At 49.4% G+C, this 63990-nt stretch overlaps 2 protein-coding genes and 1 long non-coding RNA gene across 3 annotated transcripts; 1 reads left to right on the forward strand and 2 right to left on the reverse strand.

The window, feature by feature from the left end:
• The first annotated feature begins 3567 nt into the window (after window positions 1-3567).
• On the forward strand, window positions 3568-7400 carry LOC132085754 (uncharacterized). Its single transcript, XM_059491191.1, has 2 exons — window positions 3568-6376; window positions 6794-7400. Exon 1 carries the CDS (start codon window positions 3568-3570, stop codon window positions 5095-5097), a length of 1530 nt encoding a protein of 509 aa, XP_059347174.1. The 3' UTR covers window positions 5098-6376; window positions 6794-7400.
• An 11374-nt stretch (window positions 7401-18774) lies between these two features.
• LOC132085759 (sterile alpha motif domain-containing protein 1-like) lies at window positions 18775-22244 on the reverse strand. Its single transcript, XM_059491197.1, has 2 exons — window positions 19799-22244; window positions 18775-19381 (listed from the first exon to the last, which is right to left on the reverse strand). Exon 1 carries the CDS (start codon window positions 22242-22244, stop codon window positions 21078-21080), a length of 1167 nt encoding a protein of 388 aa, XP_059347180.1. The 3' UTR covers window positions 18775-19381; window positions 19799-21077.
• A 28862-nt stretch (window positions 22245-51106) lies between these two features.
• LOC132085773 (uncharacterized) lies at window positions 51107-54079 on the reverse strand. Its single transcript, XR_009420272.1, has 3 exons — window positions 53952-54079; window positions 52310-52426; window positions 51107-51226 (listed from the first exon to the last, which is right to left on the reverse strand). It is a non-coding gene; the product is annotated as an uncharacterized LOC132085773 (long non-coding RNA).
• Window positions 54080-63990: the final 9911 nt, after the last annotated feature.

A 63990-nucleotide genomic window follows, 5' to 3' on the forward strand; every position in this document is an offset into this window, starting at 1 on the left:
CCTCTTGTTTAAAAACGATCATCCCTGCCCCATCGAAAATCATTCTGCACGTCTGCTTAATATCAAAGGGTAGCATGTCATCCCCCCCAAAAACGCCTTCAATGAGTGTGGAAACCATGGCAGAATTAATTCCCTTCTCTGCAATCGCTTTAATAATTGCCTGTACGTCTTTCGGATTTACTGGGGAATAGGTTCTTTGATTTCCGCCTGCCCCCCCCACACGGACCGGGAACACCAGAGTGGCAGACGGAGCCCACTCCACGCACACTATTTTTATTTTCTGCCAGTCTCTAAGCGGGGTTCGGTCTTTCTCTGATAACCCCTTCACCCACGCGGGAACGCTGTGACTAGTGACCTTATATGCTGCTGCTCTCTTTCTGTTAAAACTAGAATCCAAGTCGGAATCCTCCGATTCCCTCTCGAGCCTAGAGCTCGAGTCAGAGTCCAAGCCGGATGTGGACTGGCCGGACATTTCTGGGCTGCTCTGCCTTTTTCTCAGGCTCTGACCCCACCCCTTCCTGCGGGGGTCGGGCCGTTCCCTCTCCCTGGGGTTCCCCCGCCTCCTGTTGGGGGAGGTCCTTGCCCTATAAGGACCTAATTTAAATTGAGCGCTCTGATTGGTCATACGCTCCTCCGTGGGGGCCGTCCCTTCTCCCCGCTCACCCGTGCATGCGTTGTTAAGCAGGCTGACTGCATTTCCGCCCTCTGCGTCTTCCTTTCCACCCTGAACCCGCGGTTCGGTGCCATTTTCAAATGCATAGGGTGGGGGGGACGTTTTTATCGATCCCTATGGGGCCCAACAATCAGGCCGCGTTCCGCGCGTCCTCCGTGAGCCCCTGCCAAAATGCCTGCATGTGTTCCCCCCCTCCGATGGTAAGTCCGCTCACTGAGGGGGTTCCGGCATTTACGCCTCCGCGTGCTCTCCCGGGTCAAGACCCTTCGCGGTTTGCGTCGCCGTGCCCACTCCCAGCTGCGGCGTGGCTAATAAACAAGGTCGCCCGGCTTTCCAGGTATCTTGCTCTTGTCAAGCTTTTTGCAGAGCCTGGATAACTCTGCCCCACGATTTTAGGGCTTTCCTTGAGCCTGAGGACATAGCTTCCTCGGCCAGAGCTTTTGTACAATTATCCCACACCCCCGAATGAAAGATATCCACAGGGCTTTCTATAGCCCCAAGCTTAATCATTCTCGGCAATGCAAGACTTAAATCTTCAAGCTTACACTCAATACCCCATTGCAGATGCATCTGAGTTACGGTCTTTGCTATTGCCTCCACGGTCCACGCTGGTCCCTGGGGCGTCCCCCCTGCTGCAGACGGTCCTGCCGCTGCAGCCGCCATCCTCTGTCCAGGCGAATTCCCGTTACCCGAGCTTCTTCCCGGGTGTCGGCACCAGTTGTTGTCTTCTGATACAAGGCAAGGCGACCTGGTTTTGAGGAACAGCACGGCGACCCAAACTCTTCAGGGTTGCTCGGGCCAAAGAGTACGCAGACACCAATGTGGTGGACGGTCAAAGGCCTTTATTATCTCTTCTCATGGGGTTTTATAGTGTAAGAGGTCTCTCTACGTCAGAGGGGGTCTGCAGTACCATCTATGGTTAGTAAGAAGTGGAAAGTTACCAGGAGTGGAAAGTTTCTAGCATTACTATTGTTAGGGGGGCTACATTCCTAGTTACCCTCCTAGGGTGATCTCTTATCTTAATAGATTAGGGGAAAAGGAGTCCTGCCTCTTTCTGTCACATCGCATGATCTTCCGATTGCCTATCCCTATCTACCACACCGGTCCCCTCGCAGGAGTCCAGAACCGCGGTGCTTGGAGGGCCACAGATGCTTTGGGGCTCTGCGCTGTCGGGCCCCGTTGCACACACACTTCTTTTGCTTGCCTCCTACTCCTGCCTCTGGCTTTACTGACTGATGCTCCTCCACACTGTTTGGTCCTAGGCTGCTGCCGACTGCTCCAGATAGGGCCAGATATCCCGGAGGCCCTCAGTTGTCTTTGGGTGTGGCCTGTCCTGGACCAGTCCCCAAGACTGGTATGAATGGCACGTGATCAGCTCTTTAGTGATTTCAGCTTTACTGGAAACAATCTAGGTAGGGGACCCATGGGGTGTGCGCACACCACCGCTCCTCCCGAGACGGCGAGGAGGAGGAAGAGGAGGAGGTCAGCTCCATCAGCCAGCAGAGCTGGATCTTCTTTCCTCACAAGAGTCTCTGAGTAGGTGCCTCTTGGCATCAGGTTCATAGTCTTTATACTGCTCTTGGCCCGCTCTGGTTAGGCTGACGAAGGTGAAAAGTTTTGACAAGGGTCTTTGATACTGTCTTATGTTCTCTCTGTTTAGAGGTGTTATTGCGATTCTTTATTTGCATGGTTGGTCATTGTTTTAGGGATTTTTGTTATGTAATCCTTTTCTGCTAAGTCCTATGGGAGTTTCATATTTGCTTATTAGGTGACATAATCATCTTCTTTATGGTCTCGGATCCTTCACCATTTTAGATAAGAGTGGGAGCAGCGGGGGTAATACCCAACCGTAAGGAGATTTATATAATTATAAAACCTTTAACAAGCAATTAAAAGTAACATTGGAACTTTACATAACTATAAAACATTAAACAAACAATCCAGAACTGTCATTGGAACTTTATATTAACTCCTTGAACAATGTATTCTCTACAACATTGTGGGAAGTTGTGGAACCAAGGGGATCATTGTGGCACTGTTGGGGCCCATGGAACCAAGGAGCCAGTGTGGAAACCAGAGTCCGCTGTGAGCCTGTGGGGTGTAACAACCCAGAACACTGAAATGCTGGAGGCAACCAAAGGCTCCTTTACTCGTGTTTGGTGCACTGGTGAAACACCAGCCAGATATGCACAAGAGGTCAAAATGACACAAAATTTTACTGGCAAAGTACTAAAAATCAAGAAAATTTGGAAGAGGTTTCAATGCAACATCCAATTACACAGAAAACATTTATCATAGCAGTAACTTCATTAATTTAGCTCATTTCACCTAGAAACCTTTAAACACGTAAGCTGTTGAGGTACCTGTGGTAGTCAGGGAGAGGCGCTGTGGAAGATGTCGCGATGTCACGGAAAGCCAGGACCCTCTGTTCCCCATAGATAAGACCCTCAGTTATTCATAGATAAGAAATTAACATAGGAATGTGGCCCCACTAACAGTAGGAATGTTGCCCCACTGAAACCAGTAACTTTCCACTCCTTACCCAGTACTTTTCCATTCCCTACTAACTATAGATAAGAAAGACAAACCCCTTTTTGACGTAGAGACCCCCAAGACTATAAGACCCCAGAAGAAGAAGTAATAAACGCCTTTTGACCGTCCACCACATTGGTGTCTGCGTGTGTCATTGGCCCGAACGGCCCTGGAGAGTGGGCTGTTGAGCTGTACCTCAGAACCAGGTCGCCTGCCTTGGAATAGAAGGCAACATTCTGGTGCCGGAACCCGGGACAGCGGCTTGCGCCCGGCGAACGGGGACACTCCTGGAACGAGGACGGCGGCTGCGGCAGCAGGTCTGACCGCAGCGGGGGGGGACGCCCCCCGGACCAGCTTGGACCATGGAATCCACAGCGAAGGTCGTAAGTCAGGCTCATGAGCGATGGGGAATTAAAGGTGAGCTCAGGAATTCTAATCTTGCTATTGCAAGGCTCCTAGAGCTGGGGACGATCAAATGTCCGGTAAATATATTATACTCGGAAGCGCGGGAGAAGTGCACTGCCGCCTCAGCAGAGGACTCTAAGTCCGCAGGCAGTGGTAAAAACCTCAAAGCGTGGGGGAAAGTAGAAGAGGCCCTACGCAAGACGTTAGAAGAACAGGAGACGCGGGAAGCCGCGCGTATACGTTTATTAGCTACACCAAAGCCGGCTGTGGGGGCCGCGACGCAGACCGCCTCTGAGAGCGATCGGATTGAAGGCGGGAATATGCGGGGGCTGGGCGCGTTCCACCCCTTCCCGAGCCCGAGCCCAGACCCCCCAGAGCCCCCAGGAGACCCCCCGGAACCCCCAGGGGACCCCCCGACCTTCCCGCGGAGCCCGCCAGGTCCTAGCCCCCCCGCGGAACCGTCCGAAAAAGCCGCGGTTTCTCTATCCGTCTCTTCCCCGCCGGCCGCCGGTCCGGCGCAAGAAGCAGAGCAGCGCGCGCGATGCTTCTGGCAGGGACTCGTGGAGAAGGCGCGGAACGAGGCCGGATTGTCGGACCCCGCCGGGATCGGTAAAAACTCGCCCCCGCCATGTGCGTTTAAAAATGGCGCCGAACCACATGGCGAGGGCGGAAGGGAGGAGGCGGGGGACGGAAACGCAGTCAGCCCGCTTAACAACGCATGCGCGGGCAAGCGGGGAGACGGGGCGGCCACCGCGGTAGAGTGCAAAACCAATCAGAGCGCTCTATTCAAATTAGGTCCTTATAGGGCAAGGACCTCCCCCGGCAGGAGGCGGGGGGACCACAGGGGGAGGGAGCGACACCACCCCCAAAGGGAGGAGCGAGGTCGAAGCCGCACAAAACGGCACGGAGCGCCGGAAGTGTACCGGCAGTCAGCTTCCGGCTCAGAGTCAAGTAACAGCTGCTCAGACAGCTCGGAAGAGCCGACCAAGCCCGGCTGGGACTCGGAAACCGAGAGAGCAGAATTGGTGCGGTTTCGAGCGAAACCGAATAAAGCTTTAAACAATATCGGGAGGCAATCGCGACACAAACTCACCGATTGGGGAAAAATAAAAGCAGCCTGTGGGGACCGGGCACCGGCAGCCTCCATGCACGCTTTCCCGGGGGGGGTTGCCAGAGCGTGGGGGAGCCAACAAAGGGCATATACCCCAGTTAACCCAAAAGAAGCCAAAGCGATTTCAGAAATAGGGATCAACTCAGCTGTAGTACCCACTCTCGAGGACAACCTTTCTAGCAATAACGATCTGCTCACTTTTGATATTACGCAAATAAACTGCATGCATTTTCATGGGGCGGGGCGGATTGTATTTAAGCAGGAATGGCAGGACGACCGCGTTAGCCCAGGCTTCCGGGGAAGGGCAGCAACTCAGCGAGCTGTCCCCAGCCGGCACAGCTTTCCCAGGCAGCACCCCAGAGACCCGCGCGGGTGAGACCCAAGCACCAAGGGTGTTTCTGTGTGATTTTGCTGTTGGGGCTCGTCGCCAGAGGGCAAGCCAGCCCAGACCACTACCCCCATCGGCCGTTCAGGTGGGTCATGCAACACCTTAGTAGTGGCAAAGCACTCAGAGAAATCACCACTCCAAACAACCCATCCTTCGTGCTCCGCATCACCGACCAGTTTCTGGGACAGCCAAGGGTAAACCCCTATTCCCCACACGTCAGACACTCGTACCTATCCTACTGGTGCCCAGCTTCAAACCCTGGGAAAAGCTACTGCAATTACCCAGGGTGGGGATATTGTGGGCACTGGGGCTGCGAAACCATAGTTACAGATGCCAGACTGTCGGGGCCTGGGTGGGATCCACAAGAGCCAGACAAATTCTTACAGTTCACCTGGGCACCCATCGGCTGCAAAATACCCTTCTTCTTTTTGCGAAAAGCCCCATCGAAACCAACATAAAATCCCTAACTTTCGGGCGTGCACAGATTACAACATGACGGTCTTGCAGCCAGATCACGCTAGCTGGGCCACAGGCAGAACGTGGACAGTGGTCCTTCAAGGGTCAAAAGAGAGGGTGAACGTGCAAATTATCAGGCTCCAACCGTCAGCACCCCGAGCAGTCGGACCCAACAAAGTGATTAAAAGTGTGCCGAAAGGGAGAAACATAACCTACCCCAAAACCTTACCCACAGGGGTCAGCAAAGTCCCGACCGGTCAAGCAGAAACCTTTCAGATGAGCCGCTTAACCGAGTCAGACGCAGACCCAATCCTTCGTATGTTAGAAGCTACCTTTGTATCCCTGAACGAATCCAACCCTAACCTAACCAAATCCTGCTGGCTTTGTTACGATGTCAAACCCCCCTTTTACGAAGGAGTCACTTTAAACACTCCCTTCAGTTATTCCTCAGCCGACGCCCCTCACCAGTGCAGATGGGAAACCCCTCGCAAAGGAATCACCCTGAGTCAAGTCACAGGCCGAGGCAGATGCTTTGGCAATGCAACCCTAGCTAAGCGGAAAGGCAACGTCTGCACCAAAATTGTCAAGCCTAACAGGAAAAACAATAAGTGGGCAGTCCCATCCACATCGGGGATGTGGGTTTGCCAGCGATCCGGAGTGAGCCCCTGTGTGTTTCTTCCCAAATTCAATGACTCTAACGACTTCTGTGTCCAGGTTCTGATTGTTCCTAGGGTCCTGTACCACTCAGACGAAGAGATGTACCATCTTCTTGAGGGACCCAGCCGGATCCACAAAAGAGAAATAATAACAGGTATAACTATCGCAATGCTGCTCGGTCTGGGAGCAGCAGGAACGGCCACAGGTGTCTCAGCCCTAGCGACACAGCACCAAGGACTGTCCCAGCTGCAGGCAACAATTGATGAGGACCTGCAGAGGATCGAGAAATCCATCTCCTTTCTAGAGAAGTCGGTCTCCTCACTCTCGGAAAAGGTCTTGCAGAACAGGCGAGGCCTGGACCTCCTGTTCATGCAGCAAGGGGGCCTGTGTGCCGCCTTGAAAGAGGAATGTAGTTTCTATGCAGACCACACGGGAGTCGTGAGAGACTCCATGACAGAACTCCGGAACAGACTGGCTCAGAGGCAGAGAGACAGGGAAGCCCAACAGAGCTGGTACGAGTCTTGGTTCAATCAATCACCTTGGCTAACCACTCTGATTTCTGCCTTGATAGGTCCATTGGCAATGCTGTTTCTAACAGTCACCTTCGGACCATGCCTGCTGAACAAACTGGTCTCATTCGTTCAGAGCCGACTGGAACGGACCAGCATCCAGTTCATAGGGCGACGACAATTGCTGTGAATTCGACCAGGGAATTCACCCAAGGAACACTGCCAGTCACAAGATTTTCCAAACTTGTCTGGCAAAAGAAACTCAGGTTTCCCAAAATCCCTTTCCCTTGTCAAGCTACAACCTTATACCTCATTTCAGTACCCACGTACATGACTACCTCATTCATTTGTGAAAAGGGGAGGGGAGATGTGGTAGTCAGGGAGAGGCGCTGTGGAAGATGTCACGATGTCACGGAAAGCCAAGACCCTCTGTTCCCCATAGATAAGACCCTCAGTTACTCATAGATAAGAAATTAACATAGGAATGTGGCCCCACTAACAGTAGGAATGTTGCCCCACTGAAACCAGTAACTTTCCACTCCTTACCCAGTACTTTTCCATTCCCTACTAACTATAGATAAGAAAGACAAACCCCTTTTTGACGTAGAGACCCCCAAGACTATAAGACCCCAGAAGAAGAAGTAATAAACGCCTTTTGACCGTCCACCACATTGGTGTCTGCGTGTGTCATTGGCCCGAACGGCCCTGGAGAGTGGGCTGTTGAGCTGTACCTCAGAACCAGGTCGCCTGCCTTGGAATAGAAGGCAACAGGTACCCAAAAATGTTATATATAAAGAGCATTAGAAGGAGAAAAGAGAGAGACAGAAAGACAGAAGCTCTATAGAAAGACACACATATGACTATCAGTTCCTAGGGTTCCAGTGTGGGTGAGACACAAACCCCAGGAGAAGGCAGAGTCCATACCAGGGGCTGACCTTTTGCTTGGTGTTTTTAAGCCCCCAGGCCTTTGTGAACCTCCCCCCAGGTGGGATTTCTGATTGCTCGGGCAATCAGGGCTGGGTTAGCACTGTCCCCACTGTGTGACTGATTCACAGCTCATCCCACAGTGTCTCAGGACATTGATCTCATCCAGCCTCTGACCCAGTGACCATGGTGACACCGGGAAACCTCATGCAACCATGGGTCAGTTGTGACCAGGTGGGTCCAAGGACACAATGGTGACACTGGGGAACCTCATGGAACCATGGGTCAGTTGTGACAATGTGGGTCTGTTCAAGATTGCAATGCAAGACGTTTTCTATTACCATCTGTATGGCAGATTATCTTTTGTCAAGTGGGCAGTTTGCCTTATCTCTCTCTTTGAGTGACCACAATCACTCCTCCCTTGGGAGGGGACATCTGCTGATAACAGGCTATTGAATGTCTCTGCATGACTGATAAGAACTATAACATCCCATTGAGAGATGTGAGCCCAGAGGGAGGAGCCAAGCATTGCTACCCAGATATAATCCAGAGGTTTTTGAGACACCAGCACGGCTTTCTCCATGGGATTCCCCAGAAAAACAGCAGCTGTGTCTTCTCCCATTGGGTCTTCGGAGGAAGAATACATCCTTCTCTACAGATCCCCCTTGCTCCAACAGAACCACACCTGACACTTCAGGAGGTCTGCAGGCACATTTCCAATTGGACTGCCACCAACACCCTGACCCACAGGGTGTCAGGTTGGGTTCTGACTCTGTCAGTGTTGTTCTAGTGTACTGTACTGTTTATTTTATCATTTTATTTTTTTCCTTTCCCTATTAAAGAACTGTTATTTCCTGTTCCTATATTTTTGCCTGAGAGCCCCTTAATTTAAAATTTATAGCAATTGAGAGGGATGGGGAGGATTTACATTCTCCATTTCAGGGGTGGCTCCTGCCTTCCTTAGCAGACTCCTGTTTTTGCAAACCAAGACAGTATTGATGACACTGACAGGGTCAATGCTGTGGGTGTTGATCACACTGACAGGGTTCTGCTGTGGGTATTGATCACACTGGCAAGGTCAATGCTGTGGGTATTGATCACACTGACAGGGTCCTGATGTGGGTATTGATCACATTGAAAGGGTCAATGCTATGTGTATTGCTCACCATGAGATGCTCAATGCTGTGGGTATTGATCACACTGACAGGGTCAATGCTGTTTCTGCTGTAGGGGACACACTCTTGGGGTGGGCACTGGTCCCACTGTGAATAAATGTTGGGCAGGATGAAAGTTTTACAAGGAACTCTCACAGATATGTATGCATGGCAGAATGATTTTTAAATGTAGAATCTGATGAAGGAATAGAAATGAAAGCAAGTTTTGATATAGAAGAAAAGAATTACCAAGCCAGTCTTACTGGATAACCAAGAAGGCAAAGAGCGTATTTGTTAGAAGGGGTTTTTATGACTTAGAGCAAAGGATAAACCCACCTCAAACAAGAAGATGTTTTTACCAAGCAGGAAGATAGCACAGGCAAACAAGGCAGCAAAGCTGCAAGTAGAAAAAAGGTCTCAGAATTTTCCACTGCAAGAAAACTGAAAAACAACTTCTAGTCTAAAATGTGATGTACTAACTTTTAGTGATTGGAGAACAGTAACATGAATATGGTAATTGTAGTGGTTATAACAGGCTATAGATAACATTTAAGGTGTAGATTGGGTCTACTGTGTTAGGATGCTCATCATAGAAGAGTATATAATATAATAAAAGTAAACAAATATAATAAATAGATAAGAAAATATATCATAGAACTCTTTTTGGAAATATATAACTAAAAATATAAAATATAAATATATTAAAATATTAGCAAGAAATTAAAGTAATGAATACATTAAAAATAAAAAATAAAATAAAAGTATATTATTAAATAAAATAATTATTTAAAAATATAATAAAGGTATATAATATATGCAAAACCAAAGGGTCTCCAGGTCTGCCTGCAGCTGGAGCTGACTGCTGTGGGCACAGCTCAGTCACCCACGGCCCTGGACTGCTGTGACACCTTGGATGGAATAAACTGCATTTTGTGTACAATAAACTGCATTTTGTACACAATAAACTGCATTTCGGGTACGATAAACTACATTTTGTGTACAACAAACTGCATTTTGGATATAATAAACTGCATTTTGTATACAATAAACTGCATTTTGTGTACACTAAACTGCATTTTGGAGAGCAGCCTGGAGTCCCACATCCCTCATTCAGCTCTCACAGGTGTGGGTGATGAAGATGAAGCTGATGATGATGATGATGGTGTGAGCAGTGTCATGGTGATGCTGTCAGTGGTGTTGGATGAGGAAGATGTTGGTGATGGATGTCACCATAGTGTGGGTGCTGGGATATGTGGTGATGATGATGATGATGATGATGATGATGATGATGATGATGATGATGATGATGAAGAAGATGCTGTGAGCAGTGTCCCAGCCTGCCCTGCTCAGGAAGGCAGAGGGAGCCCTGGGAGCCCCAGAGTGGCTCCGCTCATGGTGGGAAAGAAACCAGAGACCCCCAGGGCTGTGTGAGGGGGGACAGACACAGGGACAGTTAGACAGACAGGGGACAGACACAGGGACAGACATGGGGACAGACAGACAGACAGACATATGGACGGGGAAGAGACACAGGGACAGACACAGGGACAGACAGAAGGACAGACAGAGGGACAGGGGCATGAGCACACACCCATCCATATGAGAAAAGCACCCATGAACACACAGAGTTGCTTTGCTGAAGGGTTTTTTGATTATTGATAATTGAATACTGATTATCAATCATTGATTATCAATTATCGATTATCAATTGTTCCAGGGCCATTCCCAGGCTCCCAGGGCACCTCTCCAGGGATGATCAAATCCTGATGGCCTGACAGGGACAGGAGCTGAGTGTGACCCCAGGGTGACGCCAGGGTGACCCCAGTGTGTCTCCAGAGCCCCCCAGAGACATCCAAACCCCCCCAGAGTCCCCCAGGACCATCCCAAACTGGGGCAGGCTGGGGGGATACTGGGGGCTCTGGGATGTCCTCAGTGCCATCCCCAGCACAGAGGACGCTCTGAGCCCAGGACTGGTCTATACTGGGATGCACTGGTCTATACTGGGATGCACTGGGGTGCAGTGGCATGCACACTGGTCTATACTGGTCCATACTGGGATGCCCCCAGTGCCATCCCCAGCACAGCTCCGGGTACCCACTTCAGCCCTCTGCACTCTGAAGCCTTTGGGTTTCTGCAGAGAGGGGGCAGAGGGCACTGGGGTCACCACGGGGTCACCGGGGTCACTGAGGGGTCACCAGCCCAGCCGGGCGGGGGGCCCAGCTAACCCCCTGTATCCCCCAGTTCCCCCCAGTTCCCCTCATTCCATCCCGGTCCATCCCAGTTCCCCCCAACTCCCCCCAGTCCATCCAAGTTCCTCCCCCAGTTACCCCAGTTCCCCCCAGTCCATCCCAGTCCATCCCAGTATCTCCCAGTTTCCCCCAGTTCTTCTCAGTTCGTCCCAGTATTCCCCAGTTCCCCTAGTATCCCCCAGTTCATCCCAGTATCTCCCAGTCCATCCCAGTTCCTCCCAAGCCCATCTCAGTATCCCCAGCCTATCCCAGTCCATCCCAGTCCATTCCATTTCCCCCAGTCCATCCCAGTTCCCCCAGTCTCACCTTGATGCAGCCTCCAATGCCTCCCACGATCCCGGACTGCGGGGGAAGATCAAAGGGGATTTGGGATTAGGATTTGGGGGTTTGGGGATTTGGGATTTAAAGGTTTGGGGATTTGGGGATTTGGGGATTTAGGGATTTGGGATTTTGGGATTGGGGGCTTTTGGGGATTGGGAGATTGGGGTTTGGGGGATTGGGGATTTCGATTTGGGATTGGGGGGGTTGGGTATTTGGGAGATTTGGGGTTTGGGGGATTTTGGGATTAGGGATTTGGGGATTTGGGATTTGGGAATTTAGGAGTTTGGGGATTTGGAGATTTGGGGGATTGGTGATTTGGAGATTTGGGGGGTTTGGGGATTTGCGGCTGTACTGGGATGTCCTGGGCTATAATGGTACCCACGTGGCCATAACCGATGCCACCAATTTGCTGTGGGGAGAGCAGGAGATGTCCCCAACGTCACTGGGGTGTCCCCATTACCACCCAGTGCCCCCCAGTGCCCCCCAGTGTCCCCCCAGTCCATCCCAGTATCTCCCAGTCCATCTCAGTCCATTCCAGTGCTCCCAGTGCCCCCAGTCTCACACCAGCACAGATCACTCCGCTGCCCGCCATCTTGGCCTGGGCAGGGACAGCAAAGGTTGGTCAGGGATGGGATGGGATGGGATGGGATGGGATGGGATGAGGAGCCCCAAAAGGATGAGATGGGATGGGATCCATGGAATGGATGGGATTTTTGGGGAGCCCCAACAAAATGGAATGGGATCAATGGGATCAATGAGCAGGGATGGAATGGGATCAATGGGATCAATAGAATGGGATGGGTGGGATTAAGGATGGGATCGGGAATCCCAAAGGAATGGGATGGGATCCATGGGATGGGATCCATGGGATGGATGGGATGGGATGGGATTTCTGGGGAGACCCCAGCCCTGAGCCCAGCCCAGGGCCCTGCAGCCTCACCTGGCTCTGAGCTGGCAGGCACAGCAGGATGGAGAAGAGCAGGGCCACGCTGAGAACAGCCACCTTCATCTTCCTCTGGCTCTGGGCAGCGGTGCCTGAGGCTGCAGCAGGTGAGGAGCACCTTTATCCCTGCCGGGACTCCTCCCTGCACCCTCCCTGCCAGCCCCCAGGCCAAAGCCCGGCTTGGCACAGCCCCCAGCCCTGGCCACAAGCCCAGCCCTGGCACAGAGCCCATCCCACCCCACCTGTGGCACGGATCCAGCCCCCTCGCCCGGCATCCCTCCAGCTTCCTGCACGGGGCAGCTGCCCCTGGAAGGGCCCAGGCACCTGGGGGGCCAAGGGGGGCAGGCAGGGAGCCAAAGGCACCTGGGGACCCTGTGGGGACAAACCCCAGTCCAACGCAATCCATCCTCCAACAGCTCCCCAGTCTCGGGGTTTTGTTGCTCAGGGTGACCCCAGATGTGGCACAAAGTCTCTTTTCCCATCCTGGCAGTCAGAGGAGTCAGACCTCTTCATTTCTCGTTCCCAAGGTTGTTTATTGTTTTTTATCTATAAAATTCTTTCTCTGCCTGCCCAGGTCCACTCAGCAAGACAGTCCAGGCACTCTACCTCCTTTGGGGTGATGTTATATTTTTATATATATACTTTATATACTATATATACTTTATATATTTATATGTTTTATAGATATTTATATATTACTATTTACACATATTTTATATGTTACAATTTTTACATATTTTTACATATTTATATATATCTTATATTTGTATTTTATTATTATATATTTATTTATATTTATAGATATAATGTTTTTATCTATTTATGTATTCTATTTTGTATATATTTATACATATTTTTATATATTTATATTTTATTTATATATTTATTTAGAATTATATAATATTTATTTATCTATTTGTTTATTTATGTATTTTAGATTTCTATTTTTTTGAAAACTACGTGTAAAATATTTACAATTCCTTCCCAATGCCCATCACCTACATTAGACAGTGAGCTTCTACCCTAAACTAACCCAAAAAGTGCCGCCATCACCCAGACAATGGAGGCCAAGAAGAAGAAGAAGGACAAAGGCTGGACACACCCAGATCCCCCCATCTTGCCCCCTGAACCCCCACTCTAAAAACCCCAAAATTCTCCATTTTCACCCTGTGACAAATTCACTCGCATTCCACTCAAACTCTCTTGCCTTGTAATTCTTCCCATCAAGGTGGGGATTTGCTCCAAGGGTCACAATCCCAGTCCCAGCTGTCCTGGGCTCTGAGCCCCCCTGGAGCCATCCAAGACAGACAGATAGACATGCTGGGGCCTGACGGCCCAGGGGAGATCCCCTGCCTGCCCCACTGTCCGACCCAGCCCAACTGGATCCTGCTGGATCCCCCAATCCAATCCTGCTCCTGTGCGCCATGGAGAGAGATTTGGGGATCAGAATCTAATTTTATTGTGGGATACAATAAATACATAATAATATATTGGGGACATATCATTATATATTTTTAAATTGTCAATATTATTAATATTAAAGTATTATTATTTATTAAAATTTTAAATAATATAATAATTATTATATGTATATTAAATTATATAGTATACATATTTTAATAATATAAAATTATATACTACTAAATTATATAATTATAAATGATATCTCTTATTAAATTATTATAATAGTTTAGCTATTATTAATATAATATATAATTAAATTATCAATATTATTACTATTAAAATGTACTATAATATAAATAATAAATATATAATAATATCTCATTTCAGGGACACCAGCAATGTGTGCTGCAATGATTGGGTAACAATCACACACACAAATTTATGCAAATAAATAATAGATGTGCTAAATAAATAGATAAATAAATAAAGTATAATTAATAGATGCAAATAAATATTAAATATGCAAATAAATACATTTGGCAGAGTTTAATGAGATTTTCTTTTTCTGCTGAACCTGTCTCATTTAATCTCCTTGCAATCCAGGTCTAATTTTCACAGCTCCCTTTGCTTTTGCCATCCTGGTATCAAATCTCTGCTGTTCCCCAGGCCCAGAGTCCATCCCCTGCCTGGTGTCCCCCAACATCCCAACAGCTCCCAGAGCCCCAGGGCTGGCCCTGAGCAGGGCTCCCCTTCCTGCCCGCGGCTCCAGCCCAGCCCTGAGCCCTGGCAGGGGGGAAAATGGGATTTAATCATTGGCTTTGGGCAAATATTCACATGGAAATTGTATGTGCTGTGTCAGAAAGTTGTGCTGGGTTAACTTTTTAGTAGTTTGGTAAATCTAATTTTAGGGTAAAACATAATGTTAAAATAGAAACTCTGCTATGTGAGATACTTTTTTTTAAAGAAAGGACTTGCACTGAGATAGCAGCTACAGGACACTTAATCTTTCAGAGAATTTATTGGTTTCTTATCATAAAAAATGAACTTTTTCCCACCTTGAATGTGCTGTTAAAATTCAGAGGAAGAAGCTGACACTGACCAGAATCGTGTGTTTGAATGGAATTTATGCATCATGTATGAGGGGTATGAACATGCAGCAGGTTATTGCTTTTAAGGGTTAATCCTCTGTTGATGTGGGTCCTTCCTTGTGCTAATTTTGCCCAGAAAAAGGTACCCCGACTGTCCAGAACTCTTTGTTTTTATTTTCTCATATTGTCCTAATCCAAATTATCCAGATTATTACTACTCTAACTGCATTGCTATTTTTATAACCGTTTTATTACCATTAAACTTTTACAATTTCCAACTCAAGTTCTTTGCAGGGCTTTTCCCCAGGTGGCCCCGAGGGCTCAGAGCAAGGAGAGTCCCTGGCAAAATGCAGTTTATTGTACCCAAAATGCAGTTTATTGTACTCAAAATGCAGTTTATTGTATCCCGCCCTCTGGCAGGGCTCCCAGAGCTGCCAGAGCCTCCATTGCCCACGGACACCCAGGGACGTTTCCAGGAGATGTTCTCTCCTCGGGACACTGCCCACACTGCAGGGACCTGGGGTGGGACAGGGGGGAAACCCTGCAGGGCCTGCCCCGACTGTTTGCCTTGGATTGGGGAGCACCAGCAGTGATCTGGAAGGTTCCAGAAGGTTTTCCTGTTATCTGTGGGTGCTTTGTGCCTCCTTTGTGCACAATTCAGGAATGGTGTTGGCTCAGGGACATTCCCAGCCCTGCACACCCCAGGGGCCGTTCCAGATGATCCCAGCCTTGGCTCCATGGGCTCTGCTCTCACCTGCTCCTGGTTTGGGATCATTGGAAGAGGGAAATGTTCCCAGTTTGGTGTCTGGGGCAGGGATGGGCTGGAGAAGTGACCAGGGCGAGGCTGAGGTGCAGCTGATCCGCCCTGGGCTGTGTCCCTGCCTCTCCCTGGCAGCAACCTGGAAAATTCCTGATTTCCCTCTCATCCATCCCGAGGGATTTTTTCCCCACTCAGGTTCCAAATCAATTCCTGGCCTGGCCATTGTCCCCAGGCTGTGACCACAGGGGGAACAGAGGAGCCTGATCTACCCACATTTACATCTTCTGAGAGCCTGGATGAGGGATGTGGGACTCCATGCAGCTCTTCAAAATGCAGTTTATTGTACCCAAAATCCAGTTTATTGTCTCCAAAATCAAGTTTATTGTCTCCAAAATGCAGTTTATTGTACACAAAATCCAGTTCATTATATCCAAAATGCAGTTCATTGTACCCAAGGTGTCACAGCAGTCCAGGTCCGTGGGTGACAGAGCTGTGCCCACAGCTGTCAGCTCCAGCTGAAGGCAGGCCTGGAGACCCCTTGGTTTTGGTTATATTATATACTTTTATTTTATGATTTTTTTATAGATTTAAAATTATATTTATTTTATTTTATTTTCAATATGTGTTTTAAAATTTTACTTTAAAATCTGTATATTTTTCTATTTTTATTTTGATATATTATTATTGTTTTATTTATTTTTATAATTATATATTTTATTATCAATTTTTAAATTAGTCATTATTTTTTATATTAATATATTGTATTTCATTTTAAAATATTTTTATATTTCAATAATGTACTCCTTTTTATTTTAATATTATATTATTTATTTTATTTATTTTATTCTAATATATTTTATTATATATTTCTATGATATATTTTATTATATATATTTAATTTATTTTATTTTAATTTATTTTATTTTATTTTATTTTGAATATATCTTTCCTTTATTTTAAAAATATATTTATATATTTCATTTTATAAATTTATTTATTTATTATTTTTATATATTATTATGCATTTTATAATATTCCTTTATTATATTATTATTTATTTTTTATATTCTATTTTTATTTATTTTTAACTTCATAATGGTGCATTTTTTAATTTTATTTTTTATATTTTTATTATATATTTTATTCTATGTATACACTTTTATTATATTATCTACTTTTCTTTGCTGAGCATCGAAGAACAGTAGAACACATCTATACCTTAACTGTTATCTATTGCCTATCATAACCACTACAATTACCATATTCATTTTTAATTACCATATTCATGTTACTATTCTCCAGTCACTAAAAGTTAGTACATTACAGTTTAAGCTAGAAGTTGTTTTTCAGTTTTCTTGCAGTGGAAAATTCTGAGACCTTTTTTCTACTTGCAGCTTTGCTGCCTTGTTTGCCTGTGCTATCTTCCTGCTCAGTAAAAACATCTTCTTGTTTGAGGTGGGTTTATCCTTTGCTCTAAGTCATAAAAACCCCTTCTAACAAATACGCTCTTTGCCTTCTTGGTTATCCAGTAAGACTGGCTTGGTAATTCTTTTCTTCTATATCAAAACTTGCTTTCATTTCTATTCCTTCATCAGATTCTACATTTAAAAATCATTCTGCCATGCATACATATCTGTGAGAGTTCCTTGTAAAACTTTCATCCTGCCCAACATTTATTCACAGTGGGACCAGTGCCCACCCCAAGAGTGTGTCCCCTACAGCAGAAACAGCATTGACCCTGTCAGTGTGATCAATACCCACAGCATTGAGCATCTCATGGTGAGCAATACACATAGCATTGACCCTTTCAATGTGATCAATACCCACATCAGGACCCTGTCAGTGTGATCAATACCCACAGCATTGACCTTGCCAGTGTGATCAATACCCACAGCAGAACCCTGTCAGTGTGATCAACACCCACAGCATTGACCCTGTCAGTGTCATCAATACTGTCTTGGTTTGCAAAAACAGGAGTCTGCTAAGGAAGGCAGGAGCCACCCCTGAAATGGAGAATGTAAATCCTCCCCATCCCTCTCAATTGCTATAAATTTTAAATTAAGGGGCTCTCAGGCAAAAATATAGGAACAGGAAATAACAGTTCTTTAATAGGGAAAGGAAAAAAATAAAATGATAAAATAAACAGTACAGTACACTAGAACAACACTGACAGAGTCAGAACCCAACCTGACACCCTGTGGGTCAGGGTGTTGGTGGCAGTCCAATTGGAAATGTGCCTGCAGACCTCCTGAAGTGTCAGGTGTGGTTCTGTTGGAGCAAGGGGGATCTGTAGAGAAGGATGTATTCTTCCTCCGAAGACCCAATGGGAGAAGACACAGCTGCTGTTTTTCTGGGGAATCCCATGGAGAAAGCCGTGCTGGTGTCTCAAAAACCTCTGGATTATATCTGGGTAGCAATGCTTGGCTCCTCCCTCTGGGCTCACATCTCTCAATGGGATGTTATAGTTCTTATCAGTCATGCAGAGACATTCAATAGCCTGTTATCAGCAGATGTCCCCTCCCAAGGGAGGAGTGATTGTGGTCACTCAAAGAGAGAGATAAGGCAAACTGCCCACTTGACAAAAGATAATCTGCCATACAGATGGTAATAGAAAACGTCTTGCATTGCAATCTTGAACAGACCCACATTGTCACAACTGACCCATGGTTCCATGAGGTTCCCCAGTGTCACCATTGTGTCCTTGGACCCACCTGGTCACAACTGACCCATGGTTGCATGAGGTTTCCCGGTGTCACCATGGTCACTGGGTCAGAGGCTGGATGAGATCAATGTCCTGAGACACTGTGGGATGAGCTGTGAATCAGTCACACAGTGGGGACAGTGCTAACCCAGCCCTGATTGCCCGAGCAATCAGAAATCCCACCTGGGGGGAGGTTCACAAAGGCCTGGGGGCTTAAAAACACCAAGCAAAAGGTCAGCCCCTGGTATGGACTCTGCCTTCTCCTGGGGTTTGTGTCTCACCCACACTGGAACCCTAGGAACTGATAGTCATATGTGTGTCTTTCTATAGAGCTTCTGTCTTTCTGTCTCTCTCTTTTCTCCTTCTAATGCTCTTTATATATAACATTTTTGGGTACCTGTTGCCTTCTATTCCAAGGCAGGCGACCTGGTTCTGAGGTACAGCTCAACAGCCCACTCTCCAGGGCCGTTCGGGCCAATGACACACGCAGACACCAATGTGGTGGACGGTCAAAAGGCGTTTATTACTTCTTCTTCTGGGGTCTTATAGTCTTGGGGGTCTCTACGTCAAAAAGGGGTTTGTCTTTCTTATCTATAGTTAGTAGGGAATGGAAAAGTACTGGGTAAGGAGTGGAAAGTTACTGGTTTCAGTGGGGCAACATTCCTACTGTTAGTGGGGCCACATTCCTATGTTAATTTCTTATCTATGAGTAACTGAGGGTCTTATCTATGGGGAACAGAGGGTCTTGGCTTTCCGTGACATCGTGACATCTTCCACAGCGCCTCTCCCTGACTACCACATCTCCCCTCCCCTTTTCACAAATGAATGAGGTAGTCATGTACGTGGGTACTGAAATGAGGTATAAGGTTGTAGCTTGACAAGGGAAAGGGATTTTGGGAAACCTGAGTTTCTTTTGCCAGACAAGTTTGGAAAATCTTGTGACTGGCAGTGTTCCTTGGGTGAATTCCCTGGTCGAATTCACAGCAATTGTCGTCGCCCTATGAACTGGATGCTGGTCCGTTCCAGTCGGCTCTGAACGAATGAGACCAGTTTGTTCAGCAGGCATGGTCCGAAGGTGACTGTTAGAAACAGCATTGCCAATGGACCTATCAAGGCAGAAATCAGAGTGGTTAGCCAAGGTGATTGATTGAACCAAGACTCGTACCAGCTCTGTTGGGCTTCCCTGTCTCTCTGCCTCTGAGCCAGTCTGTTCCGGAGTTCTGTCATGGAGTCTCTCACGACTCCCGTGTGGTCTGCATAGAAACTACATTCCTCTTTCAAGGCGGCACACAGGCCCCCTTGCTGCATGAACAGGAGGTCCAGGCCTCGCCTGTTCTGCAAGACCTTTTCCGAGAGTGAGGAGACCGACTTCTCTAGAAAGGAGATGGATTTCTCGATCCTCTGCAGGTCCTCATCAATTGTTGCCTGCAGCTGGGACAGTCCTTGGTGCTGTGTCGCTAGGGCTGAGACACCTGTGGCCGTTCCTGCTGCTCCCAGACCGAGCAGCATTGCGATAGTTATACCTGTTATTATTTCTCTTTTGTGGATCCGGCTGGGTCCCTCAAGAAGATGGTACATCTCTTCGTCTGAGTGGTACAGGACCCTAGGAACAATCAGAACCTGGACACAGAAGTCGTTAGAGTCATTGAATTTGGGAAGAAACACACAGGGGCTCACTCCGGATCGCTGGCAAACCCACATCCCCGATGTGGATGGGACTGCCCACTTATTGTTTTTCCTGTTAGGCTTGACAATTTTGGTGCAGACGTTGCCTTTCCGCTTAGCTAGGGTTGCATTGCCAAAGCATCTGCCTCGGCCTGTGACTTGACTCAGGGTGATTCCTTTGCGAGGGGTTTCCCATCTGCACTGGTGAGGGGCGTCGGCTGAGGAATAACTGAAGGGAGTGTTTAAAGTGACTCCTTCGTAAAAGGGGGGTTTGACATCGTAACAAAGCCAGCAGGATTTGGTTAGGTTAGGGTTGGATTCGTTCAGGGATACAAAGGTAGCTTCTAACATACGAAGGATTGGGTCTGCGTCTGACTCGGTTAAGCGGCTCATCTGAAAGGTTTCTGCTTGACCGGTCGGGACTTTGCTGACCCCTGTGGGTAAGGTTTTGGGGTAGGTTATGTTTCTCCCTTTCGGCACACTTTTAATCACTTTGTTGGGTCCGACTGCTCGGGGTGCTGACGGTTGGAGCCTGATAATTTGCACGTTCACCCTCTCTTTTGACCCTTGAAGGACCACTGTCCACGTTCTGCCTGTGGCCCAGCTAGCGTGATCTGGCTGCAAGACCGTCATGTTGTAATCTGTGCACGCCCGAAAGTTAGGGATTTTATGTTGGTTTCGATGGGGCTTTTCGCAAAAAGAAGAAGGGTATTTTGCAGCCGATGGGTGCCCAGGTGAACTGTAAGAATTTGTCTGGCTCTTGTGGATCCCACCCAGGCCCCGACAGTCTGGCATCTGTAACTATGGTTTCGCAGCCCCAGTGCCCACAATATCCCCACCCTGGGTAATTGCAGTAGCTTTTCCCAGGGTTTGAAGCTGGGCACCAGTAGGATAGGTACGAGTGTCTGACGTGTGGGGAATAGGGGTTTACCCTTGGCTGTCCCAGAAACTGGTCGGTGATGCGGAGCACGAAGGATGGGTTGTTTGGAGTGGTGATTTCTCTGAGTGCTTTGCCACTACTAAGGTGTTGCATGACCCACCTGAACGGCCGATGGGGGTAGTGGTCTGGGCTGGCTTGCCCTCTGGCGACGAGCCCCAACAGCAAAATCACACAGAAACACCCTTGGTGCTTGGGTCTCACCCGCGCGGGTCTCTGGGGTGCTGCCTGGGAAAGCTGTGCCGGCTGGGGACAGCTCGCTGAGTTGCTGCCCTTCCCCGGAAGCCTGGGCTAACGCGGTCGTCCTGCCATTCCTGCTTAAATACAATCCGCCCCGCCCCATGAAAATGCATGCAGTTTATTTGCGTAATATCAAAAGTGAGCAGATCGTTATTGCTAGAAAGGTTGTCCTCGAGAGTGGGTACTACAGCTGAGTTGATCCCTATTTCTGAAATCGCTTTGGCTTCTTTTGGGTTAACTGGGGTATATGCCCTTTGTTGGCTCCCCCACGCTCTGGCAACCCCCCCCGGGAAAGCGTGCATGGAGGCTGCCGGTGCCCGGTCCCCACAGGCTGCTTTTATTTTTCCCCAATCGGTGAGTTTGTGTCGCGATTGCCTCCCGATATTGTTTAAAGCTTTATTCGGTTTCGCTCGAAACCGCACCAATTCTGCTCTCTCGGTTTCCGAGTCCCAGCCGGGCTTGGTCGGCTCTTCCGAGCTGTCTGAGCAGCTGTTACTTGACTCTGAGCCGGAAGCTGACTGCCGGTACACTTCCGGCGCTCCGTGCCGTTTTGTGCGGCTTCGACCTCGCTCCTCCCTTTGGGGGTGGTGTCGCTCCCTCCCCCTGTGGTCCCCCCGCCTCCTGCCGGGGGAGGTCCTTGCCCTATAAGGACCTAATTTGAATAGAGCGCTCTGATTGGTTTTGCACTCTACCGCGGTGGCCGCCCCGTCTCCCCGCTTGCCCGCGCATGCGTTGTTAAGCGGGCTGACTGCGTTTCCGTCCCCCGCCTCCTCCCTTCCGCCCTCGCCATGTGGTTCGGCGCCATTTTTAAACGCACATGGCGGGGGCGAGTTTTTACCGATCCCGGCGGGGTCCGACAATCCGGCCTCGTTCCGCGCCTTCTCCACGAGTCCCTGCCAGAAGCATCGCGCGCGCTGCTCTGCTTCTTGCGCCGGACCGGCGGCCGGCGGGGAAGAGACGGATAGAGAAACCGCGGCTTTTTCGGACGGTTCCGCGGGGGGGCTAGGACCTGGCGGGCTCCGCGGGAAGGTCGGGGGGTCCCCTGGGGGTTCCGGGGGGTCTCCTGGGGGCTCTGGGGGGTCTGGGCTCGGGCTCGGGAAGGGGTGGAACGCGCCCAGCCCCCGCATATTCCCGCCTTCAATCCGATCGCTCTCAGAGGCGGTCTGCGTCGCGGCCCCCACAGCCGGCTTTGGTGTAGCTAATAAACGTATACGCGCGGCTTCCCGCGTCTCCTGTTCTTCTAACGTCTTGCGTAGGGCCTCTTCTACTTTCCCCCACGCTTTGAGGTTTTTACCACTGCCTGCGGACTTAGAGTCCTCTGCTGAGGCGGCAGTGCACTTCTCCCGCGCTTCCGAGTATAATATATTTACCGGACATTTGATCGTCCCCAGCTCTAGGAGCCTTGCAATAGCAAGATTAGAATTCCTGAGCTCACCTTTAATTCCCCATCACTCATGAGCCTGACTTACGACCTTCGCTGTGGATTCCATGGTCCAAGCTGGTCCGGGGGGCGTCCCCCCCCGCTGCGGTCAGACCTGCTGCCGCAGCCGCCGTCCTCGTTCCAGGAGTGTCCCCGTTCGCCGGGCGCAAGCCGCTGTCCCGGGTTCCGGCACCAGAATGTTGCCTTCTATTCCAAGGCAGGCGACCTGGTTCTGAGGTACAGCTCAACAGCCCACTCTCCAGGGCCGTTCGGGCCAATGACACACGCAGACACCAATGTGGTGGACGGTCAAAAGGCGTTTATTACTTCTTCTTCTGGGGTCTTATAGTCTTGGGGGTCTCTACGTCAAAAAGGGGTTTGTCTTTCTTATCTATAGTTAGTAGGGAATGGAAAAGTACTGGGTAAGGAGTGGAAAGTTACTGGTTTCAGTGGGGCAACATTCCTACTGTTAGTGGGGCCACATTCCTATGTTAATTTCTTATCTATGAATAACTGAGGGTCTTATCTATGGGGAACAGAGGGTCCTGGCTTTCCGTGACATCGCGACATCTTCCACAGCGCCTCTCCCTGACTACCACAGGTACCTCAACAGCTTACGTGTTTAAAGGTTTCTAGGTGAAATGAGCTAAATTAATGAAGTTACTGCTATGATAAATGTTTTCTGTGTAATTGGATGTTGCATTGAAACCTCTTCCAAATTTTCTTGATTTTTAGTACTTTGCCAGTAAAATTTTGTGTCATTTTGACCTCTTGTGCATATCTGGCTGGTGTTTCACCAGTGCACCAAACACGAGTAAAGGAGCCTTTGGTTGCCTCCAGCATTTCAGTGTTCTGGGTTGTTACACCCCACAGGCTCACAGCGGACTCTGGTTTCCACACTGGCTCCTTGGTTCCATGGGCCCCAACAGTGCCACAATGATCCCCTTGGTTCCACAACTTCCCACAATGTTGTAGAGAATACATTGTTCAAGGAGTTAATATAAAGTTCCAATGACAGTTCTGGATTGTTTGTTTAATGTTTTATAGTTATGTAAAGTTCCAATGTTACTTTTAATTGCTTGTTAAAGGTTTTATAATTATATAAATCTCCTTACGGTTGGGTATTACCCCCGCTGCTCCCACTCTTATCTAAAATGGTGAAGGATCCGAGACCATAAAGAAGATGATTATGTCACCTAATAAGCAAATATGAAACTCCCATAGGACTTAGCAGAAAAGGATTACATAACAAAAATCCCTAAAACAATGACCAACCATGCAAATAAAGAATCGCAATAACACCTCTAAACAGAGAGAACATAAGACAGTATCAAAGACCCTTGTCAAAACTTTTCACCTTCGTCAGCCTAACCAGAGCGGGCCAAGAGCAGTATAAAGACTATGAACCTGATGCCAAGAGGCACCTACTCAGAGACTCTTGTGAGGAAAGAAGATCCAGCTCTGCTGGCTGATGGAGCTGACCTCCTCCTCTTCCTCCTCCTCGCCGTCTCGGGAGGAGCGGTGGTGTGCGCACACCCCATGGGTCCCCTACCTAGATTGTTTCCAGTAAAGCTGAAATCACTAAAGAGCTGATCACGTGCCATTCATACCAGTCTTGGGGACTGGTCCAGGACAGGCCACACCCAAAGACAACTGAGGGCCTCCGGGATATCTGGCCCTATCTGGAGCAGTCGGCAGCAGCCTAGGACCAAACAGTGTGGAGGAGCATCAGTCAGTAAAGCCAGAGGCAGGAGTAGGAGGCAAGCAAAAGAAGTGTGTGTGCAACGGGGCCCGACAGCGCAGAGCCCCAAAGCATCTGTGGCCCTCCAAGCACCGCGGTTCTGGACTCCTGCGAGGGGACCGGTGTGGTAGATAGGGATAGGCAATCGGAAGATCATGCGATGTGACAGAAAGAGGCAGGACTCCTTTTCCCCTAATCTATTAAGATAAGAGATCACCCTAGGAGGGTAACTAGGAATGTAGCCCCCCTAACAATAGTAATGCTAGAAACTTTCCACTCCTGGTAACTTTCCACTCCTTACTAACCATAGATGGTACTGCAGACCCCCTCTGACGTAGAGAGACCTCTTACACTATAAAACCCCATGAGAAGAGATAATAAAGGCCTTTGACCGTCCACCACATTGGTGTCTGCGTACTCTTTGGCCCGAGCAACCCTGAAGAGTTTGGGTCGCCGTGCTGTTCCTCAAAACCAGGTCGCCTTGCCTTGTATCAGAAGACAACAACTGGTGCCGACACCCGGGAAGAAGCTCGGGTAACGGGAATTCGCCTGGACAGAGGATGGCGGCTGCAGCGGCAGGACCGTCTGCAGCAGGGGGGACGCCCCAGGGACCAGCGTGGACCGTGGAGGCAATAGCAAAGACCGTAACTCAGATGCATCTGCAATGGGGTATTGAGTGTAAGCTTGAAGATTTAAGTCTTGCATTGCCGAGAATGATTAAGCTTGGGGCTATAGAAAGCCCTGTGGATATCTTTCATTCGGGGGTGTGGGATAATTGTACAAAAGCTCTGGCCGAGGAAGCTATGTCCTCAGGCTCAAGGAAAGCCCTAAAATCGTGGGGCAGAGTTATCCAGGCTCTGCAAAAAGCTTGACAAGAGCAAGATACCTGGAAAGCCGGGCGACCTTGTTTATTAGCCACGCCGCAGCTGGGAGTGGGCACGGCGACGCAAACCGCGAAGGGTCTTGACCCGGGAGAGCACGCGGAGGCGTAAATGCCGGAACCCCCTCAGTGAGCGGACTTACCATCGGAGGGGGGGAACACACGCAGGCATTTTGGCAGGGGCTCACGGAGGACGCGCGGAACGCGGCCTGATTGTTGGGCCCCATAGGGATCGATAAAAACGTCCCCCCCACCCTATGCATTTGAAAATGGCACCGAACCGCGGGTTCAGGGTGGAAAGGAAGACGCAGAGGGCGGAAATGCAGTCAGCCTGCTTAACAACGCATGCACGGGTGAGCGGGGAGAAGGGACGGCCCCCACGGAGGAGCGTATGACCAATCAGAGCGCTCAATTTAAATTAGGTCCTTATAGGGCAAGGACCTCCCCCAACAGGAGGCGGGGGAACCCCAGGGAGAGGGAACGGCCCGACCCCCGCAGGAAGGGGTGGGGTCAGAGCCTGAGAAAAAGGCAGAGCAGCCCAGAAATGTCCGGCCAGTCCACATCCGGCTTGGACTCTGACTCGAGCTCTAGGCTCGAGAGGGAATCGGAGGATTCCGACTTGGATTCTAGTTTTAACAGAAAGAGAGCAGCAGCATATAAGGTCACTAGTCACAGCGTTCCCGCGTGGGTGAAGGGGTTATCAGAGAAAGACCGAACCCCGCTTAGAGACTGGCAGAAAATAAAAATAGTGTGCGTGGAGTGGGCTCCGTCTGCCACTCTGGTGTTCCCGGTCCGTGTGGGGGGGGCAGGCGGAAATCAAAGAACCTATTCCCCAGTAAATCCGAAAGACGTACAGGCAATTATTAAAGCGATTGCAGAGAAGGGAATTAATTCTGCCATGGTTTCCACACTCATTGAAGGCGTTTTTGGGGGGGATGACATGCTACCCTTTGATATTAAGCAGACGTGCAGAATGATTTTCGATGGGGCAGGGATGATCGTTTTTAAACAAGAGGGGGAGGACAACTGCATAAAGCAGCTAGCATTGGTAACCGGAGCTGACCATCCACTGCACGGCTCCAGCATACAGAGGCTAATGGGAACAGACCCCACTATGATCACCCCCCAGGCACAGGCGTAGGGCTTGCAGGCCCATGAGGCTATGACAACAACCCGTGCTGCCTGACAACTGACCCGTGTTGCCTCCAAAGTAATAGCCAAACCCTCCCCATGGTCCTCTATAAAACAGAGTGAGAGTGAGAGCTTCATTCAGTTCGTTGACCGTCTTCAGGCAGCATTAGATTTCTCTGCATTACCCTCAGAGGCGAAGGGTCCTGTGCTGGCAGAATGCCTACACTAGCAATGCAACTCAGCCACCAAGGACATTTTAAGATCATTGCCGCAGGGGTCTAATATAGCTGCCATGATCAGACATGTTGCAAAGGAGGAACATCTAGCTCCCATGCAAGCAGCAGTCCACACTGCAATAACCAGTGTAATGGCATGCCTTAAGTGTGGCCAGGCCGGCCACTTGGCAGTAAACTGCCCCCAGCCAAGACACCTATCAGCAGCTGCTCCACCACGCCAAGGGGGACTTAGGGGACCATGCTGGGCATGTGGAAGGAAGGGGCATTTAGCTAAGGAATGCAGATCCAGGCCTCAGGGAAACGGGAGAGGGAGGGGGCAGCCAGGCCGTATCCAGCCTCCTCCCACCTGGAACATGCAACAGCCCAGCTACAGCAACCCTCAGTGGGGCAGGGGACCCTCATACCCCATGCCCCCACAGGGAGCAGTCAGTTTCGCATCCCCACCAACAGCGCAATGGCAGAGTTGTGCAGCACCGCCAGTAATACTTTCGCAACCCCCCACCGCCACAAGCTGCGCCGGTGGCACAGGACCAGCAGGGGACACCCCAGAGCAGGATCCCTGGGTGGCCCTGGCCATGAAATCAGGGAAGGAACCCCTGATGGTTTGGGGGACATGCCGCCTTTATGGTAGTCAAGATCCGCACGTCATAGGGTTTCAGTTTTGGGCAGACACGGGATCAGACTGCACAATTTTTCCCCAAGCATATTGGCCCGGACATTGGCAATTCAAAGAAGTCCCTCCAGTGAACAGAGTGGGAGGGCAGTCCCGGGCGTGGAAAAGCACCCAGCTGGTAGCTATAACACTTCACACAAAAAAGGGACCAGAACAGACAGTAGCAATCTACCCCTACATTTGGCAAAATTCTCCACCCCTGATAGGAAGGGACGTCCTTGCTATGTTAGGAGTCAGGATTACAAATTTATCCTGAGGGCCACTGCCTGTCGTGGGTTGACAGCCTTTATCCCAATATCGTGTGTTGTGTCTGGCAGCTGTGCCTTTTCTCTCTTCCCCCCCCCCCGGCCGTCTTGCTGCGGCGGGGCGGGGAAGAGAGGAGGGAGGGTTTGACCAGGCCTCTTTGGCTTTTTGCTTTTGCTGCTTGGCTTGGCTAGCCGCTTTGCTTGCTTGCTTTCTGCTTTTTTGTGCTGTTTTTTTCTTTTCTCTTGTTCCCTCTTCCTTACCCTCCCCTGAAGATACTGGACCGGCTCCGGACCTGACCTGAGAGCTCCAGGACACCCGAAGCTTGCAAAGAAGAGTGGCGCCCTCTCAACACAGTCTGTTTTTTTGTTTTCTTTTCTTTTCTTGTGTTGGGGAGTGTTCTTTTGTTACTTGTAAATAAATAGGTTTTGTTTTCCACTTTGCTCCTCCGAGAAATTCCTTCCCGAACCCGGTATTGGGGGAGGGGTGGTTGGAGGTTTGTTTTGTTTTGGGGGCTCCCTTTTGGAGATTTCCCCTAATTTGTCCTAAACCAGGACACCCTCCGCTGCCAATCAAATTGACTTGGAAATCATTAGACCCCGTATGGGTCGAGCAGTGGCCCCTGACAGAGCCTCGAGCGGCAGCCTTGCTGGAACTGGTTGATCGCGAACAGCAAAAGGGTCACACAGAACCCTCCATCAGCCTATGGAACACCCCTGTATTCGTGATCCCCAAAAGGTCTGGAACAAGACAATCCGACCCATGGGTCCAGTTCAGACACTGCTACCCACGAACTCAGCCATCCCCACAGGGCAGCCATGCGCAGTGCTGGACATCAAAGACTGTTTCTTTTCGATACCCCTGCACCCTGAGGACAAAGAACAATTTGCCTTTTTCGTTGTGTATCGAAACGACGAGCGGCCCAACCCTTGCTTCCAATGGTGAGTATTGCCACAAGGCCTAGTAGACAGCCCTGTCATATGCCAAATCACCGTGGACAAAGCACTAACGCTGGTCCGACACTCCTACCCCACTGCGACCATCATTCGATACATGGACGACATCCTAGTCACTGCACCTTCGGCAAGCCAAGTAGATCACCTGGTGTCCACAATCACGGAAACCCTTCAGGCCAACGGCTTCAAGATCGCAAGCGCAAAGATCAAGAGAGGACCCTGCGTGACCTTCCTGGGAGTGGGGATCACAAGCTCCTACGTGACCCCCCCCAAGGTGAAGGTCCTTCGAGACATCAAGGCGCTCCATGACGTGCAACGCCTGGTGGGATTGCTGCAGTGGCTTCACAACATCGTCCTAATTCCTCCCAAGGTCAGGGACCCTTTATATGACCTCCTGAAAGGAAAGCACCCCTGGGAACCCAAGGAACTGACACCGCAAGCAACGAGCTCCCTCGACTTCATCGAAAGCCAGATGTCCACTGGCACACTTGCCAGGTGGAACCCAGCCATGCCTCTGGACCTATATGTCCACTTTACACCAAAGGGGGGAGTGGGAGCACTGGCCCAAGGACCTTCTGAAAAGTCCCAACCAATCCAATGGGTGGTCCTCGGAAGACCTGCTCATGCATTTTCCCCAGGAATCAAATGCATCGCTAACCTCATCATGAAAGGCAGCAAACTTGCCTTGAAACACCTAGGAACCGAGCCGACAAGCACCCACCTTCCTTTCCGCAAGCAACCGACCACGGAGTCAGCCACAATATCGGAGTACCTAGCCCTTGCTCTCACCGGCTTCAGAGGAGAAATCTCCTATTCTGCCAGACCACCCTGGACTCAGCTGCTGACCATTGTTGACATGGACATGGCGCCGAAGGTCAAGGACCAACCGCAGCCAGGACCAACGGTCTTCACAGATGCTTCCTCCATGACTTCCACTGCAACAGCAGTGTGGCAGGCAGGAGAACAATGGCATTGCGTCAAAGCACGTGACCCCACACTGTCAGTGCAACAACTGGAGGCAGCAGCAGTGGTCTTGGTGTGTGGACTCTTCCAAGAAGAACACCTCAACATAGTAACAGACTCTATATTCGTGGCAAGGCTCTGCCTAGCCATGGCAGGACCAGGAGTGTCAACATCAGCAGCAGCCCTAATGCTGGAAGAAGCACTCTCCTCGCGACAAGGCACTGTGTTAGTCATTCAAATCAACAGTCACAACCTAGCCAAAGGTTATTTCCAGATCAGCAACGACAAAGCGGATGCTGCAACAAAAGGCGTATGGACATTGCAGGAAGCTCGTCAACTGCACGAGTCGCTCCACATCAGAGCCAAAGCACTGGCGAAGAAATGTGAAATCTCGACAGCAGACGTGAAACATGTGGTAGCCACCTGCCCTCATTGCCAGAAGTCACCCCTATGGACCTGTGGGGTCAACCCGAGAGGTCTCAAGCCTTCAGAGATCTGGCAGTCAGACTTCACCTTGTGTCAACTGCTGAAGCCCCGAGCATGGCTTGCAGTGACAGTGGACACTTACAGCGGAATGATCATAGCCACACAGCACCCCAAAACTAACACCAAGGCCACAGTTCAACACTGGCTGACAGTCATGGCTTGGCTTGGTATCCCCAAGCAGATCAAAACTGACAGTGGTTCCAATTTCACCTCCAAACCAGTGCAAGAATTCACCTCAAAATGGGGCATCACATTAGTGCAAGGTATCCCGTATAACAGTACCGGGCAGGCCATAGTTGAGTGAGCAAATCAGACCCTGAAAACCAAGCTAGAAGTGTTGGTGAAAGAAGAGGGCTTTGCCAGTTACATTCCCCCAGGAGATCAGGGGCGTATACTGGCAACCGCTTTGCTAGCACTGAATCAATTCCCTAGGGGAGATGAAACAAACAGTCCCGTCCAAAAGCACTGGGCCACCCGAGCGCTAGAGGAGGGCCTGCGGGTAGTAATTAGAAATGAGCTAGGCGAATGGGAATGGGGCTGGAGGCTGATGCTCACGGGGCGAGGGTACGCAGCTGTCAAAAAGGACGGCAAAATCAGGTGGTGTCCACTTAAGTCAATCAAGCCCGACCTTCACAACGAGCAGAATGAGACTGACGAGAGTTGCGCATTTCTGTTTACAGGACATGCTCGTGGGACGTCCTCGTGACGCGTACATCCCCGTTCCAGAGGAAAGTGACAGACCACCAAGCCGCCAGGCAGCGCCCAAGAGACCCGCGTGGGTGAGACCCAAGCATCAACGGTGTTTCTGTGTGATTTTGCTGTTGGGGCTTGTCGCCAGAGGGCAAGCCAGCCCAGACCACTACCCCCATCAGCCATTCAGGTGGGTCATGCGACACCTTAGTAGTGACAAGGTGCTCAAAGAAATCACCACACCGAACGCCTCATCCTTCGTGCTCCGCATCACCGACCAGTTTCTGGGACTACCAAAGGTAGACCCCTATTCCCCACACGCCACACACATGTACCTATCCTACTGGTGCCCAGCTTCAAACCCAGGAAAAAGCTACTGCAATCACCCAGGGTGGGGATATTGTGGGCACTGGGGCTGCAAAACCCCAGTTACAGATGCCAGGCCGTCAGGGCCTGGGTGGGATCCACAAGAGCCCAACAAATTCTTCCAGTTCACCTGGGCACCAAGCGGCTGCAAAACACCTGTCTTCCTCCAGGGAAGTTTCTATCGAAATTGCCATAAAATCCCTAAAATTCGGAAATGCACTGACTATAACATGACGGTTTTGCAGCCAGATCACCCTAGTTGGGCCATAGGCAGAACGTGGACAGTAGTCCTTAAAGAGTTGAAAGAGAGGGTGAGTGTGCGAATTATCAGGCTCCAACCGTCGGCACCCCAAGCGGTTGAACCCAACAAAGTGATTAAAAGTGCGCAGAAAGGGAGAAACACGACCTACCCCAAAGCCTTGCCCACAAAGGTCACCAATATCCCAACCGGCCATGCGGAAGCCTTTCAGATAGGCCGCTCAGCCGGGTTGAACTCAGACCCAATCCTTCGTATGCTAGAAGCTACCTTTGTATCCCTGAACGAATCCAACCCTAACCTAACCAAATCCTGCTGGCTTTGTTACGATGTCAAACCCCCCTTTTACGAAGGAGTCGCTTTAAACACTCCCTTCAGTTACTCCACAGACGATGCCCCTCACCAGTGCAGATGGGATACCCCCTGCAAAGGAATCACCCTGAGTCAAGTCACAGGCCGGGGCAGATGCTTTGGCAATGCAACCCTAGCTAGGCGGAGAGGCAACGTCTGCACCAAAGTTGTCAAGCCCAACAGGAAAAACAATAAGTGGGTAGTCCCATCCGCATCTGGGATGTGGGTTTGCCAGCAATCTGGAGTGAGTCCCTGTGTGTTCCTTGCCAAATTCAACGACTCTAACGACGTTTGTGTGCAAGTTCTGGTTGTTCCTAGGGTCCTGTACCACTCAGACGAAGAAGTGTACCACCTTTTTGAGGAACCTAGCCGGCTCCACAAAAGAGACGTAATAACAGGTATAACTATCGCAATGCTGCTCGGCCTAGGAGCAGCCGGAACGGCAACGGGCGTCTCAGCCCTAGCGACCCAACACCAAGAACTGTCCCAGCTGCAAATGACCATCGATGAGGACCTGCAAAGGATCGGGAAATCCATTTCCTTTCTAGAGAAGTCAGTCTCCTCACTCTCAGAAGTGGTCTTGCAGAACAGGCGAGGACTGGACTTCCTGTTCATGCAGCAAGGAGGCCTGTGTGCCACCTTGAAAGAGGAGTGCTGCTTCTACGCGGACCACACGGGAGTCGTAAGAGACTCCATGGCGGAACTCTGAAACAGACTGGCTCAGAGACAGAAAGACAGGGAAGCACAACAGGGTTGGTTCGAGTCCTGGTTCAATCAATCACCATGGCTAACCACCCTGATTTCTACCCTAATAGGTCCATTGGCAATGCTACTTTTAGCTGTTACTGTCGGACCATGCTGCTGAACAAGCTAGTCTCATTCGTTCAGACTCGCCTAGAACGGGCCAACATCCTGTTCATAGGCCGGCAACAAATGCTGTGAATTCAACCAGGGAACACTGCCAGTCACAAGATTTTCCAAACTTGCCTGGCAAAAAATTACTCATGTTTACCAAACCCCTTTCCCTTGTCAAATTACAACCTTATACCTCATTTCAGTGCCTATGTATATGACTACCTTTTTCATTTGTGAAAAAGGTCGGGGGAGATGTGGTAGATAGGGACAGGCGATTGGAAGATCACACGATGTGACAGAAAGCGGCAGGACACCTTTTCCCCTAATCTATTAAGATAAGAGATCACCCTAGGAGGGTAACTAGGAATGTAGCCCCCCTAACGATAGTAATGCTAGTAACTTTCCACTCCTGGTAACTTTCCACTCCTTACTAACCCAAGATGGTACTGCAGAACCCCTCTGACGTAGAGAGACCTCTTAGACTATAAAACCCCACGAGAAGAGATAATAAAGGCCTTTGACCGTCCACCACATTGGTGTCTGCGTACTCTTTGGCCCGAGCGACCCTGGAGAGTTTGGGTCGCCGTGCTGTTCCTCGAAACCAGGTCGCCTTGCCTTATATCAGAAGGCAACAGACCGGCCACAAACGGAGGGAAGCAAGAGAAGCCTGAGTGAGTGAGCGAGTGAGTGAGTGAGTGGCTGCCCAGGGGGATAAGGTGGGGCCCCCTCCAGGCGTGCGGAGGAACAGAAATGTGAGTGGCACACAAGGGGTTGGCCTTCCCCCTTAAGGCTTGGTAGGCACCCTCAGGACGTGCTGAGGGTGGCAGACAAATTGGTGAGTTGGCACGCAAACCCCGAACGGAGCTCCGGGTGCGTGGAGGATCGGGGCAGTGTGAGTCGCGCACAATCCCTGGAGTGGGGACACACGGGTCCCTACCAGGGTTTGGGGTGCCCCAAGTACAGCAGCAGCACTGAGTAGAGCCAAGAGGGCCCCAGTGCCCAGGGTGAGATGGCAGTGCTGGGGGATCAGTGTGCCGTGGGTCAGGTAGAAACTGTAAATCCACTGGAGGCCCCTGGGGGGACTGGGGTCACAGGGCAGGGCAGGGCTGGGCTCACACGGCAGGGCAAGGCTGAACCTGCCCCTTCCTCCCCCACACACCAAATGTTTGGAGACAACAATCTCCTCCAGTCTGTCATAACAAGCAATGTTGGAGGTGAAATCCCAATTGTGGTCATGGGCACCTGGCTGAGAAGGACAGTTCTTTTCCATAGGAAGGAAAGCACAGAGCCCCAAGGTTTAGAAGGCAGGTGAGAGCCTCAGTAGGCCAAGGCCAGCCAGACTTGTCAGTAATAGCAGATTTTGGATTGAGGGAATTTTGGAGGTGGAAACCCAATCTTGGCCATGGGCACCTTGACAAGCAGGACAAGTTCTTTCCCATGGGAAGGAGAGCATGGAGCCTGCCCCAGTGTTCTGGGGACAGATGAGAGGTGACCATTGTGAAAGTACTGCCAGCTAGATTTGTCCTGGTGATATTCCTATGGGAAGGATCCCTGGATATAAAGGAAATTTGGAGGTGAAATCCCAATTCTGGCCATGGGTGCCTGGAGCAGAAGGACAGTCCTTTTCCATTGGGAAGGAAAGCAGAGAGCCCCAGTGTTTCAGCAGCAGATGAGAAGTGACCCTCAACATTTAAAGGTCACTTGGACCAGTCAGCCAGTCCATGGGAGGCAAAACCAGCCAGACCTGTTCTATGTTCCCTTGGTTTTATGAGGCTCCATAGTGTCACAATGGTACCTTGGATCCATGGGACTCCGCAGTGTTGTAATGAGGACTTGATTCCATGGGTTCCAGCAGTGTCACAATGGCCTCTTGATTACAAGAAGACCTGCAGTGTCACACTGGCCCCTAGGTTCCATGGGGTCCCACAGTGTCACAGTGGCCCCTGGGTGTCATAAGGCCCCGCAGTGTCACAATGGTCCCAAGGATTCCATGAGCCCTTGCAGTGTTACAATGGTCTCCATGGTTCCTCAGGCCCCACAATGTCACGGGACTCCTCTCTTCCATGAGGTCTGCAATTGTCACCATGGACCTTTGGACCCTTTGGGTTTGCAGTGTCACAATGGTCTCCTTTGGTTCCACAGTGTCACAATGGACCATTGATGACAGTAGGCAACTCTGTGACACCGTGGAGCTTTGGTTCCATACAGCCCTGCAGTGTCACAAAGACCTCTTGGTTTCACGAGGCCCCACAATATCACAATGATCCTCCCAGGGTCACAATGGTCTCACTGGTTCCATGAGGCCTCGCAGTGTCACAATGCTTTGCTTATTCCATGGGGCCCCTCAGTGTTACAATGGTCTCCATGTTTCCATGAGTCCCCTGAGTGTCACAATGGTCTCTGTGATTCCATGGTGCACCTCAGTGTCACAATGGCCCCTTGGTTCTATGACACCCCAAAGTGTCATAATGGTCTCCATGGTTCCATGCAGCCCCACAGTGTCACAATGGTCCCTTGGTCTCAAAGGCCCCACAGTGTCACAATGGTCCCTTGGTTCCATGGCCCTGTGCTACTGCATTCCCCCCTCCCCTTCTCAGGCCGCCCTGCCAGCTGAGAAATGCTCCTTGGGCATGGGCCTTGGCCAACACCCCCTGGGCTCAGCTCCTCTGCAGCTCATCACGTAAACTGCTCCAGGCACTGCTGCTCCCCAACCAGCTCCTGGTTGCTGTAGGAGCAGCCCTGGGAACTGTTTTTGTTCCCTCAGTGGCACAAGATCCCTGTTCTCACCCTGTCAAAGAAAGCTGTTGATGCCAAGTGAGGCCAGGATGAGCTATTGCTGGGACTCCAGCCCCTCTCTTGGGGCCCTGCAAACAGCGCTCCAAAAGGAGCCCTTGGAGCTCTCCTGGGCCAGCAACTCCCTCTGAGTGGGGCCTCTCCCAGCCGGGAACTCTCCCGTTTGCTGCACTCGGGGATCCCAAACAATGACGGAGCCTGGGCCGATCCCCCCACTCCTCCAGGCTCAACCCTTTGCTCTTTGCTGGGGAGATGCCAAAGCATCAGCAGTGAGCATTGCCTGCCCTCAGGGGAATTTCTCACAGGTGCCTTGCACTGACTCTTTGTGTCTGTGTGCACACAGGAGTGCCTGTGCTGGGGAAATGTGGCAAAATGCTGCTCTCTGAGGGGTTGGAGTGCCTTGGATAGCTGAATCAGTCAGGCCTGTAGGGGAGGTGAAATCACAAGGTCTAAGTGAAGTTAAATGCTTATAAGAGCTGTTCTTTTGCTAATTTGTTACCTTTAATAAAAGTTATAAGACAAGTTCAATATTGTTAAGTGTTATTCCTCTGTTAAACTGCAAAGGCATAGGTTTGAGTTAGGTTAAACTGTCACACTCTGCTCTTTTGCTAAATTGTGAAGTTGAAAGTATCAGTTAAGGTCAAGGTATAAGTGTAGATCCTGTTAAGTTTGAGCTGTGTTAAGCTTTTAGGCCGTATTCCTTTTACCCTTGCCTCCAACGTCCTTGTGTCTCACACACCCACACACAGAGGGAGAGTTTTCGGTTAATTTCTGCTTTGATTGCCTGGATTCTGTTTGGTTTTGTTGTTGCTTTGTTTCCCTGGTGTGCCTGAAGTGACCAGTCAGGAGCACAGTGACTCTTGCCCAGGAACTTTGTGCTGCTGTCCCTTAATATCCAATCTGTTTTTTGCTGATCCCTTGCTGGGGATTTTTCCAGAGCTCTCAAGGCCTCGTTGGTAGCAGGGTGAAGGAGTCCTGGCCCAGGCTCTGGCCCTGGGGGACACAGGGACGCTGCTGGGGGGTCCCTGTCCACCTGTGCCACACCCAGGGCCCCGGCCCCCTATCCCTGTGTCAGGCTCTGGGGTCGATCTCGTGGAACATCCTCTGGGGGAGGCTGCGGGGCAGGGGGGACCTGGGGGGACAGGGGACCCCGCTGTGCACGAGCAGGGTTGGACTGCTCTGGGGGGAGCTGTGAGGGGGGCCGGGGCAGAGTGACCTCCCCGGTGACCTCACACAGCCCCTGCAATGTCACACAGCTCCTGAGATGTCACACAGCCCCTGAGATGTCACACTGTCCCTGTGATGTCACACAGCCCCTGTGATGTCACACAGCACCTGTGATGTCACACTGCCCCCATGATGTCACACAGCCAACTCTATGTCACCTTGTGATGTCATACATCAGTTCTGTGACGTCACAGGAGACTGATGGCACAGTCACCCTGTGATGGCACAATCTGTTCTGTGATGTCACAGCCTGCTCTATGATGTTACACAGCCACCAGGTGATGTCACAACCCACTCTCTGATGCCACAGAGCCACCCTCTATGTTGGCAGACTCTGCTCTATGGCCTCACACCCTACTCTGGGATGTCACAGCCAGCTCTGTGATGTCACAGCCTGCTCTGTAATGTCACAAACCCCTCAAGAACTCAGTTCTACTGAAACACTGAAGTTTCTTGTACTTTGAAGAGATCCCTGTCAGGGACACAACTGAGAAAGTGTCCCCCAGTTCCAGCTAGAGCACAACACTGCAGGCAGTGATGCCAGGTGGGCACAAACAACGCAAAGGTGTCTCTGGTGCTCAGCACACCTGCATGTGTTTCAGGAATGAAAAGGGCCAAGGCCTGAGCCCCAGCCCCTGGCCAGGCAGATCCTGTCCCTCCCCCTCTGCTCAGGGCTCTTCCTGGGATGGGCATTGGCATGTGGGGATGTGCAATGCCAGGGGCAGGACCATGGGGCAGCCCCTGCCAGGCTGCTGAGCAGGGACAAGGAAGCAATGAGGCCCCAGCCGTGCAAGGGTCACTTGTCCCCTCCTGGCCCCAGACCCAGCAGTCATGGCCAAAGTGCTGCCCAAGTTGGCTCTGGCAGGGCTGTCTTGCAGCTGCTGCCCATCCCTGTGCCCTGTGCAGCCCAGGCTGTCCTATGGTGTCCCTGCCCTGCGCCTCTGTCCCTGCAGGTTGTCGGCATCCCCTGGCTGCCCCACCTGGCTGGGCCCTTCCTTTGCTGACAGGTCTGCCTCCTGTCTGCCTCTGCCTGCCCACACAAAGCCTTGGGCTTATTATCAAAAGGGTAATTTATTTTTACTGTGCCTGTGAGCTTCTGGCACAGGAACAAGGCATGCAGGGGCTGCTTTCCCAGCAAGGATGGTTGGAAGAGAAGAAGAAGACATCTGGCTCAAGAATGCAGTGATAGAAAAAGCAAGGACCGAATCTGAGAACCTGAGGTGGGTTTTATGGAAATAGGTAAATTTAATATAGACATAGTGACTGTATATAAGCGATAACACTTGTAGAATCACATGTCCATGTGAGGAGTTATCACCTGCTGGACCTCAGGCCTGAATAAATGATACTCTTTTAAACACCAAATTAGTGTTAAGGAGACTTACTCTGGTATTTTGGACATTTGGTGACAGCAGAGGCTCACAGATCCAAGGATCCAGCTGTGACACTTAAAACCTCATGGAACAAAGGGACCATTGTGATTCAATGGAACCTCATGGAACTACAAGTCCGTTGTATTAGAACAAGGCCTCGTGGAACCCAGGAGACCATTGCTGACAGTGTGGAAGCTCATGGAGCCATGGGGTCATTGTGAGAGTTTGGGGGTGCATGGAACCAACAGTCCATTGTGACACAGCAGAACCTTCTGGAATCAAGGTGGTCATGTTATGCTATAGAACCTCATGGAACAAAGGATCCAAGGTGTCGCTGTGGAACTCTGTCCATTGTTGACAGTGCAGAAGTTCATGGAACCAAGGGTCCATTGTGGCTCTGTGGGGTTTCACAGAACCAAGGAGACCATTCTGACACTGTGGGGCCTCATGGAACCCCCTGCCACTGTGACACAGCAGGGCCAAATGGAGCCAAGGGGCCATTAAGACACTGAGGAACCTCATGGAACCAAAGTCTATTGTGATGCAGTGGAACCTCATGGAACCAAAGGTCCATTGTTACACTGTGGGGCCCTGTGGAACCAATGGGACCATGGTGACACTGTGGTACTCCATGGAACAAAGGGACCATGGTGACATCGTGGTGCTCCATGGAACCAAGGTGCTCCATGGAACCAAGGGGCCATTCTGATTCTGCTTTGCCTCATGGAACCAAGGGGCCACTACCATACTGCAGGGCCTTGTGGAACTAAGGCAGCCTTGTGACACAGCGGGGCCTTTGGAACCAAGGGTCCATTGGGATAGTGCAGGGCCTCATGGAACCACAGAGACCATTCTGAGCCTTCGGAACCCATTGGAACCTAGGGTCCATTGGGATATTGCAGGGCCTCGTGGAACCAAGGGGACCTTATGAGCCTTCGGAACCCATTGTAACCGAGGGGCCATTGTGACACAGCAAGGCCTCATCGAACCATGGAGACCATTGTGACACATGGGGCCTTGTGCCACCAAAGGACCATTGCGGCACTGCAGGGCCTCATGGAACCAATAGTGACACTGTGGGGCTCCAAGGGATCAAAGGAGCATTCTTAAAGTGCAGAACCAAGGAGGCCATTGTGACACTCTGGGGTGTTGAGAATTTAGCTGACTAGAGACTAGGAAAGTACAAGGCCATGGCTAATTCCAAGTCCTGCACCTGCAAGATAGTGTGTCCTTGGGCCTAGCTGTGTATGATAACAAGTGGACAGAGAGACGTGGGAAATAGAGAATGTAAGCCCAAAGGAATGAGGAAGAGTTGATGGTATAGTTTAACCAATAGATCACTTAGCTTACAGAATATTCATAAGCTTATTATTTGCTGTATAAGTGTCTGATGCTCTCTTCAATAAATGGAACTTGCTTATCACTCATATTTAGTGTCCGAGTTTCCCCTCATCGACAAATGGCTCATCCCCAACAAAGGCCTCATTCTGCAACAAATGGCTGCCCAAACAGGGACCTAAAGGAAGTTTGAACTTGAGAGCCATTCTGCAACAAATGACGCCTGAACAGCGACCCTATGGACTCTACAGACCCTACAGACTCTACAGACCCTACAGACCCTACGGACTTTACAGAAGATTTGGGCCTGCGAGTCACGGTCGGTGCAGTATTTTGGTGTCGGTCCCGACGCAGCCCAGGAGGCACAAAAAGTGGGCCCTGCCTTAGGCGACCCTACAGAGGAGTCCTGGAAAAAGGCAAAAGGGCGGGCTTCGGTGCCCTGGCGACCTCACAGGAGAGTCCAGCTGACTGAATGCCTGGCAACCTCACAGGAGAGTCCAGCTGATTGAATGCCGTCGATGTTTTGCAAAGGGCTGCAGCAGCGCTGACTATCAGGTTAGAAGGTAATGGAAAGGCAAGTGGCTAATCACCTTTTTAGATGCTTTTTAGAGAAACGAGGATTACAGGGTATAGATCTGCTTATTAGAAAAGCGGGGACTATAGACTGTCGACTTGGGAAGAGAATTCCCGAGATTGCTGCATATAGACTTGTAAAGACGTGAGTTGTGGTGCTGGCGCTGCAAGTATACGCACAGTGGGTCAGCAACCCTGCTGTGATGGCAGCAGTAGCCGCGGCTCGGGGCGCCTGCGGGGCTGTGCCACTCCGAACTCGGCATGGGCACTGCGCCATGGGGAGGAGCCGCGGCGGGTGGTCGCCTGAGATGCTGCGCTGCAGCGGCGGTAGCGGTGGCAGCTGCGGGGGGAGCGGAGCCGCCGTGGGGGGAGCGACCCACGCTGCCATGGGTGCAGTGCTGGGTGCGGCGCACGCAGTGATTCAGGCTGCCGGCGAGTCTTGCGAAACCAGAATCCCAGCGCGGGGGGGTCGCGCATTCTGACACAAGCGGCACATGACCAGAGCGCTTTTCCAGCGTGAGCGCTTCTCCCTCCGCCCTGCGGCCAGCAGGAGTCAGTTTCGACTTAGCAACCTAAACAGACAGTACTTTGACAGACTCCAAGTATAGCTCCGCGGCTCAGCCGGCGCCTCCACAGACAGTGTCTCTGGCGCACAAAACTCGGTGCGGCCGGCCGGCGCTAGGCGAGCAACAATACGAACAGCCACAGAGCGCAAGCCAGGCGGGTGCTGTGCCCATGGTGCGGTGTGGTGCGCACCGGCAAGGCTGGGTGCACGGAACTCAGCAGCAGGCGGGCAGCCTGTGGCGGGGCCCACCGTGCCCTGCTGGCAGCCTGAAGCGGTGGCGGCAACGGCGCAAAGAGGGCGCAGCGTGGTGGGGGGGCCCCCCGCCTCGGGGGCCACGACTCGCGCAGCCGAAATGCTGCGCTGCGTCCAGCAGCAGCTCCGTTAACCCACCGCACCACAGTGACACGAACAGCAGCGGCCCGATCCCAGGGCCTTCCAAGCGCGACTACTTTCCCACCTCCGCCCCATGGCCGGCAAAAGCTTCAGTTTTAGACCTAATAGCCATAATAAATGTGGCTCTTGTCAACAAAAGAAAAGATCCCTACTGCAATTAAGAGACTTGTGATAATAAATAAGCGACACCGAACAGCATTGCTATCAAGACACTCCTCACCTAAGTTAAAAAGACTTTTTGTTCTTCCTGGCAGAGACTGTGAAAGAGAATGAGTAGTGAATGCGTGAGCCAAATTTCGGCCGATTTAGCTGAGCGTCCATTATACTGTCTTCAAATCACCTGTATTAACATAGACTTTAAACATCAGAAGCCCAGATAACTCAGTCGGTGGAACATCAAACTCTGAGATTGTATTTTGAAAAATTTATAAATGTTAAAGATGTGTTAAAGCAAATGTATAAGTAAGATGTAATAAGTGTGCTTTTTGCATTCTTTGAGCTTTGCTTGGATGTGGTAGATGTAAAAGCAAGCACTGAATTGTCGCAGACATTTCTCCACAGAAATCCTTCCTTTTGGATTTCTGCATCTTCGGGAGGCCAGGGGCCCCCGAAGAGAAGGTAAACAATTATTATCAGCTGCTGTGGAATGCAATAGGATTCACCTTGATTGGCTCATTTTCTATGTTTATAATTAAGAGCCAATCATCAGTTCAAGCCAGGGGACTGAGTCCTTGGCCACAACTTTGTTGTGGGTTCTTTTCGATCTATTCTTAGCTTAGCTAGCAGCTCTGCAAACCTCTCTCTATATTCTTTTTAGTATAACTATAATGTATTATATCATATATTAATAAATTCAGCCTTCTGATCAAGATGCAAGATTCACCGTCTCTCTCTCACCAGCAGCGGCCCACTCAGGTCGCTGTAATATCTGGTGACCCCTCGTGTCAGAGCAAAAATTAATCTGATAAGACCAGAGGAGCAAAATTGCTGCACTGGGTAAAAATCCTGTATGTGTAGCATTTGAGGGTTGCTTTGAAGTGACCTCAGAAAGTGGATTCAAGCCAGGAGCTGAAGAACCGAAGATCCTGATTTGGACAGAGTTCACAGCCAAGGCTGACCACAAAGAGAATCTTTCTTCTGGAAAATCATCAGGAAAGATGATGGAAAAGAGCAGCAGACCTGTGGAGCTGGCCAGAGAAAGCTGGACTCTTTCAGAAGGTACTGTTCACTTTTCTATCCCTGATGAACCAGCCCTTCGTAGCTTGTGGCTGTTCGTATGGCAGACCCATGCCTTGCCAGAAGAGATTCAATTCTCCTCTGCAGAGGAAAAAATCATAGCCCTCTGGAAACATTGGTGCAGAGAAGATGGTTGCTTTTTGTCAAAAACAGATATCTATGGGTTCTTTCGATGGGCAAAGCTTTTTGGGTTCTTTGCTGATATTCTGTATGCTTTGGATGTTTTTGTCTGGGAGTGCATGGACTCGATTATCCAGTGCGTCTACCTGGAGGGACGCGTGTTGCCTTCCATCTACCCAGCATTTATAAAGCTTTTCCCAGTCCTGAAACGCAGAGCAGCTTGTTTTCAATGGATTTCTAACTGTTATGGCCAGGCTCCGTTTCCACCGCCTTTGGCAGAAGACCCGGTGGGGGACGACTTTGGGTTTTTTTCCCCCCCCCTGCTTTGCGGCGGGGGGGGCCGAAACTTCGCGGCGCGAAGAAGTTTTTTTTACTCTTGCTCCGGAGCATGCTCAGATGGAGTGTCCTCCTTCCCCCCCTTCTCTCTCTCCGGGGGGATGGGAGTGGCCGCTCAAGCCAGCGCCGGCCTCTCAGACTCCGCCTTCAGAAACGGGGGCGGCACCGGTCTCCGAGGTTTCCTCCACGGCCCTGCTAGAGCCATCACTCCAGGAGATCCCGTCTCCGCCTCTCCAGGAGGTCCCGCCCGCGGTTTCACCGGCCTCCCTGCCCCCGCCAGAGCCTGTGTCGGAGAAGGCAGAAGAGACAGCACTTCCGTCGATTGACCTGTTGCTAAGCAACGGCGACGCTTCGCCGCTCCTCCCAGCTCCGCTGGTGCCCGTGCCGTGCCCGCCGCCGTTTTCAGAGCCCAAGGACGCAGCACCAGCGTGTTCCCACGTGTCCCCGCCGCCTCCACAGCAGACCCCAGAGTCAGCAGCAGAAAACGGAGTTGAGCCCGCGGGACCCTCGGAGCAGCCCGCGGCGGATCCCACGCTCAGCGCGGTTCCCCCCCCGGTTCCGGCTCCCTCCCCGATGCTTCCACCGGACGTCCCAGCAGTCACTCCGGCAGCGGGTCTCTCCTTCCGTGGAGCGGGGGCTGCCCGCCAGCTCACTGTTGTGGCAGTCCAGCTGCCTGTTTTTAAGATCAGCATTCTCGGCGGTTTGGGGGGTGGTTTTTCGGGGATTGTCCCATGGAGGCTGCCACCTCTCTTGTGTCCTAGTGGCATGGGGGGCAGGTGCATCCAGAGAGTTCTGCCTCTGATCCCCAGCCCGGAGGGGATGGGGATGAAGCCAGGGGGCGGATGAGAGACAAACCCGATGTATTGCAGAGGGAGAGGGCACAGTTGGAGGAGACCATGGCTGGTTTGCTGTGGGAAACAAACATTCCCAGACCCGAGATGAAGATTCTCGGGGCAGCTTCTATTTCCCTGCTGCTGGCATGCCTCAGTGGTTTAGGGGAAAGGAAGCGTCTCACTGCCCGTGCTGCCATTGTGCTGGCAGCAAAGTTCAGGCCTGTGGGAAAGCACAGCCTCCCTCATGAGTTTGGCCTGGGATGCTGGGCTCAGGAAATTCCTGGGCCGGGCCCGCTGCGAGGCCTCTTGATGTTTTTGGGGATTCTGGTTTGTCCTACCGGTCCGGGTCCCCCTGTGTGAGCCAGTTTTGGGGTTCCTGGTCCAGTATGGGCCAGGGCCCCCAGGGCCTTTCCTAATCTGGCATTGCTCTGCTCGGCTGCTGCTCTTTTGCTTTTCGATCAAAAAAAAAAAAAAAAAAAAAAAAAAAAAAAATTATTTTAAAATTAAATAAAAAAGATTGAAAATACTGGGCAGCAGCTCTGAAGCGCTGAAGCACTGAAAGGCCAGCAGAAAGGACATTTCAAAATTGTACAAATTATTTTAAATTGTGTTATGCTGTTTCAGGACCAAAAAGGACTCTCAGATGTCCAAAAGAAACAACTTCAACTGATGGACTGTTCCTGAAACTCAGCTGCATGGACTTGAATTCTCTTTGCATTGTTTCTTGCAATTTTCTTATACTGTAGGATTGTTTTAGTGAATTATTAGTATTCTATATTTTATAGGTGAAGGAATTTCCTGTTCATTCCACATCAGCATTTTTCTTTTATTTTTATACAATTTAGAAAGGTGAGATGTCGCAGACATTTCTCCACAGAAATCCTTCCTTTTGGATTTCTGCATCTTCGGGAGGCCAGGGGCCCCCGAAGAGAAGGTAAACAATTATTATCAGCTGCTGTGGAATGCAATAGGATTCACCTTGATTGGCTCATTTTCTATGTTTATAATTAAGAGCCAATCATCAGTTCAAGCCAGGGGACTGAGTCCTTGGCCACAACTTTGTTGTGGGTTCTTTTCGATCTATTCTTAGCTTAGCTAGCAGCTCTGCAAACCTCTCTCTATATTCTTTTTAGTATAACTATAATGTATTATATCATATATTAATAAATTCAGCCTTCTGATCAAGATGCAAGATTCACCGTCTCTCTCTCACCAGCAGCGGCCCACTCAGGTCGCTGTAATACTGAATTCAAAAGAATTTTTCCACAAGTATACCTTGAACAAACTCCTTATGTTTAGGTGCATTCAAGTGTAAAAATGCTGTAGCACACACATGAAGGAAGTTGTTTTAGCTTAGTATTTTAGAGTCAGGCCTGTAAGTAAGTTATAGTAAATGCTATATTCTATGTCTATAGTAAGTTCCATCCGTTGCTAAGTAGTTTAACTTAAGTTATCTATTAAGTGCCATTAAATGTTAAATACTGTTAAGGTTAAGTTTTGTTAAGTTTATGTCCTGTTAGGTTTAAGTGCTGTTCAGTTTAATTTCTGTTAAGTGGTATTAAGTTTAAGTGAAGTTAGATTCTGTTACATTTAAATTATATTAGGTTTAAGTGTTATGTAGAATTTAAAGTCAGTTAAGTTCTGTTGAAGTTAAGTTCTGTTAAATTTAAGTGATTTTATGTGTAAGCTCTGCTGAGTTAAAGTTCTGTTGAGTTAAAGTTCTGTTAAGTTTAAGTAAAAATAAGTTTAGGTGATGTTAAGTTCTGTTAAGTTTAAATATTTTAAGTTTAAGTATTTTAAGTCTAAGTGCTATTAAGTTTAAGTGATGTTAGATAGATTTATGCATTTATGCTAAGCGTTTATTTTATGACCTGTGTGCAAGGTGTTGTCATGAACATCAGAGAAACTCTAGTTAAAAGAGACAATCAGAAGCATTTGTGAGTAAAGCCATTCTTGTTTTAAGTATATCTGCTGCTTGAGAATGGAAAGCAAACTTACCAGATAATCAACGCAGATGAAACCTGCGCACATGTTGCTCCTTTAGCTTATTTTTGTAAGTTATATTAGCTTATTTTTGTAAGCTATATTAGCACACCTTTGTTTGAGCCTTGTAGCAGCATAGAATCCTTTCTGTGTCTGTCGTATAGCATATCCTATAAATAGTGATAGCCTTTTCAGTTTGTCTCCCTGTCTTAGATCCCTTGTAAGAGAAAAAGCTTGCTAGTTGAGAATACTGCTTGTAATGTAATAGTTGTTAGAATTGCCTATTCTTGTGTTGCAGAGTGTGAAGCAGTTAGCCCATAGAACTTTGCTTGTTCCAAAAGAAAACGGGGGAAATGTTGAGAATTTAGCTGACTAGAGACTAGAAAAGTACAAGGCTGTGACTAATTCCAAGTCCTGCACCTGCAAGGTAGCATGTCCTTGGGCCTAGCTGGGTATGATAACAAGTGGACAGAGAGACGTGGGAAATAGAGAATGTAAGCCCAAAGGAATGAGGAAGAGTTGATAGTATAGTTTAACCAATAGATCGCTTAGCTTACAGAATATTCATAAGCTTATTATTTGCTGTATAAGTGTCTGATGCTCTCTTCAATAAATGGAACTTGCTTATCACTCATACTGAGTGTCCGAGTTTCCCCTCATCGACAAATGGCTCATCCCCGACAAAGGCCTCATTCTGCAACACTGGGGCATCATGGAGTCGAGGGTCCATTGTGACACAGCACGGCCTTGTGAAACCATGGAGGCCATTTTTACACTTTGAGGCCTTGTGAAACCAAAGGGCCATCGTGGCACTTTGTGTCCCCAAGGAACCAAGGAGTCCATTGTGACACTACAAGGCCTGATGGAACCAAGGAGTCCCTTGGGATACTATGCAGCCCTGTTGGGCCAAAGGGCAATTGTGGCACTGTGTGGCACCCTGGAACCAAGGAGAAAATTGTGACACTACAGGGCTCCATGGAACTCAGGACTGATGGAACAATGTGGGACTCATGGAACCAAAGATTCATTGTGACATTGCAGGGCCTTGTGGAATACTGGAGCCCATTGTGACATTTCAAAGCCTCATTGAACCAAGGGGCTCTGCAGGACCTTGTGGAACCAAGGAGACAGTTTTGACACTGCAAAATACACTATGGAAAACAATACAGAGAGAATTGTCTTGTCCTGTATTCTTTTCTGGTTTATAGACTGATACCAGCAATGTCCAATTGATATTGACACCCAGAACCTCCTAATGCAGTCTCAATAGATATGAAAATCAAAACCCTTCATGGCTGACAATGAATCCCACTTTACCCCTAACCCCTCCTTACCATTTCCCTCGTCCAAGCTCTGGGACTTCTACAGATCAGGAATGGTGTGGCCAGCAGGAGCAGAGCAGGGATTCTTCCCCTGTGCTCAGCACTGGTTCAGCAGCACCTAGAGTGCTGTGTCCAGTTCTGGGCCGCCAGTTTAGGAAGGCCATGGAGGGGCTCGATTGTGTCCAGAGAAGGGCAACAAGGCTGGTGAGGGGTCTGGAACACAAGTCCTGTGAGGAGCAACTGAGGGAGCTGGGGTTGTATATCCTGGTGTCCTGGTTTGAAAAGGAGGTGAGTTTTTTGGGATGCTGTGGTTAGGCCAATAGGTGCTCAGATTTGAATATTGGCACATGGTGTGGCCACTGAGGACATGAATATGCCTCTGAGAACACAGGGGGTTCAAAGCAGAGAACTGCCAAGAAAACTTTCTTTTGGTTCCAGTGGGTGAAAGAGGTCAGAGCTCCCCTGCCCAGCTGCAGGCTGGGTGCGGGAGAGGAAGCCATGGGGCCGGGTGAGGTAGGCCGGGGCCTTGGGCAGAGAGGGGAGGTGAAGGCCCCTGCAGGATGGAAGGGTGGAGGAGCACTGAGAGGCAGCAGGCAGCCCCCGGCCCCCGAGACAGAGAGAGACAGAGCCTGTGCCTGTGCTTGTGCCACCTTGAAATTTGACATCATGTGCTGGCAGCGCGGCTGAAGGAGAAGGGGGGCATGCAGCAAGGGTGTGGCGAGAAGGTGCCCAGCAGGGCCAGCATGGGAGTCCTGGACAGGCAGAGCCTGAGATTTGAACTCTTTTCTTGGATGATGGAAACCTTACAAATGCTGATCCTCCTGGATCTGAATGACAAGAGAGATTGAGATGAAATAGAAGGAAATGGACAAGTGTGATGAAAGTCCGTGCAAGTGAAAGATATCAGAAGAGTAGAGAAAAATCCTAGATGATGGAATGGCATTTGGCTGGACTTCTCTTGTATAGCCATGGACAGAACCATTTTTCCCGTGACACAGAGAGTGCATTTAGGGGGAGGCAAGGCCAGAAAACCTGCTGGCTTCTGCCTGCACACAGCCATGAAGTTGTCATGTTCCAGAGGGGGAATGTGCTACCTAAAAGCAAACCAGCACATTATCCTGGGGGAAGGAAGAAATTCCCCTCTAGCAGATCAGGTTTGGGTAGGGATGTTGTGGGGATATAGTCAGGCAGGCAGAGCAGCAAGAGAGGAGACCAAACACTGTGGACTTACTGGGAATAAAAGCAAACCTGAAAAGCAAAAGAAGGAAGGAACACAGCCAAGACCATCCCTGTAACAAGGAGATGGCAAAGAGAATTTAAATGGGCAGTAAAGCAGCAAGGAAGAATCATAAAACCATGACAGCAATCAGCTTGCCATAAGTGACAGAAACACAGGCTGTGCTTACGGACTATGGGCTTCAAAGGCATTTTCTGCCTGGAAAAACAGGACCAGCACTGACTGACAGTGTGGTTCCAGTATGAAAAGCCAATCTTGGCTCTCCAGGGATTCCTGCTGCCTGTGAAGGCAAGCTGGGCTGCTGGGCATTCCTGCCTCTGTTCTGCCCTCTGGGGTTCACAGACACAGCACACATGCATTTTCTAGCACACTGATATCATCAACCCCTGAGCACCAAAATGCTCTCCAAAAGTCTAAACCAGATGATTTGGACTCCCTCCTGTCTCCTCCCACCAGCCCACTCTTGGCACAAGCCTCATTTGAGAAAATGTCTCCCATGACTGAAATTCCAATGGTCTCAAGTTTTCCTCTTTACAGTGGAACACAACTGCTGACATTTTTCAACTTCTTCCCTCTCAGCTCTCTTGGGAAACTGCAAAACAATCTCAATTTCTTCAAGTGAAGGTGGAAACCTCCAGGAGCACATGGCTTTGGATGTGCTGTCGTTCTCCAAAGGGAAAGCAGAGCACAGTGTTGATTTTGGAAAAGATGAGCAGAGCTGGAGGAAGCTGAGCAGGAGCCTCAAGTGGCACCTAAAGGCCTCTCACTGCTTCTGCTCCATCACTGTGATTGCACGGGTCTTCAAGAACACGGTTCCTGCAGTGCCAATGCCATTTAAGAGAAGTGACTCCAGCATAAAGTGCAGAAGGCTCAGCCTCTGAGCTTTGGCTGTGACCTGCACAAAGGGAGCCAAACTGGCTGAGAGAAGCAGAGATTCCTACCAGGAGCCAAGATTAACCAAGGAGACACAGGGTGTGGTGTAGACCCAAGGCAAAGCATGAGAGCAGGTAAGAACTGTACAGCCCTCAACATTCCTGTCAATCCAGAGCTTGCAAGAGAAGGAAACTCCTTTGGGATACACACCATCAATGCATGCCCAAAATCAGGGGACAAGTCTCAGCACAGAAAGATTTCCACCACCTTGCAGAACAAGGTGCTGAGATATTTTCTTCTGCATGTGCTGCAGCAGATAACTTGCTTTGCTGTACACTGGGAGAATGACAGCACTCTCCTCTTCCAGCACAGTGTTAAAGCTTCGTGTGCCAGCACTTACCTTGTCCTTATTCATGAGAGACAGCACCATTTCAGAGACCTCCCGAGCGACGAAGTTCTGAAATACCAGCTCTGGTGGGGAAACCCCAAACCAGCTCTGTTTCGGGGCAGCTGACGGCAGCTGGAGAGGAGAGACAGCAGGGAGAGCTTCAGCTGCTGTGAGGAAGGTTCATGCAGGAGAATCTTCCACTGATCCCCAGTGAAGTACAGACTCTGAGGGAGCACGTCTGCCCAGCCCACACTGGGCAGACAGTGGCTCACCCACCTCTGCTCTGAGCTGATCCACAGCTGCTGGGCCACACAGAGCAGGCTCAAGCCAAGCTGCTCTTTTGGCATGGATTTCTCCAGGTTTCCTTCTCCAGAGTGCCAGGCAGCACTTTCCTAAAACACAGCCCTGTGCCCATGTGGTCACAGAGCTCTGGGGCACTGACTGAGCACTCATGGAGCAAGTAAAACCCATGAATTTACATTAGACTCCATGGGAAAGGATTTTGGAATGTCCTTTACTCTGAGACAGGGAAACCGAGGCCCACACAACTGCAATATCTTTTTTGCTCTAGAACTTAGACATCAGTAAAAAGAGCACAGGCCCAGAGGAGGTGTGAGAGATGAGGTGACATTTGGCTGAAGCCAAAAGTTTATGAAGCAAACGAATGGAATTTCTTGGTTCTGTGTGTTGTTTGTGGTTTGGATTTGCTCAGGTTGGTTTGTTGAGTGTCACAGTCAGAGGCACGGGGTTGAAGACCTGACCAAAAAGAAGGAGGATGAGAGGAGAGGGGACAGAAAAGTTGGTGCTCAGTAGAGAATGGAAGCACCTGAGTACCCATCCAATGGCAAAGGGCACAAGGACCGCCCCAGCCGGGTACGAAGGGGATACAAAGATTGCCATTTTCTCAGAGGGTGTGTGTGTGTGTGCTTGGCTCTCCAGGAGGGAGACATGCCCGGCTCAGCTGAATCGTTACTAAGAAACACTTTTCTTTTGCTCTGATGATTTTGTTCCTTTTCATTGTACTTAAAAGTTAGTACGTTTCAAACAGAGGGAAAAGCAAAAATAAAAAGACAAATGAGATGAAAATAAAAAGACAAGTGAGGTGAATGCTGAATGAGGATAAGTTTCAGTTATTTTCTCAGCAACTTGGGTAAAAGTAGAGTTGGTATCTCCTTTTTCCATGAGCTTTAAATGGGTGCTTTCTTGTCATTACTGCGATCTTATTTAATGTCATTGTAGAGGCACATCTGGAATGACACAACAACAGCAAATGCTTCTGGAGCAGAGACATTGTTTGGAGAAAACTCTGCCCTGCTTTGTCTGCCACACTGCTGTCACTGCAGAGACACAAGCAGGTCTCCTCTGTGACTTCACAGCAGACACATTCTGCTGAAGGGAGTGGCTGCAGCACACTGTCCCTTAGCTGTGCCCTTCCCTGAGGTGTTCCCAAGGCTCCTCTCCAGGACAATCCTTCACCTGGATTGTGTTCTGTGTCTCTTGCTGCCAATTTCCTGCTCAACAGCCCACCTCAGTCACCTACCCGTTTGGACTGTGCTTTATACTGAGCTAGTCCTGCCAGAAAAGCAGCTTTAAACACACCTCTAAGTAGGCGCTGATCCAGATAAAGCACATCCATTCCCCTCTGCCCAGGGCCAGTCCCCTGTACATCTGGCAGCCTGAAAAATCCAACACCCCATCAGGGTCCAACACATTGTTCCAGCCCAAAGAAGTAATGCAATTTGTTCTGTTAAATCTGAAGTAATTCCTGCAGATCCTTGTCCTTCAAAGGCCAACGCTGCCACTCTGGAGGGAATCTTGTGACCCCAAGCATTTGATGGTGGCCACACCAAAGCAAGAGGTGGCTCCTCCAGCAGGAGAGGGGCAAAGGGCAATTTTGGGCCTCTGTGTCCCCAGCCTTCCTCCTATTGTTTTAGCAATGGCAGCTGCACTCCAGCACACCCCAGCAGCTTCAGCAGAGGGTATTTGTGTTGGCTTAGTGCAGATCAGGACTCCCAGTCCACCCCTCCCAGCACTTGGCAATGACAGCAGGACCTGGACACTGAGGTATTTTGCTGCAGGCAAGCCTGTCACAAGCACACACCCTCTTCAAACTTCATATGAAACAGAAAGGAAAAGAGCAGGAAAAGGCTACCTTTGGGCGAGTCTCACTCCTGTCTAGAAATGGGCCAATTCTGGGCAGAATACTCCCCCCAGTGTTGGCCTCCTTCTTCCTGCTGAGAAACTTCTCCCTCTGAAACTTAGAGGGAAGCAGCTGAAAGGCAAAAATACACCAGCTAGAGCCTCAGATATGTGCTTTTTCAGAAAGGCTTTTCTTGAACGAGTGACACTGGTGAATAACTTGTGATCACAGCCACTAGGACAGCCCTGGGAGCCCTGGAAGTTTCCTGCTGAAATACTTAGCATCAGTCAAATAATAAGACAGAGTGGAACACACATAGTCCAGCCACATGGCTCTGTCCCATTGGCTTCTCCGTGACTGGATGGGACATGGTAGGGGATTTCTGCTCTTTGGGCATTTGTTTCCTCTTACGTTTCTTTGGATTGAGGCAGTGACCTTTCCAGAGAATGGGGAGGAGCTCTCAGAACTGCCTGAACTCCATCCCTGCACAGCACTCAGAACTCACAGCAAGGAGGTATTGCTGCTGGCTGAGTCCAAGAGATGAAAGAAAACAAAGTTGAACCAAGAGTGAGGTGCACAGGAATGTCTCTAGGTTTTAGTTCTCCCTGTTGATTGTTTTCTCTGTCTGGGCTGACAGAGCCCTCCACAGAAGAAAACAGAGGCATCTCCTTGACAGAGCCTCAGCAGTGCGGCATCTTCAGCCAAGGGAGCTGCAGACAGCAAGGGGCCTTTGTGGCCCTGGCTCCAGTGCTGCCTGTAGGGCTGGATCTGTGCCCGCACAGGAGCTGGGAGAGAACAGCTGCTTTGGAAGCTCTTCCAGCTGGGACCAGCCATGGCTCTCAAGGCTTTGGGCAGAGTATGAACTTCCCCCCGCCACATGCCCAGGTGCCCAAGGGCAAGATGGTCAGAGCAGCACAGGTGAGTGCCCAGCCTGACAGAAGGAATTCCTGTGGCAAAGGGAAAGGGACAGAACACATGCCCAGGCCTTCAGCTGTACATTGGTTTCACTTGGCTCCGCTGGCACAGCCAGGCAAGACACAGCTGAAGCATCCCACAGTGTTCCCTATTGCACCAGGACAGCCCCAGCAACAGCAGCACAGCACAAAGGGCTGGGGAAGGGCTCTGCAGCTTCACAGCACTGCTGGACAACAGGGGCAGGGAGAGCAGGGACACCAGGGCAGTGCCAGCCTTAACACAGCCCCAGTGGGTACTCACAGTAAAAGACTTCAGTCCTTTCCTGGACAAAAGACGAGGTGTTGTTGTCTTTTCCGGGAATCCAGACGCCATTTCCAAGGGAGGATGTCGCAGATGACTGACAATGCCTCAACAAAACTGGAAGGAGCAACAATGGAACTCTGAAAATCCAGAACCCAATTCATGGTACATTCAAGGCATATACTGGTGCTAAAAATGTTACATTACTTGAAAGTAGCTAAGTGCTTGTTTGGTGTAAATAGCTAGTATAGTTAGACCTCTAGTTGGACTTTATTTGAACTATATGGCTACTTTGTGCAATTCACAGATGGATCATACTGAAACCTGGAGCTCAAAAGCTGAACATTAATAAGAGTTGGAACAGACAAAGTCATAGCTTAAATATTACTTAAAAATAGCTAGAGTGGGCCTCCTCTTCTTTAGGCTAAAGCACCCCTGCTCTCTCAGCTGGTCCTCACAGCTGAGAGACTAATGAGAGACTGGAATGTTATGGCTAATGGCTTAAATGTCATTATAAAGGACTTGCTGCCCATTGTGACAAAACTGTATAAAGAAGCTGCGACCACTCAAGCCCACCCTTCCCTGAAAATGCCTCCTGACTGGAACTTGGCACTGTGAGTTAAGCTGCCTAAGGGAACTTGAGACAAGATCAAGGTGACACTACTGTCCCATTAGCTCAGGTCTGGGGAGAAGTAAACAAAGCTGAGGAGTAAAACCTATCTACAACAAAGCCAAACCCAGCAGCTGTCCTGAAAATCAGCCCTGTTTGGGTTCAGGCTGGGGAAGTCATACCCACAGACTCTTCTGCTGAGGCCAGGTTTGCACACAAATCTCCCAGCAAAGACCTCCACAGTGCCTCCAGACCCATTCCTGAAGCCTTGCACCAGACAACTGCAGGGCATGCAAACTAACAGAACAAATCTGAAAATCCAGAACCCAACTCATGGCAGACTCGAAGGATATACGGGTGCTAAAGATTTTGTATTATTTGACAGTAGCAAGAGACAGACTCCAACTTGCCCCACCCCAGGGAGGTACCTGGGCAGTCCCACCTTGCCCAAATCTGCATTAATCCATTGGAGTTTTACATTTTGCCAGACCTCACCACAGAGAAGACCAGAAGAGGATTTAATGGTATGCTGATGGCATCCATGGAATGGTGATATTTTCTACTAAATCTGTCTCTGTCACTCTCTTTCTCCACCCCTTCCCAACCCTCATCCCCCTCTCACTTTTTCTTTTCTTTCTCTCTCTTTCTTCCTCACATTTACTGTTCTATAAAATCCAGATTATTGACTTTGGCATATTTGCACCTCAATACAGAGGCATCCCCCTAATAATTTTAATCACCAGATGATAAAAACCCACTGAAACTTGAACAGGACTTATTCACCTTTAAGCAGTTTAAACAATTACTATAGGAAAAAAATGCATAGACTAGTATATTTAGAAGATGTTGCATTTCTTCAGTGAAAAAAAGCACAATCAGTAGAGCATTTACTGTTCATCCTTTCAGGTGTACATGTCACTGAACTACTGTGCCAGAAGACCGGCATGATCACATCCTGTATTTCCCTTTGGCATTCTCTTTCAGAGCACACATGAAACAAAACCAAAAAGTTCAACTTTAGTCAGTCTTTACCTTCAAATGAAATTCAGGACTCCCTAGCAGAGACCGATGCTCTGCACGCTGAGGAACTTTTCGCAGAGGCCAATGCTCTGCACCTTTAGGAATTCTCTGTGCAGAGCAATGCTCCGTGAACAATTCCCCTGGCGAATGGCCCGGTGCAGCCGCCTGCAGGAGCCCAGGCTGCGCACACCCAGCCAGGGCCGCGCTCTCACACGGCTGAGGCCGCGCCGCTGTCACAGGCGCTGAGGGCCCGGGCGCGTTTACCGGGCAACCGCGGCACCGAGTGCGGGGCCGGGCGGGACCGGGCCGGGCCACAGGGATTTGCAAAGGAGATTGGCACTGCAGCGACTGACTGCAGTTTGGGGCTTCCCAAGAGTCTTTCTGTAAGTAATGAAAGGTTAAAATGTGGGGATAAAGGCACCGATGTCAGGTGTATACATTGCTCTTTGCCGCACTAGTATTCTACCCTGGCCGGAACAGCAGGAGGGGCTGAGGGAGCTGGGAAGGGGCTCAGCCTGGAGAAAAGGAGGCTCAGGGGGAACCTTCTGGCTTTGCACAACTACCTGACAGGAGGGGACAAGAGGCTGCTGCAAGTTCAGGCAGCGCCGGAGCCGCGTGGTTCCCCCTCTCCTCCCCCGCTCCGCCTCTTCCTCCCTCCCTCCTCCTGCTCCTCCCCCACACCCGGAGCCCCCGCAGCCCGCGGGAGGGGCAGGGATGGAGCCGGGACAGGTCGGAACGCAGAGAGGGCTGGGGGGATGCCAGGAGTGGGAGTGACTGGGCTGTACTGGGATCATTCTGGGTGACTGAGTTCTACTGGGATCATCCTGGGATCACACTGGCAGTGAGGAGGAGCAGCGCGATGGCTCCAGCGCTGGGGCTGGGGGCGCTCCTTGGGGGCCAGGGGGAAGTGGGAGGCCCGGCACGGGGACCCTGAACCGCAGCTGCCGGCACGGGGACCCCCCTGTTCCCCTTATCCTGCACAAGGCTCCCCCTGAATCCCCCATTTCTGGACATCAGGGCTCCCTGCTTCCCTTCTCCTGGCCATCCCATGGCTCCCAGACTCCAGACTTGCTGTGGGCTTGACCCTGAGATGCCCTGGAATGCCTTGGTCCCCCAATCCTGCCTTTCACAACCCCCAGCCCCAGCTTTGTGCAAAATCAGAGACCCCCTGAACTCCTCGTTCTCAAACATCCCGGGTATCCCCACCCTGGTCCCCCCTTTTTGGGAAATCCTGGACTCCCCTTTCCTGGGCTCAAGGACCCCCTGGAACTCCCTTCTACCTCTCCACATCCCTGCTCATGTCCCCTGTCCCTCAGCTGTGCCCTGTCCCTGTCCCCTGTCCCTTGGTTCTGTGGGGCCCAAGGTGGCAGCAGGAGCCAGGGCAGCCCCAGGGGAGAACAACCCTGAGCCCCAGCTGGGCCAGTTTCCCCCAGGTCACTCCCAGCATGGGCCCTGTGGCTCCCAGTCACTCCCAGCATGATCCCAGTATGATCCCAGGTGTTTCCATTCACCCCTACTATAGTTTCAGGCACTCCCAGTATGGTTCCAGTCCTTCCCAGTATGATTCCAGTATGAACCCAGTGACTCTCAGTACAGTGCCATTTGCCACCAGTATGGTCCCAGTCACTCCAAGTCACCCAGTATGATTTCCAGTCACTCCCAGTAGGATTCCAGTCACTCCCAGATACTCCCAGTATTATTCCAGTAACTTCCTTTATGGTTCTTTTGTGATTCCTGTCACTCCTGGTCTCTCCCAGTACATCCCAGTTGTCCCTAATGTGTTTCCACTCACTCCCAGTTGCTCCCAGTAGCTTCCAGTATGATTCCATTTGCTCATAGACACTCCCAGTCACCTCCAGCATGATTCCAGTCACTTCCTGTATATCCCAGTTGCCCCAACATGGTCCCAATTGCCCTCAGCCTGCCCCTAGTCACTTCCAGTATGATTCCAGAAGGATCCCAGTCACCCTCAGTGTGGTGCCAGTTGCTCCCAGTATGATCCCATTTGTCGCAGCATAGTTCCATTTCCTCCCAGTGTGATCCCAGTTGCCTCTAGCACAGACCCACTCCCTCCCAGTATGATCCCAATCTGATGCCATGATGATCCCAGTTGCTCCCAGCTTGGTCCTAGCTGCTCCCAGCTTGGTCCTAGTTGCTCCCATTTCCTCCCAGTGTGATCCCAGTTGCTCCCAGTGGCCCCTGTGTTATGTTTTGGAATGGGAGGAAATTTAGGGAAGTGATACAAAGTTTTTTGTGGATCTGACAGTCTGTTGACCTGCTGAAAAGTTAGACATGCTTTTGTGAAGCACACATGGTAAAGACCAAAAAATTCAGAAACTTTTCTTTTCTTTGTTGGTCGGCAGGGAGGTGCTGGGTTTGGGTTTTGGCTTCAGCTCTGTGTCTCGGCTGGGCTGGGCTGGGCTGGGCTGGGCAGTCTTGCTGCAGGCTGGGCTTCTTTTCTATTTTCTGGGTTTCTTGCTGGCTTCTCTCTCCATGGGCTCTGGTTTGGCCAGGCTGGGCTTCAGCAGCTGCTGGGCAAGGAGACAGGGGAGGCTGTGGAGCTTTAGCCAGAGCAGGGCTGACTGTGGCTGTGAAGATCTCGCCGTCAGGCTGCTGCTTCTTCTTGTGAGCATGGCTGAGATCAGAGACTTCTGTAGCTGCTGTAGAAAACTAAACACTAACTATAAAGCTGTTCTGAACACAACTGAGCCACAGCTTTCTGTTACAAGTTATTGGTGAGTTAGGTAGGCTTCAGGCGTGATGTTAACTTTTTCAGTACTTCAATCTTCTTTTGAGTGAGAGAAAAGAACAAAATGCAAGTATATTGAAAACAAGATGAAGATGCAAGTTAATAGTAATTCCCAGATGGGAGGGGTGAGAAGATGCTTTGTTTTTAGAGCTGAAATACTCTTGTAAGATATAAAGAAAAAACTCTTTTCCCTTATAACACATAAAACTCCAAGGAAATGAAAGTGTTTGAATTGATATTAGGTAAAGTGTGGGATCTCAGCACCTCAGGACTGATGTGCAGAGTGACTGAGACCACCCTTGGGGGGCTCGGGAGTCCTGGAATGTTGCCAGAAGTGTCTGGTGGCTGGGCTTTGATCCTACACGGGAGACGACACCTGTATGAGGATGGGAGGATTTCACTGGGGTAAATGGTGAAGGGATAAGTTAATTAGAGTGTGAAACACAAGGTTTAAGATTTCTGTACAGGGGGGTCTAAAGAAGTAAGATGGAGGAATTGGGGCGTGTCCTGTCCTTCTTCTTCTTCTTCTTGGCCTCCATCTTCTTTGGTGATGTTGGCACTTTGGGGTTGGTTATTACTAAAAGTGCACTGGTCAATAAGGGCAAAAGGTATTGGGGAAAATTGATAAATATTGTATATGTAATTTTGAGTGTAAAGATAGGTGACCGCCCCGGGGGCGCGCAGTGTGCTCATGGCTGGCTTGCTGTGCAGACCTCTGTTGGGCTGAGAGAAAATCTTTTAGATAAACAACTAATAAACACTGAAGACCGAGAAAAAACCTGAAGCCTCTTCTCGTCCTTTGAAGCGCGGGCTGTCCAAGGCCACCCCGGGCCTTTCCAGGTTTTAAAACAGCCTAGAAACCGACAGTAAAGGCTTCTACATTAAAGTAAGCAGATGTTGAAATAGCTGTAATCCCATGAGAAGTTTGTACAAAGAAAGAGCGTAGTCTTGTGCTTCTAAAAATGAAGATCTCTGCTCCCAGAGATGAAGAGGATTTTAGAGATAGATAATGAGAACTTTTGCCTTTGAACAGCTCATCTTTAAAACAATACCCCATCAATCAACATAGCACATCTCCAAGCTGTGGGAAGGCTTGTAGAAATAAGAAAGATTTTATGATAGCAAGGTTCCCCTGGCGGTTGTTATTCATGACAAAATTGAGAACCATGAGAAAACTGTTTTTTCCTTTTGTAGAAAAGTCTCCATAACTTTAACAAGAGGGACTTCTCTCCCTAAGTGAACTAAAAAATGACTATTTTAGAGGTAGTAAACTGACTAGAAATCTTAAGTTTAGTATCTTTACATTGTCAGTGAGAAAGAAAAAATTGTGGGGAGAAGTATTCTAAAAAGTTTGCTTTCATTCCTACTACCTTTTTTTTTTCTTTTAGTTACTATTAATAAAATTTTTCTTTCTACCCTTTTAAAGTTTTGAGCCTGCTTTACCTTTCTCCTAATCCTATCTCACAACAAAAAATAAGTGTATTAGTAATTAACCACACCAAACCCACGACATTCTTTAGTCCATTAGCCAAAAAAGCCTCAAAATTAAATAGATCTTAAATTAGCAAACCAAAACCACGACACCCTGGCACAGAGCCAGTCACTCCCAGTATGATCCCAGTATGAATGCACTGTGATCCCAGTCTTCCCCAGCACAGTCCCAGTCAATCCCAGTTGCCCCCAATGTAGACTCAGTGACTCCAGTCGCTCTCAGTGTGTTCTCAGTCATCCCCAGTATGGTTACAGTCACTCCCAGTATATCCCAGTTGGTCCCACTGTGATCCCTGTTGCCCCAGTTCTGGCCCTGCTGAGTCCCAGTGTGCTCTGATCCTGCTCCCAGTGGGTCCCAGAGCTGGGTGCAGTGTATCCCGGTGTATCGCAGTGTATCCTGGTGTATCCCCGTGTATCCCACTGTATCCCGGTGTGTCCCAGTGTGTCCCAGTGTATCCCAGTGTATCACAGTGTATCCTGGTGTATCCCGGTGTCCCAGTCCATCCCAGCCTGTCACAGTCCGTCCCAGTCCCTTCCCTTCACTGGGAGTGACTGGGATCCTACTGGTGGAAAGTGGAACCTTACTGGGCCAAGTGGATGTGACTGGGAATGACTGTGTGTGTGCTGAGGGCAACTGGGATATACTGGGAGTGTCTGTAACCATACTGGGGGTGACTGGGAACACACTGAGAGTCCCAGAGGGTCCAAGGACACCGTGGTGACACTACAGAACCTCATGGAACCAAGGGGATCATTGTGGCACCACTGGAGCCTGTGGAACCAAGGGGCCTTGGTGACACAGCAGGGCTTCATGGACCCCAGACACCATTATGGCGCTGTGGGGCCTGATGGAACCATGGAGACCATTGGGACCCTTCAGGGCCTCGTGTCACCAAGGGGGCATTATGGCACCTCAGGGACACATGGAAGCAAGGGACCATTGGGTCCCATGGAACTGAGGGAACATGAAACAGGCCTGGCTGGCTTGGCCTCCCAGGGGCCACCGGACAGCTCTGGCTGGTGTTGAAATGTCAAGGGCTGCCTCTCATCAGCTCCTGGAGCACTGCGGCTCTGTCCTTTCCTTGCTGTGAAAACAACTGTCAATCTCTTCTAAGTACCCATGGCCAGAATTGGGATTTCAACTCCAAATTTTTCCCATAGGAATATTGCCAGGACAAGTCTGGCTGGCAATGGTTTCAGGAGAGTCACCTCCCATCTGTCCCCAAAACACTGGGGAAGGCTCCGTGCTTTCCTCCCTATGAGAAAGAACTGTCCTACTTCTCCAGGCACGCATAGCTGAGATTGGACTTCCACCTCCAGAATTCCCTATATCCAAAGACTGCTCCTAGACAAAATCTGCCATTCCTGACAAGTCTGGCTGGCCTTGGCCCAGTGACACTCTCACTTGCCTTCCAAACACTGAGGCTCTGTGCTTTCCTTCCTATAGAAAAGAACTGTCCTTCTCAGCCAGGTACCCATGGCCACAATTGGGATTTCACTTCTAGCATTGCCTATTGTGACAGACTGGAGGAGATTGTTGGCTCAAAACATTTCACGTGCTTGGGAGGAAGGGCAGGTCCAGCCTTGCCCTGCCCTGTAAGCCCAGCCCTGCCCTGCCCTGTGACCCCAATCCCCCCAGAGCCCCTATCCCAGCCCAGCAGTGGCTGCCAGTCCCTGGCACAGCACAGGCAATGCTCCACAGCCATCTCTGCAGCCCCCAGCCCAGCTCCTGAGGGACCAAATGAGCCCAAGGACCACCCATGGGAAGGGCCCAGGAAGTCCAGGGGGTATTGAAGCCTGACCACAAGGCAAGCACACATCTTGACCCTACCTCCTCCTGGAATTTCTATCTGAACACTGCTGCAATCTAGGAGTTGGTAGCTGTGTGTGTGCTTCTCTGTATCTTTTTTGTCTTTCTCTCTTTCTAATTCACTCTTCTTGTAAATTTTGAGTAACCTAAAATTGAACAGGCTCAGAGTTAGTGAAGTTGAATGGGCCAAGTCAGTGCTTTGAGAAGTGTTTTTTGTTGATTGAATGTCATAATAAACCTTTTGCCAAAGTTTCTCTGATTTTCTAAAGTTCCCAGTAAAGGCTGTTTTGTTGTTTTGAGCTCCTGAGAATCTCTTGTTGGTATTTCTCCAGAGCATCCAACTCAGAGTACAGAAACAGCTGTAATTCCTTTTAAATGTCTCCTTGAGAGATTTTTTTGGGGGATGGGAGTCAGGGCTTGTCTGTCCTGCTTGGCACAGCCCAGCAGGGCTTTCCCAGCCACACTCCACACTCCATTGCCCAGCTGAAGCTGCTTGGTGCCTCTGAGTTGTGCTGTCCCAGCCCCAGGGACACTCTCCTTGTCTGCCCATTCCCCCACGGTCTCTGGGCAGGGATGGCCTCAGTGGGGGCTGCTGACATCCTCAGCACCTTGAAGGCTGCTGCTGAATTTTCCTGCTCCAGAGGCTTTTTCAGCCTTCAGCTCTCCAGTGCAGGAATTCAGTGTCCCAGGGCTAAATAACATTCAGAACACCTTAACAAGCCAAGCCTCTGGGAATAATTAGATTTAGGTTTTCAAATCTTTTGTGGTTAATTGGGCAGATTTCAGAAATGCATTCAAACAGAATATATTTTATTTAAAAAAACAGTGAGAAAAGATTTCTTAGGTCCCATTTAGGTTTTTCCCTGTTGATAAATTGATATGTGCAATCTCCAATTGACACTGAATCCAAGTGAACTTCCTCATGAATTTGAGTAGATATGAAAATCAAGACCCTTCATGGCTGACAATCAATCACACTCTGTCCCTACCCCCACCCCACCATTTCCCCCATCCAAGGCCTGGCACTCAGAGCAGCCTTGTGCAAATCTGAGCTTCCTCCAGCCCAGGCTGCACCTGCAGCTTTCAGCTCCTTGGCTCCAACTCCCACCTGCTTTCCTTGGAGAAGGAGCTGCCTGAGACACAGAGGGACATTATGAATCAAAAAAACATGGCCATTAACTGCTTTATACCAACACAGAGTAATGGCAACCAAAATGCACTCAGACCAGGGTTTTTTCCACTCTCTTTCAAGCCTCGCGCATTAGGCACCAAATTTTGTCCTGGTTTAGGGCAAATTTGGGAGAAAACCTCCAAAGGGGCCCCTCCAGAAAGCAAACCCACATTGCCCCTCCCCACAACCAGGTCAGGAAGGATTCCCTGGAGAGAAGTGGAAAGAACCTGTTTATTTAACAGGCACAGCACCCCCAGCACACAAAATGAACAATACAGGGTGACATCACTCTTTCACCAGTCTGAAAAAGATGACAAATTCAGAAAGCCTCTCTTGGGGGCGGTCGCTCTGTTATCAGTCCCTCAGGTGCTGGGGTAGCTGCTGCAGCCACAAGGTGCAAACTCTTGGTGTTTCCCAGGTCCCAGTCCAGAGCAGGTTTGAGTGGTTCTAAAAAAAGGAAAGGAGAAATAGTACAGGGAAAAATTCGGACTGCTTAGCTAAACTAATTAATGAACAGAAGCAAAAGCAAGAGCAAAGCAGGAATAAAGCAGAAGCAAGAGCAAAGCAAAAAGCCAAGCAAAAAGCAAAAGCAGCACCATGTACTGCCCTGTCTCTGTGTCCCGCCAGCCGTGGGGGAGTGGCTGAGAGCAAAACCAAAACAAAACTTCGCTCTTCAGAGCCAGTCTTGAAAGCACAGAACATAGTATCCAGCATAAACAGAACAGACAACTGGGGATACAAGCGTCCTAACATCACCCTAGGACAGCAAAGTTATTCCAAACTGCCCCCCAGCAGCTCCCTCCTCACCGATGCCATCTGCTGGGGCTGTGCCAGCTTCAGGAGATGCCTCCAGGGCCTGCATTCCCTGTGTGAAAAACGCATATTGTATGACTGGCTTTTAACAAATATTAAAATTAATATTATATGTGTTGTGTTAAAAAGTTATATTGTACTAATTTTCTTAAGTAGTGTTTTAAATCTAGTTTTAGGTTATAACATAATGTTAAAATAGAAACTATGCTATGTAAGATACTTTTTTAAAGAGAGGACTTACAGTGAGATAGCAGCCACAGGACACCTAAATCTTTCAGAGAAAGAGAATTTATTGCTCTCTTAACAGAAGAAACGAACTTCTTCTTGCCTGCTCAGCCATGAAGATGCCGTCAGCATTCAGAGGAAGAAGTTGACACTGACCAGACAGAATCCTGTGTTTGAATAGAATTTATGCATCATGGATGAGGGGTATGAATATGCAACAGGTTATTGTTTTTAAGGGTTAACCCTCTGTTAACCTGTGTCCTTTCTTGGGCTTATTTTCCCCAGAAAAAGGTACTTGGACATCCATGACTCTTTGTTCTTCTTGTCTCATATTGTCCTAAAACTTAATTGTCCAAATTTTTATTATCCTAATTATATTAATCTTTTTATAACAATTTAATTACTACTAAAATTTGAAAATTTTAAAAAGAAGTGATTGGCGTTTTTCACACAGTATCTGCCACAACATCCCATGTACCAATGTTTCTGGGGGAACCATTTACAACATGGGGGGGGGGGTCACAGGATGTGAAAAACACCAATCACTTGTTTTATAAAAATTTAAAAGTAATAAAATGGTTATAAAAATAGCAATATAATTAGAGTAATAATAATTTGGGTAATTTGGATTAAGACAATATGATACAATAGAAACAGAGTTACGGATATCCGGGTACCTTTTCTGGGCAAAATAAGCCCAAAAAAAGACACGGGTTAACAGAGGATTAACCCTTAAAAACAATAACCTGTTGCATATTCATACCCCTCATCCATGATGCATAAATTCCATTCAAACACAGGATTCTGTCTGGTCAGTGTCAGCTTCTTGCTCTGAATGCTGACGGCATCTTCATGGCTGAGCAGGCAGGAAGAAGTTCGTTTCTTCTGATAAGAGAGCAATAAATTCTCTTTCTCTGAAAGATTTAGGTGTCCTGTGGCTGCTATCTCGCTGCAAGTCCTTTCTTTAAAAAAGTATCTCACATAGCATGGTTTCTATTTTAACATTATGTTATACCCTAAAACTAGATTTAACCTACTACTTAAGAAAATTAATTGTAAAATACAAAGTTGTGTTTCGTGTCAAGTACAAAGAGGTGATGTGTGTTGTTGTGAATGCGAAATGTGTAGACCCCGACAATGAGAGAGCTGTGAATTCTAATAATAACTGAAGAGAATAAAGCATAGAAAAAGGCCTTAAACCTATCTATTGTTTGCAAATTAACCCTAGTTGATTTAAGAGCATTAGAATTAAAGTGTTAAAAATGTTGCTTTTTGCCTGCATTTAATCCATAAAGAGTTCTGCAATAATAACCTTTTGAAGTATAATGTTAGAATATTACTTGTATCCTTGAAACTATAGCTTTAGAATATATATAAAAGAAATATGCTTATCTTACGCCTTATTGAAGCAGAGAAAAACAGCTTGAGAAAAGAAGATGAACATCACATCAAGAGTTTATAGTTTCGACCAAAAAGAAGCTAAACATCACTGTTACGAGATTTATAGTCTCTGCAATTAAAAGGTGAACACACATCTGAAGTGCTAGACCCCACCACATGAGATTCATCTTTCTTCTTTCAGAAATGAAACCGTCACCATCTAGAGATACTCCTTTTGAGATACATCCTGAAAAACTAAGATCACAATAGTGTATAGAATCATGATGTAATAATTTAGAATAAAAATTGCTGATGAGTAAAAAAATTAGAAACAGAAACTGCTGAAAAAGCTGATGAGTACCCCTATAAATACCTGTAACCCTCAATTATCGGTGTGCAGTTGGAGGGAAAA

This window comes from Ammospiza nelsoni, chromosome 32 (assembly GCF_027579445.1).
Source record: "Ammospiza nelsoni isolate bAmmNel1 chromosome 32, bAmmNel1.pri, whole genome shotgun sequence".
Taxonomy (NCBI): Eukaryota; Metazoa; Chordata; class Aves; order Passeriformes; family Passerellidae; genus Ammospiza; species Ammospiza nelsoni.

Excerpts from the sequence above, each read along its gene's own strand:
- LOC132085754 (XM_059491191.1), top strand. The coding sequence starts at position 3,568 with ATGGAATCCACAGCGAAGGTCGTAAGTCAGGCTCATGAGCGATGGGGA.
- LOC132085759 (XM_059491197.1), bottom strand. The coding sequence starts at position 22,244 with ATGCGGGGGCTGGGCGCGTTCCACCCCTTCCCGAGCCCGAGCCCAGAC.